The sequence below is a fragment of the Papaver somniferum genome, chromosome 3 (assembly GCF_003573695.1).
Source record: "Papaver somniferum cultivar HN1 chromosome 3, ASM357369v1, whole genome shotgun sequence".
Lineage (NCBI taxonomy): Eukaryota > Viridiplantae > Streptophyta > Magnoliopsida > Ranunculales > Papaveraceae > Papaver > Papaver somniferum.
This window is the reverse complement of record NC_039360.1, coordinates 33,024,396-33,096,484: the sequence shown is the minus strand read 5'-3', so window position 1 is coordinate 33,096,484 and position 72,089 is coordinate 33,024,396. Positions and strand designations below refer to the sequence as shown.

General features: G+C 37.4%; 2 protein-coding genes across 3 annotated transcripts; both read right to left on the bottom strand.

The window, feature by feature from the left end:
- Positions 1–18,353: 18,353 nt before the first annotated feature.
- LOC113355782 (cellulose synthase-like protein G2) lies at positions 18,354–21,500 on the bottom strand. Of its 2 annotated transcripts, none has more exons than XM_026598727.1 (6): positions 20,816–21,500; positions 20,266–20,415; positions 20,053–20,178; positions 19,523–19,963; positions 19,086–19,433; positions 18,354–18,998 (listed from the first exon to the last, which is right to left on the bottom strand). In XM_026598727.1, exons 1-6 carry the CDS (start codon positions 21,419–21,421, stop codon positions 18,444–18,446), a joined length of 2,226 nt encoding a protein of 741 aa, XP_026454512.1. In that variant the 5' UTR covers positions 21,422–21,500; the 3' UTR covers positions 18,354–18,443. The 2 variants fall into 2 exon arrangements, with proteins under 2 accessions (XP_026454512.1, XP_026454513.1); XM_026598728.1 differs by having other exon boundaries at positions 20,900–21,500.
- A 673-nt stretch (positions 21,501–22,173) lies between these two features.
- On the bottom strand, positions 22,174–40,094 carry LOC113355781 (nuclear pore complex protein NUP205-like). The gene is made up of 45 exons (XM_026598726.1): positions 39,760–40,094; positions 39,566–39,661; positions 39,333–39,407; positions 39,146–39,250; positions 38,900–39,010; positions 38,507–38,663; positions 38,012–38,097; positions 37,660–37,782; positions 37,337–37,564; positions 36,247–36,336; positions 35,967–36,128; positions 35,129–35,245; positions 34,849–35,055; positions 34,491–34,592; positions 34,251–34,394; positions 33,907–34,037; positions 33,656–33,775; positions 33,029–33,152; positions 32,731–32,928; positions 32,187–32,305; positions 31,225–31,375; positions 31,028–31,140; positions 30,856–30,937; positions 30,674–30,760; positions 30,508–30,585; positions 30,034–30,240; positions 29,761–29,853; positions 29,571–29,684; positions 29,255–29,425; positions 29,053–29,108; positions 28,859–28,931; positions 28,565–28,755; positions 28,325–28,454; positions 28,149–28,226; positions 26,698–26,862; positions 25,805–25,945; positions 25,597–25,734; positions 24,712–24,855; positions 24,303–24,407; positions 24,102–24,215; positions 23,860–23,994; positions 23,669–23,769; positions 22,996–23,115; positions 22,780–22,909; positions 22,174–22,467 (listed from the first exon to the last, which is right to left on the bottom strand). The coding sequence occupies exons 1-45, from the start codon at positions 39,898–39,900 to the stop codon at positions 22,384–22,386; spliced, it is 5,637 nt and encodes a 1,878-aa protein (XP_026454511.1). The 5' UTR covers positions 39,901–40,094; the 3' UTR covers positions 22,174–22,383.
- Between the last annotated feature and the right edge of the window lie 31,995 nt (positions 40,095–72,089).

Genomic DNA, 72,089 nt, shown 5'->3' with positions numbered 1-72,089 from the left:
CAGGTGGATTCACGTCGGGTTTTCTCAATGACCATGTTATGTAGAATTATGCAAGTTAGCATAATTTTGTTCATTTCTTAAAAATAAAAATAGACCCGTAAATGATGACGAACTTCCCTTTCAAAATTCCAAGAGTGCGTTCAACATCCTTTATCAGTTCCATTTTTTAGGTGTTAAAATACTTCATATCCTTCAGAAGTTACTCGTCCATAGCCTATCTGACTATAAGCTTGACTTAAAGTTGACCAATCTGAATAGATCCCGTCTGCCAGGTAATAACCATGAGTCTAATGATGATCGTTGATGGTGAAATTAAAGTGTAGCACCAGTCCATACTTAATATCCTCGAACAATAATGATGTATGCAAAAAGTTAATATCATTTTGTGAACTTTGGAGTCCAAAAAAAGGATGCCTTCAATATTATAGTTGTTTTTTATAACGATTCTTATATTGACTTGTCCATTCTACTTGACATGCATGCCACGTCCAATGAAAACCGTTAAGACTACCTAGCATTCCAGGAAAACCTCTAGTAATGTTTTCGGAAATAAATTCTACCAACATCTATCTAAGTAGGTTCTCGTAAGAAAGTTGGACCAAAAAGCTCGACTATTGTTTCGCAGAACATTTTGAGATACCTAAATGTAGTTTTTTTACGCTTAAGGATGTACTCATTTGTGGAATCCGCTGCTACCCATATATAATATCATTCGGAGGGCTGGAGTGACCTTTTGTTCAGGATTAAAGCCTCGTATATGTCATGCATCATACTGATAATTAATTAAATATTTTACCTGACAAGGCTCCACGATAGTCGTTTGAGTCAAGTTGCGGCCTATGCAGAATCGACGCTGAAAATTTGCATCAAAATACACACATCTAGAAACAAAATAATCATGCATCATCTTGTCATGGTAAAGATGTCGATATCGCGACGTCCATATTCTCATAATTTGTTGTGGCTCTAAAGGTGTTGACATCATTCCTGAATCTAATTACAACATAGAATTTCACCACCGCCTGTCCTTAATTACGTCTTCATCTATTTGATGTAAAATCTCTACGCACATTTTTTACTCTTCGTCATATAAGGTTTCATCCATTTCAATATCTTCCTCAGATGAACCAAAATCAGGATTCATGATTGAAATTAAAAGTGAATGAAACCGAGGGAAAAATGATTGGATAAAACAATGTTGTGATTTTGGAGGATGAAATCGAGTAGCATCTATTGGGGTGGAAAATAGTCGTTCGCTGTTGGAAAATTAGCCGTTAGTGAACTTGGCTAACCCGCCAACAGCTGAGCTTGTACCGCCAACGGATCCACGTTGGCAGTGTGGTCCAAATTTTATTGCCCTGTTGTTCCTCGGACGCCAATCTTATTTTACCATAGTAGAAAATCCATTTTACTTATCCAAGTGGCTTACCAAATAATTTTATTAGGAATTTTAGTAATCATAAGAAAACACGTCTGCAAAATTTTATTTTAAATAGGGTGATTCTATACCCACAGTGAGCTGCGCACCATGGGTTATTCCTGTGACACAACCACGGTGGTCCCTCACGAGTTTATCCTTGCCGCGGTTTTGAGCCTCTGTAACTCTTTCCATATCCTTCTATCTATCACATTTTCATGTTGTGGACTGTGCTTAAGTTTACCCATGTTGTTGTTTGTTGATTTAACAGTGAATTTGCCATTATTGGTAAGTGTGCATACCAAGTTATCCCCAACATTTGGTGGAAGAATCTTGTCAGCAGTATATGCCCGAAAAAGCCTTTGAATTTTGGAGATAAGATTTAGTATTAAATAATGCCCATAATGCAAAGTATTTTCCTTGTGCATCTCTTCTAAATTAACTTTCCTGAGAAGAAAAATGTTACATGGGCGTGGAAAAGTATGTGTAAATGTGTGGAATTCATTAAAAGGTTCAGCTTTTAGCAAGTTGGGGACGGTAAGATTACATACAATGACCTGGATTGATAAATGGGTTCTGGAAATGGAAGACACACTCTTTCCGGATGCAGAAACTACTATTAAGTGTACGAGGAAAATACGTTGCTTTGTGAGAATTAAAACTTATCTCCAAAATACATGTTAGTATAAACCAGTGCAGTCGATCTCGATCGGCTGAGGTTTCTGCCAGATATTTGGTCTTGCACTTGGAAAGAAGAAACACCACATAAAGAATGCTCGTGTCAATGTCTGTGCACACCCAGTATTATCCTGTTTTTTTCTACTATCCATGTACGCTGTCAAGACTGCTAAGGAAAATGAATTTTTCTTAGAGTCCCATGAACCATGATTTTTGGTATCCGAAAAATATAAATTATCCAGAGCGGGATATGTTAGATCACTACCCATCTGCCGCATAAGTACTGGTTGTTTACCAGGGTCACTAGTGGGAATTCCAGTTAACATGTACCAATCTAAAGGAATGAGGCCAATTTCAAACTCCCGAAAGTGAAAACTCTTAATTTTGACCACCATCTCTCAGCTACGGCTTCAACTAAGCCTCTATCCCCATTGGCGAAATCAAACTCAAAAACAGAAAAAAATCCACAATTGTCACAATATCCTTTTGCTTCCGGATTATCTTTCACTACAATTTTGTAATACTCTTCAATATCATTCAAACTACCTCTAAAGCTTACTTTGCGAGGCGGTTTCGTAACATCTTGACATACATGTTCACTACATTTCATTGATGAAACTACATCCAACCGATCTAGCATTTCATCCATACTCAATTCATCCATACTACCATCAATAACAAAAATGAAAAAAATATCAATCATACTAAATTATCACACATACTAAATTATCATACAAATTATCATTATAATTCATTATCATTCATTTTCATCCATACTAAATTATCCATACTCAATTCATCCATATTAAATTATCATACAAATTCATTATCATTCATTTTCATCATACAACTAATCAAATTATCATACAAATTATAACTCATTTGCATCACAAAAATCAAAATTTCATTTTTATTCATCATACATAATCAAATTAAATCCCTAAAAAAAAAAGAACATCACAAATAATCAAATTAAATCATACACATATCATTTACATCATCTAAATATGAAATATCAATCATCAAATTCATTGAAATCACACAAAAAATAAAAAATCATAAAACTCTAAACCTAAAACTTAAATTTCTTACCTTGAATGATTTCGTGGATGGAATCACACCAACCCACCTTCAATCAATCACAAATCAAATGAAGAACAAACCCAGGGGAGGAATTTGAAAAAAAAAATCTACAACTAATTTTCATGGACATGCATTTTTCGGTAGTTTGAGAGTGAGATGTGAAAACAGATGAAAATGGGGAAGAAGTCGATCTTCTGTGAAGATAAACGTTTTTCTTGGACGTTGTTCGGTGCAGAGTTTCAACCTAGCTGACCAAGTCAAACGCTGCTCGGTTTGGCGTTCACCTGGACGCTGCACTGATCAGCGTTTCGCTGCTAGATTCACCATCCCGTAGGACTTAGGAGGTTGCCCATGCTGACGTGGATGGCCAATCTAGCAGTTAGATATCTAGTCCATATGACTTAGCCTAAGGAAAAGTAGAAAACTTTGTGATTCCACAATAACTTTTTCTACTACCATATCGTTAAGTTATTGTGAGGTGATTGATATTTCTAGACAGTTATTCGGGAATATAAGACCGGATTATCAATTAGTTCCCGTGCACCTTGATTTATCATAAGACGAAACGAAACTTCATAGGTATTTCTGTGGGAGACAAATTTATCTATCTGAATAAACTTTTCTGTGGAAGACAAATTGGTTTATAAATCTTCGACTTTGGGACGTAGCAACTCTTAGTTTTGGGTGAGATCAGCTAAGGGAATCAAGTGCGTGGAGTCCAGATGGGATTCAGAGGCATAAGGAACGCGACTGTACCATGATCAATGGGAGATTGTTTAGGGGCTCAACTACATTCCAGTCCGAAGTTAATCTTGTAGTAGGCTAGTGTCTGTAGCGGCTTAATACAGTGTGGTGTTCAATCTGTACTAGGTATCAAGATTTTTCTACATTTGCAGTTTCCTCGTTAACAAAATTTTCGGTGTCTGTGTTATTTCTTTTCCTCATTATATTTTATATAATTGAAATATTACAGGTTATGCGTAGTTCAATCAATTGGTGAATCCAATCTTTAGTTGTTGGTTAAAATTGATTGAGACTTGGATATTGGTCTTTGGTACAATCTAAGTTATTTCTCATATTCATTCAGGCTCACAGATTCCTATCTGTTCGATTGTAGATTGGTTTGAGAAATCAAGATATAACATTTGGATACTTTTTCATGATTGAGTCTGACTGTCTAGTTGACTCTCTTGAAATTGTATTGGAGCTGTCCATACACATTACCTAGCGAAATATTGGGTGTTGTTGTTAAATCCCCGTGTTTTCAGGTGTGGTTAAAATCAAAATCCCTAACTCTATCGAACGATTTCAGATGAAAATAAAATTAACCAAAGACTAGTTTATACCTGATGATAATCCAACAAACTAGTTGAATGATTTGGTTTTTAGATTTTTGGGAAACACTTTGTAGATCGAGATTTCTTGATGATGGGTTTTGATTAGACCATAAGATTTTTTGAAACCTAAAATATATTGAAGTTAGGGTTTGCTTAGACTGCAGATGATGAAACCTAAAATCTACTGAAAAAGAAGAGAAGAGAAAAGTTTTCTCTCAGTTGAAGGAGAAAAGAGAATAGGAGGCAAAAGTTTTCTCTTCGATGAAAAATAGAATAAAAAGAAAGAGAGAGAGAAGTGTGGTGAAAATTTGAGAAGAAAAAAATCAAAAAATTAATAAATAAATAAAGAATTACTAGAATTGCATAAAAACTCCGTTTATAACAAAAGAAACAAATCATGTACCACGGTTATATGCGTAGAGCATACGTTACACCACTAGTTTATTATATCTAATGAAATATAAATATATTGTGCAACGGATAATCTGGTACGTAACAGATATTCACGATGTTCTTCAATCTGCAACGTTAATATCGTTGCGCACCTCCTAAAGTAAAGTGTTGCTAAAACCAGGATATGGTGTAGTGGAATCATTACAATACAGTTCGCATACTGGGTATGCATACTGTGTTGTATCTAGACATTATTAATTGTTCTAAACTGTTCTTTCAATCATTGAAATATTCTTAGAAGACGACAATGGTAATCGCATATATCATTAGCTTCAAGTAATTTTCAAGTGATCAAAGTAATCAATACGAAACTTCCCAAGCTAACATCAAATGACTGTCTCCCACAAATCATATAAGATGTTCAAGGTAATTTTCACATGATCATCTTTTGACTTTATATTTAGTTTTCAACAAATAAATTGTTCCCAACTAAACTCGTCAAGAATACGATGAACATAGCTAAAGCTAAAAGCTTCCAACACGTATTTCGAGAAATAGATAACCGAGATAAACTCAGCTCAAAATATCAAATGTGTATAATGTAGAAGTATATATAGCTATACGACTTAGTCTCTTTAGAAGATATAATAAAATAGACTTCTGAGTGATAAATAAGTTTTAGTCTCCACATACCTTTTGTTGATGAAGTTCCTCCAATCTCCTTAGAAGATCTTCTTTGGTGAACGACGTGAAGTCTAAAACTCAACTGCACATTCTATCATAATCCGAGACATAGCTATAAGTAGACTAGAAATCAAGACTATAGTTTTGATCAACTAAACTTGACAAACAAGCTTGAGATAGCAACGGTTGCGAGTTCGACCGAGCAGTGGTCTAATAGTAACGACAATACTTGAGGTCCTAGTGATGATATGAAACTACAAATCAAGGTCATTGCAATGAAGAAGAATAAAAGAGAGAAGGAAAATAAGGGAAGAAGATGCGCCTGGAGTGGTTTATGTGATGGTTTAGATTTCCAACACATAAGTGCAGAGATATCACTAATGTCACTATCAAGTTGGAGGATGAGGATGTCTTAGAATGATCTTTATCTAGTAAGAAAGCATTTCCATATAAATCCACTTATGATCAGCTAGCCAATGCAGATTTGGTTGTTCCAGTGCAGAATATCTTCAAAGTAATTTGGAAATTAAAGATTCCTCCTAAAATTGTTTTTTTTTTCTTTGGACTATAACCCATTCAAATTTGCCAACCAGAGATATGCTAATTAGGAGGGAAATGAATCTTTTACAAACTTGCTTATTTTGCAGTGAAGATGAAAATGCGGATCATGTTTTCATTCATTGTGTTTTTGCTCGGAAAATCTAGACTTACTTCATAAGAAAATTAAAATGGTTCTTTACTATGACCGAGGATGTGATTTCACTTTTGTTTAATTGGAATCTACCTCAGGTCAAAAAAATTCAGACTCAAATCTGGAGTATTAATCCGGCTGTCATTCTACGGAGCATATAAAAGGAAAAGAATTTAAGAGTTTTTAACGACAAGCAGAGTACATAAACATATTTAAGAATATGATTAATGCGGATTTGTATCGACAAGTATTTTGTTACCCTCTTTTCTTTTTGATCACTGCATTCTTTTTTTATCGATAGAAAAAAATGCAGAGATTTTTGATTAAAGATGAGCCACGAATATGGGCATATTTAAGTATCTTTTTGAAAATAAGTATTCTGAAATTTTGCCGCGTATCTCGACGGAATACCGGTATCTCAGACCTAGCCGAGGCATGAAACTAACCACATTGGTGTGAACAACACGGCCTTGAAAATGATAACAGCGTTTGATAAGTGAAAAATACTATAATCCCCTACTATATGGGTTCAATATATAGAAGCCCCATAAAATGGATCCTTCAATATCAACTCCATACTTTAAGAAAATGTTATTACTAGGCCCAAAATATCAAATTTTCTTCAGATCTGGCCCATATTTAATTATTACGAATTTTAATAATGACACTACTACCCTTTACTATATATACAAGAGGAATCTCAGTAGATATCTTCATTTATCTATTCTTTTTCTCTCTCTTCTCCTTTCATTTTCTCTTTCAGCTCCGGCGAAAAACCCTAGAAAACTTCTTCCTCGTCTCCAAATTTCTGCGATCTTCATTTTTTTCACCAATTTCATCTCCGTAATCTCATATTTCGAAATTATTCATCGATTTATCATCATTTTAAGCTTAGATTTGTTATCCAAAACCCATAAAAATTCAGTGAAAATTTCTGTGAAAATAACTCATAATGCGATTTCTGCTATTCTTAGAGGTGATTCAAACTTAAAACCTCTGGTTCGAGTATTTAGATAGAAAATCTGCTGGTAAATCACAAGATCGTCTTCGATTACTTGTTTTTGAATCGGTTTCGACTCAATATGATGTGTTAGTAACTCAGTTGAATGAGAAAGTGTTCAATGGAGATATTCGTAAAGGATCTGTGGTTCCATCGACTGACTACATATGTAATATTATTCGGAAAGTAAGTTTTCTCTGAATTTCGATCTAATTTTAGGCTTGATTTCAATTTTTTGGTGTTACGAATCTTTGAAATGATTCTCAGTTCAGATTATTAGTAGGTGTTATCGTGTTTATCATCTAACAATCTGATAGATTTTATGGTGTGTTTATCATCATAGTTTATCTGAAAGAGTATTTTGTGAAATCTAGGGTTCGTTTGATGAACAATTCGATTGTAAAATCCTGAGACTACAAAAAGGAGAAACAACGAGGGAATTGAAATGAATAGACATGGGAGAAATTGGAACCCTAAATCCCCAAATTAGACAGAAATTAATCAACTGCACCAACACATGTTCATGATTCCACGCTCTCAGATTTTCCCCTCTATTGTAACTTTAAGTAGTTTCGAAACAATTCAATTCATATATGAAGCTAACTCTCTGTATGCTAAAACTAAAATTTATATCTGAAATTGGTGTTTATCTTTTCGCTAAGACTTTATTTTAATTGTGTTGTTCGTAGGCCGATTAATGCATCCCGTTGTGTCTTTGGACTTGGTATAATTTTCTCGGAGATGTTTCATTTTGTGACGAGATGATGGATGAGTCTGTCGTTCTGAGTTGTATTGATTTTGAGTATTTTTAAAATTGACTGATTGCTCACTAGATATCTTGAATTCTATCTTATTCAATGTTAATAAGGATTCATTTATGTTCACCGTTCAGTATTTGTTTATGATACAGGTGTTTTCGTTCATAGGTGAGATTCATTTGACAGTAGTAAGCAAACAATAGGTTATTTTCTATAGGGTGCTCTTTAAAGCTAAGTTAGGCTGTTGACATGAGACGAGGCTATAATCAATTGAAGCAATAATATGTCGTTATTCATTTCTCATAGAGTCTGCATTTTTTTTTGTTGAAATTTAGGATTTTGAACACAATGATTGACAAGGTTTGTTAAAATTTATAGTCTGCATTTGGTTGGTTTTTTGTTTACGTATAAGGAAACTAGCTTGGAGAAGGTCATGGTTGATCCAAATGTGATTTAGGGTTTTTTGTCAAAACTGATGTAATATAATTTGCACCCTTTTCATTGATCATAAAAGTATTCATCAACTTAAGTTCATTCATTCACTGGCCTTTATTTTTCTACTGATTTTATGAAGTTTAAACTACAGGGCAATCTAATGAACTGTGCAGGATTTTTCAAGCTTAAGAATGATAAGATGAACTCATCCAATTATTTGATAAAGCAGATCTAGTCTTGGTCAGGAGATAGTGTCGCATGATCACACCTGCCCACAATGTGAATGCCTTGCAGAAACATCTACCGACCTTCTAATGGACTGCATCTTTACACGGTATTTTGGTCTGCCTTAGCTCCTGATCATCAACAGTCTACAATTCAAAAACATCAAGATTAATTTCTTGCTTGGATTGACCATAATAACATCACTATGTTTCAACAACTCATCATGTGGTATACCTAGAAGTGTATTTGCATTATAAATCTTTTTAAGAACTCAAGATGCATAAATCCATCCATAACATAAAATTTCATGGTGATCTCACATCATAAACTGATGCAGATACATTGGAATAATAATTCAGGATGATATAGGGATATGTTGCAGCAAAAGCTACAAGCTCCAAATCCAGGAGGTTGGATCAGGTCTGACAAGCTGGTGGCAAGATAAAAGATGGACAAGGTGTATGTTGAAACTGGCAGGGGATACGCCAGATACGCAAAGGACTAGAAAGGTTTTTGGAGGACAATTGACTGGGCAGGCATGTTTTTTTCATTCTTCTTTCTTTCTTTTGCTGGCCATAATTTTTATATTCAGTTTAACCTCTTTTGATTGATACTGGGTAAAACTATCTCTAGCTATTTTTAGTACAATCTCTGCTTGATCTTTAAATCCATATATGATTAATTTGCAATAGGACTTGATCTAAGTAGAAGCACTTCCATTTTTCGATTGTCAGGAATTATATCCTGCTCAAATTTATAACTATAATTTGTGTGTATACTGCTCCAATATCTACTGACGGTAGCTGATACAAATGCTGCAATGATTGATTTGCAGAGCGCTGGGTCCAAGATAACTTTTTTTTCCTCCCCATGTCCAGAGTAAAAAACTTTGCTCCATCATAACTTTTTTGAGTGACGGAAAATGGATCTTTTTGGGTGTGCTCTGGCTCAAATTGATGTGCTCTTTATGCGCCACTTCAACACAATTATCATAGGTTTGCTTATATTCTTTTCCTAATCCTCACTGTGTGTATACGTCAAAACTAATTCTTTCTTGTTATAGCTTAAGTTTATTTTTGAATTAGGTTTTCAGCTGGTATGTGTGGCTTCAGGATTTATGATAAATCTGTGCTTCCTTGTTCTGCAGACTTGGCCTGTCCAATACCCGTCGCATCAAAACTTGCCACTGATGCACCTCTTCTAACTGGGCAGGTGACGACTTGAATCATTTTTTGCAGAGTCCCGCTCAATGAATCAGGTCATGACTGGTCTACATGAAGCGAGACTCGATGCTTGAGAGGTACTTGTATCGTTCCTGGAGAATTTGGTGTGTAGGTTTATACAAAATACTAAAATAGTGATAAGATGTTAAATTGTTAGTTCCCTTGCGTAATATGTATCTGTAACTCCTAGTTACACATTTGTATGTGCATGTGTAACTCCAAATTACACAAGTGAAATGCATGTATAACTCCTAGTTACACATGCATATATCATGTGGAACTATTAGTTACACATGAATATGACTTCTGAGTAATTTAATGAGTTTCAAACTACTCATACATATTAATGAAACAACAAATAACATGCCATATATGCATTTAAGTATGTGTATCTGTTGATTACATTTCTTTAGATGATTCTGCTCCGAAGCTCTACATTTCAAAAGGTAAATAATATAGATCTGCTTACTTTGCGTTTTATTTCTGCAATTGATGTGCTTATTGACTACTTACGACTAGCTCAACAAGGATGCTTTCAAGAAGATGTACAACATCCAGACAGATAAAGTGAACATCGTTATCAAGTAAGCCTTCTTGATTACTTACGACTAGCTACTTCTTTTTCTTGAAAGGTAGTATATGGATATAGGTCTGGAATGGTTTCACTTAACTCATACATCTGTTTAACTGCACATCACACAAGCCATATGCATGACAATTTGCACGTTTAACTAGCATTGGCAGACTATGGATGTGTAACTAGTAGTTACACATGCTAATTAAATATGTAACTTCTAGGTACACAAGCCACATAAATGTGTATCTACTAGTTACACATGCAAATTAGATGTGTAACTTATAGTTACACATGCTAATTTGATGGGATATGCATATGTAACTTATAGTTACACATGCTAATTTGATGGGATATGTTATAGTGGTTATATTTATGAAATTGAGGAAAGAACATCAAGTCCTAGTAGTAGGGAGTAGTAGTGGATGCAGATTAGACTAATTAGATGCAGGTTATACTTATAGTTACACATAATAATTAGATGTGTAATTTCCAGTTACACATGATGATTGTATGTGTAACTTATGCTAATATGCATGTGTAACTATTGTTTACATGTGTAACTACTGATTACACATGCATTTTGTTTTCCTGGGTTCATATCTATACCCTGCTGAATCAGTTTTGTGATCATTTTTTGCGATATTAATGTGCTAGCACAAGGTTCCCAGGTGTTTTTATTATTCTGCCAGTATAATTACTGTCTGAAGCTTTACTTTCTGTTGCTTAAAATGTCCTTCGTCATCGATAATATGAAAATGGCTTAGGTACATCTAGACTAGCGCTGTAAAACGTCTTTCTGTTAATACAGTGCTAACAACGTCTTTCTGCTGAAGCAGTGATATCTTAATTAAGAGCTTCTCATTCACTTGCAAGTTTAACTGTATTATTTTATGACTGGTAATTGCTTGATAGTCACCTCTCGTTTTTGCTAGTGTTATTCATTTAGAGATGGATTTGCTGATTTTATGTTGACATATCTAAGTCTGATGCATGTGTAACTCCTAGTTACATAATTCAGATGCATGTGTATCTGCAAGTTACACATGCTAATTAGATGTGTAACTTTTACTTACACATACTGATTTTGGGTACACATATCAATATGTATGTGTAACTCCTAGTTACACTAGTCATATGCATGTGTAACTGCTAGCTACACTAGCCAGATGAATGTGTATCTCCTAGTTACACATGTTATATGCATGTGTAACTCTCAGTTACACAATTCAGATGCATGTGTAACCGCTAGCTACACTAGTCAGATGCTTGTGAAACTGAAATATACATTGTTTTATGTACTGTTCATTTTAATCGTATAAATACTGATTGCTTGTTGTTATATTTCAGGTTTTAGATAACTTCATAAAAGCTAATTGCTTAAACGTGGTAATGGTCTCGCTGGAACTGGAGTTGACGCTGAATACACAAGTCAGATGCATGTGTAACTCTCAGTTACACTAGATAGACACATATGTAACTCCCAATTACACTAAACAGATGCGTGTGTAACTTCTAGTTACACATGCTAAGAAATTATTGTAAATGAATATTAAAGTAATAACTTTTTTTTTTTGTGTTTTTTTTTTTTTGATGTCTATTTATTTGCATATATATACAAGTGTAACTTTGCATTACACATATCATAAGGATGTGTAACTTCTGGTTACACATGTCATATGCATGTGTAACTTCTGTTTACACCTTCGCACTGTATTTTAATAATTTCGGGCCTAGATTTAATAATTTTGGGCCTAGATTTAAATTTTATTTAATTATGGGCTTGACAATATGCATAAGGGTATCAAGGTCTTTTAAAAACTCGGGGCCTAGATTTAAACTTTTTTTAATTAAGGGCCTCATATTATGGGTTATCCATGGGTTGGGCCTGAGCCTAATTTCCCCGTTTGATAAAGCTAACACCGGGAGTACCAAAAGAGTTTTCAATGATAGAAATGAGAGTAACAAAGGGACTGACGAAGCAAAAACAAAACAAAGGAGAATATGGAGAAGAACCATAGCAAAAGACCGAGATAAACAAGGGCAAGTTATAGCGAAAAAAACCTAATTGCTATGTATAGTACCCATATAGGATTCGGGTTACGATAACTGCCCATATTTCAAACCAGGCTAAAAGAATAACTGCAGTTAGCTCCTATTAATCATGGTTGAGGGGTAAACTCGGAATCAAGGGAAGGAACTTAAAATATAGGAACTTAAAATGGAGCTGAATTTGTCGATTCCGCCTTAACGGTTGAAGAAGCCAGACCAAGAGACCGTGATGGTGGTGCCGCTAGTGGTCGTGGAGGTTTTGGTGGTGGTGGCAGTGGAGGAAGAGGTGGTAGAGATGGAGGTATATCTGGTGGCAAGGGAGGACGTCGTGGTGGTAGAGGAGGTTTTGGTGGTGGAGTAGACAAGAATGTTGATAAGAATGTAGGAGAGAAGAAGAGTGTTGTAGGTGGAGGGGAAGTGACTGTTGGTGCAGGGAAGAAGAATGTGGTGGAGAGTCCTGTAGTTGCAGGAGGAGACAAGAATATTGGGGAGAGCTCTTTAGGTGGAGGGAAGAAGAATGTGGTGGAGAGTTCTGTAGTTGGTGGAAGTGACAGTCTTGTTGAGGAGAGTTCTGTTGGTGCAGGGAATAAGAATGTGGTGGAGAGTACTTCAGGTGGAGAAAAGAATGTTAGTCCAGATACTGGCTATGTGAGTGTGAAGTGCTGCAAGTGTGGAAAGTGGAGACTAGTGCAAGGCAAACGCGAAGATTATGCAGAGATCTATTGGGTGTGTGCAGATTCACCTTTTAAAGGGAGGTGTGATCGCAAAGAAACTAGTCCTCGTGCTCTTGGGTTAAGATACGTTCCTGATCCAAGCACATCTACTTCTTCAAACCCTACCAAGACAAAGGAGGCTGGGGATACTCCTCGTCTGGATGAACGACGTCCTGCTGCAGCTTCCACTCGTCCTCCTAGATCAAGTGTTAATAGCAGATCCACAGTTAGTTTTGATGTGCCTTCTCAGACCATGAAGAGAACAGTTCCTGCAGCAACCAAGGTAACGAAAACTCGACCACCCACCCTCCCTCATGTTGGTTGTACACCTGGTCCACAATCTGTTGACCCAACCACTGTCAAGGCGATGTTACAGACATTAAATGCTGCTGAAGTTCAACACCGAAAGAACTATAAAGAAGCTATGGACAAGTTTGCAAAAAGTAAGGAAGCAACTGAAAGTATGTTCGCGAACATGAGAATCCAAATCACTGGATTGTTACCCGAAGAGTGATACGAGGTAAATCTTCCTACTTCAATCAAGTAATATGCTATGTTTGATGTGTTGGTATTTATAGGTCTATATCTCGTAATACCGTTTGGGAAACAGTTTGTTGTTGACTGTTGAGAAATAATGAAGTGGTTTGTTTAGGACAGTAGAAGTCAGTGTTGCATCTTAGGTAATACGTGGTTGACAGTCAGATTTTGTTTTCCTTTATACCAGGGAAACCATGGGTCGATGTCTTTGTTAGCTATGTTGAATTGATTCTCTTTTTCAAAACTTTGTAACCGAATATATGTGAAAGTGGGAGCATGAATGTAATACCCGAATTCAATTTGGAGTGATCTTTCTGAACTTTGACAAAGTGTATATGAAGACAGAAACTAGTTGTTTTTTGTTCGGGTTCATTTGCTTTTTAAACTTTGAGACTTGGTGAACTGTCGTGCACTCTGGTTTCAGTTTGGATTAAGCTGAGACATAAACCATTCATATCTGCTTTTCTCATTGTGTATGTCTATGCTTTGTTGATTGGGATGCAAGGATAACATGTACAGGAGGTTTCTGCTGTTTGTTGGCACTGTTAGTTGTTGGGTCTTGCTAACTGCATTGTTATTTTTCCGTCTTTCAGGTGTTGATGATGAAGTGTTATTCTGCTGGCAGAGTTGTACATGAAGAATTAGGTTGTGTCCTTTTACTGGAGTTGTGATTGAAGATGTAAAATTGTCCTTTCAGTGTTGTTTGAGATTAGGAGAAAAACATCAGCCTTTTACAGTAAATCATATATTAGCCCCACCCTTTTACAGTGTAGTTGAGATCAGGAAAAAAGATCAGCCTTTTACAGTTTATCATATATTAATTAGCCCACCCTTGAACTGCGCCCACCTGCATGCCTTTTGAAACAGTTTCCTTCACTGTAGGTTGACTGGATCCATTTCATGTGCAAGATGTTTAATGTTTTTCCATACTTTCTAATCAGTTAATTACATACGTTTTAAATACATAAATATTGAAGATGTCTCTCTTTTGCTAACTAGGATTGCATGTTGATTTTGTTATATTTATTCAAGTAATAATCTGCATTCACTTGTAATCAAAGTATGTGCCGTGTGCTCTTTTTTGTTTAGTTGAAAGATGCTTCATCCGATATGGGTTTCTAAACTGGCAAAAATACTTCCACATGTTTGTTTTATCCTGTTACCGCTTTGATAAAAACACCCCCCACACCATTCTCGAGGCTTACTCGACTTGTTTGAGGCCTACTAAAATTTCAAGGCCGCTTGATATCCTTTAACTGATCATAATCCTAATACTAAATTTCTAATATAAATTCAAATAAAACATTTTAATCTTCTCTCTAAACCGAGTTTCACGAATAAAAAATAAAAAAAAAGCAGAATCTGGAAATCCTAATAACAAAGTTTTCTCATTGATCTATATATTTATAAGTGACTTGGTGCTAATCATAATTTCCGAAATCAACTCAAAATCAGTGGATCCACATCTGCCGTGTCCGTCCCATCTGGTTATCTTCTCTCAATAACCGTTGCAACATTCTCACAGTACACCCCATATAGCAGCATTAGCTGCAATTATTGCCCGGCCCTGGCTCAGAAATGGTATCCTCTGAAGAGTAGTAGGTAATGGTATGGTGCTCCTGTCTTCTTGAGGTACGAAAAATTAAGCAAACATTAATATCAGTTCATCCTTCACATTGAACTTGATTTCAGATAATCAAACAGCAGCAGCAGAATGAAGTCTGTAACCAACGTCAGCAACAGTTCATTTCTTCTTCGTCGTCTTCATCATTTAATCGACGAGATCGTTGTAAATCAATCTTCAAATCTTCTTCGTCGTCTTCATCATTTAATTGGAGTAGCAGAGAAAAACAAAACCTTAGAAAAAATCACAGCAGCAGGGAAAAAGGGAGAGAAACCGAGAGGAAAGAGAAAGTAAATCTGATAAATGATTTCTTCTCTCTTACCAATTGAGTATATATATGGTCCCAAAAGGATATTTCTACCACTACCAAATGACAATTACACTATCCATGACGTCACCATAGGACCAAACCATACTTTCTAGGACCGAATGGTAATATATATACTCCCTCCGTTTCAAAAAGACAGTCCGCTTTGACTTTGTCAAGATATTAAGGAGACCATAGTAGTTTACATGTCTACCCTTAATTACTTGCCTATTTTATTTCAATAAAATTGTTAGTAATAAAAACTACCAAAAATTGTTATGGGATTCTAAATAGGAAATACAAAAGGGAATGAAGGATATATTTGTTTCCTTAATTATACAATTTTCATTAATATTTTATATTGGGTCCCATTAAAAAAATATTTATAAATATAATAATTTAAGGGTATATTAGAGAGTTCATTGGAAAAATATGACTATAAACAGAAGCTGGACATAATTTTGAAACAGACCAAAATGAAATAGACGATGGTCTTTTTGAAACAGAGGGAGTATTAAAAATGGACCAAATAGACAGTTGATAATCAACTGGACCAAATGAACTCTAATATCTTATTTTTAGGACTAGTATTTTCTACTTTCCTATACTGTAGAAAGCCGATTTTACTGTCATTTACATAAGAATTGTTTTTCCACTTAATAGAACCCTGGTCTCTGTTTACTTTTTGAACAAGAGACAAGTTATCCGATACCAAAATGATAATTCCAAGTGAAGGTTAGTTGCCCATTCTATTGCTTCTAACAAAGCTTTAACTTCAGCTTCAATCTTTTTTTTTTTTTTGATCAGAAACTTCAGCTTCTATCGGAGACTCTCGATTGTTGTCCAACATTTTGTTTTTGCAAAGTGTCCATTTTATTTTTAATAAAAATTTGCAAAGTGTCCATCGAGTTTAAGGATTGCGATTCCACAACCCGCGATAAATTGGATTCTCCAAAAAAAAAAAAAAAACATCGGTAGATATCGTGTCATAATCCTTATTCTCCAATAAAAAGAAAGTATAAATAGTATGCTTTACAAAAATATAAGCAACAAAATTAAAAGTCTTATTTAAAGTCCTATATAGTAATTGGGTTGATTATTTTATTTATTTGATTTTCTCTGAAGCATAATATTTATTAATCTACTAAAAGGCTATAACGATAGGATAGATAATACCCAAAAATTCAGGAACAACTTGATCAGAATGCCAAGAAATTACAAAAACATGACAGTAAAGCAAAATAGGAGCATCCGGATTGAAATTGCAACGTGGGTGGATGTTGGAACTGATGGGGTGGACCTGGATGAGGTTGTCAAGCGTACGATTGCCCGCGACGAATGATTTTCACGAGAGAAGATGTACTTTTGATGGACATTACTGAGTCCATAAAAGGGTGGATGTTGGCGATAAGTTTTGATGCAATTGACCCGAGATGTATCTAGATGTTGTTGAGTACCGCCCAATCGATATTTGTTCACCTCCTTGTTTTATGGCATTATCCATAACTTCAACTTGTATCTTTAGCTTTGAAGGTGCCTGAAATAGAATCTTATCTCTGCCCTTGAAGGATTTATAACTAAAAGCTACTAGTGCTATTACAAAGACTACTAAAACTGAATCGAAATACAAGCTGAATTACAACTATTAAAGCAGGACATACACTTAGCTCCCCAAATCCGCCACAAAAAAATAGTATAGTATTTCTGTATTTCCATCGTGGTTTGATAATATGAATTTCAAGATTTAAAAAATATATATATTTAATTATACTAACTAGTTGAAATACCCGAGGGGTGCTTATTTTTATCTTCTTAACTTTCACTGCCGAAGGCTGGTACCATTCGAGTGATCCAACAACTAGAATCAATCATAATTTTTTGTCTTGTATGAAATGGCACCACTCTCGCTAATACCAGCCTTTACCAATCGTGTCAATTTTGAATATATTGTTTTTGTTGTAGTTGCAGGAATTCCTACAACCACCCCGTAATGATAATCTATGAAACAATCTAACAAACCATGATGAAATACTTAAAATCTTTTATTAAAACTTAGAACAAATACAAATATATTATGAAAAAACCGTAACTTGGGAAGCAAATAACTTTCTCTCTCCTAAATATTCTATCTCAGCTCACCAAAAAGATCTCTCCCTCATATTATGGTGGTTGGTTCCTTTACATAGTGGAGGACAGCTAATAAAGCCCCTATTTTCGGATCTGGCGCGCGTCAATGTCGCGTAGACTTTGTCATTGCCGTACGGTTTTTTTACTGCCTCGTAGATCTTCATACTTTTAGTGTGACTTGGTGACGTCATTTGATGCGTCATCTTAAATGTCTTGTGTGCGTTCGTCTTTGCTTGTCATCAGAAGGATTATTTCGCGTAACTCATGGGTGTACGGTATTTTACACCCACATTTGTTACATCAAGTTACGTTGTACAAGCAATTTTAATTTGCATTCTCACCGAAAGAAATCATATTTTCAATATCTTTTTCCTTGTAAATTGTAAGTTGATTTGTAATTGGAGGCATTGGCGCCTCCATCGTTTAAATTCTGGCTCCGCCGTTGCCCACCGCGAATTATTTCGGCTTCTAATAAAGAGAATATAAGAAGAGATGTAAATAACAAGTGCCAAAGTACTAACAGTACTTGCGCAAGAACTCGTGCATTATTTAACAGGCTTTAAAACAACACCACCGGTCCCTTCTTCATATTCTGAATGACAGACAACAAGATACTGAATACAAAGCAAATGCTAGAATACTAGAAATAATCGTCGTCTTCAAAGACATTCTTCCTCTGTCACTTCTCAATAACATTGCTTCATAAACTGGCCAACAGTTCACCATCCAAAACCCAGATAAAACCAGCTGAATCAAAATCTCTTCCATTTTCTCATTCCCCAGAATCACTCTTGTTACACCAACAGAAAACGCGACGAAACTGATAATAGATGTCATTGTTAACGGTACAAACAAAGGCGACGCGACTCCAAACTCGAAAACTCCTTGTTCGTAGTGTTTGTTTTGTTCATCGTCTACTACTTTACTAGTTATGTTGAACCCAAAGCTAGAGACACCGAACGACTCGGCCAAGAAATCGATGGATGCAAATAAATAAGATGAGATTCCTCGGACCAACCACATTCTCTGATCATTCCACCATCTTTGAAACGTTCCTCCCATTGACATAAAATCTAGGCAGTCTTGCATGTAAGATCCAAGGATAAGGAACACATACAAGTAGAACCAAGGATCCGATACCTGAAACGAATGCACAACAAATTATCATTCTCTAAGCATATGCGCACACCGTCATGCAGCATGAAACTAATAGGTTCCTTTACGTACCTTTGGAAATGGCGAAACTCCGTTGAGGAGTGCAAGTTGGGGTATGAAAGCGTAAACGGTGATAGGAATGCACCAAGTACCCCAAAAGGCATAATGGGAATATGCCAAACCCATTAGTATGCCTCTAGCTTTGGTTCCAAATATAATTGGAGTGTATTTAGAGAAAGCCACTTCAAGGGTGCCGACTGACCATCTTTTGTTTTGGCTCAATGAACCATCAAAGCTGATAGGGGTGTCACCCCAGAACGCTGCCCTGTCTGGATGGTAGAATACTGAGTCCCAACCTTCACAGTTTAACTGATAACCTGTGAAATAGTCTTCCACCAGTGACCCATATCTGAAACCAATCTGCACAACAACAATGAAGATATCGAACGTCACGCATTTTATGCACGCATTAAACGTCGAGTGTAATGCACTTGTACTTAATGACGTACCTTATGACCCCATTTGGAACCATTTTCAAACTCGCAACTAGCTACACTATGAGCCATTTTCAGAACTACTTCTGAATGAATGACTTTATCTGCAGCATAGTCAGGGTTTAGTTCTGGCTTTTCAGCTGATACATATGACGAAGGACCGCCAAAGAAAGCTCGCCGACGGAAAAATGCGCCACTACCTACGTAACTGGTGCCTGCTAACCCATCCATACCGACAGGATTTATTTGGTATAAACGTTTGTTTTCACCTCCGTAGATATCGTTTTTATTGATCCCATGAAAGCGCTGAGGGAATTGAACATAAGCATATTTTGACATTTTTGAATCTGCAAGAAAGCATAGAGATTGAAGGGGTGTGCTCGGGTCATTCGCATACATGTCACAATCTAGCGTCAGGATTACTGGTGCATTTGTCATTGTAGCCGAGATTCGGAGCTTCAGGGGTAAAGAAAAAGTCATAACTTACACCAATATATTTGCGATATAAGTTACAAGACTGAAATGTGATTAGTTTGAGGAATTACCAGAACATTTAAGGCACCAGCCTTGAAATGGTGATGTGAAGCTTTACTCTTCTGCCTGGATACGTAAACTAGGTTTGGCATCTCAAGGCCTGTTATGTCTGTGTCTTTTCCGTTCTCCAGTAGAACCTATATATATTGGTGTTAAGTTAGAAAAATTAATGAACAATTTCTCTATAGACAGACAGGGTAAAACAAAAACATCATGTTTTATACCTGGATTACAGTAGGATGATTTTGCCGTGTAAATTCAGCAGTCCATTTGTTAAAAGCTTCGCGTTGTTCATCAGTTTTGATGTATTCATCAGCAACGCTTCCTCTCTCGACGACACTTTCTACTTTCATTTTCATAGTGTCGTACATCATCTACTCCATATAGAAAATGACTTGTAAATAACCAAAATCAGTTGTGGAAAAAATTACTTTATAAAAAATTACTGTAATTATTTTATTTTTATAAGTCATTTTCGAAATTTGTTCTTAACTTAATTACAGAGTCCCAGACATTTTTTTTATATGGTGTATGTGTATCCAGATACCTTCCGATTACTGCTTCTCGTTTCTAAACATCCTCCTAACAGAATCTAACCAAGTCCGGATTTCAATAATACGATTATTAATACCCTACATTGTCCCAAGGAGACTATTTTATTTTATTTTCTCTTAAATGGAAAATTGTGGTCCTAGATTCTCAATAAGGCACCAGAAAGGTCCAGAAATAAATCAATCATTGAATAACCAAAAGGCAAAAAAAATCATTATCTACCTTAAGCTCCTCGGTTTGTGTGGTTGGAGTATAATGACCAGAACTAAAATAAACAGCAGGGGACCTATCTTCTACGTTGTTCACCTTACAGAAAGGCAACCAGTGAGCAGCAAACTTAGCAGCTTCCATGAAAGCAAAAAGAGTCAACTCTGATCCTCCATCATCTGATATATACACAGATATCTTATCAGGCGGATAATCGTAAGCCATGACTGACAAAGCCGTATTAACAACACCCATAGGTGGTTCTTTATACGGATCCGCAGTACATATAAACACGTCTAACTTTGGATAATCACGACTGGAGATCACTTGTGAAAGATTCTCAGTGTACACAGTACGGTGAATGGGACGCCAACGGAATGCCTGTGTGGTCGCCCACATGAAGGAGAGTATTCCATCGGAGAATAGTAAGGTGAAGTGAAGGAGGAAGGTGGTGGTGCTAGAGGAGTGCAAGAGATTAATGAAATGGTGCACAAACAAAGAAAAGATTGCTGTTGTGTAAACTACGGCGAAGATTCGGTTCAACGGTGTATGTCTTGGGACTTTATATGTATGCAGAAGTGGTGGTGGTGAAGAAGTGGAGGAGGAGGTTGTGGTAGTCATCTTCTTGTCTGGAAATATCTTATCTTTTTTTTACAGAGCAACCTCATATATGAAATGAAACGGACCATGGAAGAAGGATATTCTGTTCCCACTTATATAAGGAGAGATTGTCAAGGTAAGTACTCTCATGAGTAAGATTGTCGGTCCAATGAGAAAAATGTAATTCTATAGATATTTTGAAAAAAAAAATATCTAAAATGGAATAATTTAAAAAACGGTTTTGCTACACACACAACGTTGTGTATGAATCATTTTCGTTTAAAAAACCATCCAAAACCTTGGAGTCAACTAGTACTTCCACTAGGACCACTACAAGAGATAAGAGATATTAGGGTCGGCATCAGGGGTTTGTATTTCTTTTGTATTGATTAGGAGCAACATGACTAGACTGAGTAGGCTCTAGATTTCAGAGAGTTAATAATTTGGTCTATAATTGGTTTATAAATAGGCTTTGGATGCCACTTGCCTCCAACTTTTCTGTGCAGAGTATCTTCCACCAGTGTGATAAAGCCCTGCGGTAACCTCGAAACAATATTTAATCATACATCTTCCGTGCAGATGATTTCATAATTCACAGAGCCTGGGATACAGTCTGGCTCACTCCTTAGCAAGCATGGGTTGGGGATAACGCATTTACTGACAATTCTTGGTTGAGTTCAATTTTTTTAATCTTTAACTCTTACAATAAGATTTTGGTCAACTCGTTTAAACTGGGGAATGGGGAGGATGAAAATGATGATCTATAGAAGAAATGATGAAGAAAATAATTGTACTTCATTCTACCGATACTTTTACATTATCTCAACTGAGAAGATTAGAAACAAACTTGGCCTATTACTGTTACATTATCTCTGCATATTTTACAGGATCAGTTAGTTATACATCACAGAAATATATGTATAAGATCTACACCTGATTCTCCACACAATGGCAACAAAAAATAGAACTGGGTGAACCCAAAATTAGGTGGACAACCTTTGAATTGTCATTTCTTTGAGTGAACACAAGAGCCTTCGGAAAATCTTTAAACTGTAGCCTGTTTTATCCTAAAAGACAAAAATCAAAAAACCAGCATCAACACAATATTGCTCAGGTATTATTACGAAGAAGAAGGAAAACAAAAAGACTTATGAGTTCAACTGGAAACACCCATATCTAGATAGTTCTAACAATGGCCAAATTTGCAACCTTTAATATACTTCAACTGTATTTGTCTTCTATACTTGACCGTAAATAATTATGACAGAAAGTAGGTTGCAGGCTTTTGAATTCCAAGTTAGTTGGGGTCATTTCTATAGGTGAAGGCTTCATAGACAATCAACTGCTTTGACTTTTGTTAAGAAATTGATAAACCATACCTCGTTTAGTAATTCGAGTCTCTCCAAAACTGGAAGTAACTTCGCGCACAACAATGAAATATCCTGGTTAGGCTCCTGTTTGCCATATGAAATCATTTTTGTGGCATCGCTTGAATCAGGAATCGATGGCCTGCAAGGAGAAAAACAGATTTAATAAATATTACAGAGGTTAGGTGCGGAGGAAGACCATTAGTTAAGTTCCCTTGAGGGCCATACCGTTCCCGGAAATGGACAAGGAAGATATTAAGCACATGCTCTGCAAGCGGAAGCAGTAAAGTAATTAGCTGGTCCCTGTTACCAGCTATCTGACACATTTCAACCATCGCAATATACCTCCTGAAACATAAGAAAAACCGTTGGACAGGGATACATGAAAGGTCACTTCTATGAAAACTTCGAACAGCAACATTGAACATGGCAAACTTAAATGCGAGAAAAAACACTTTGTAGTGCCAAATGACATACAGAAATCGCTACTGCAGATGCCGATGATAGGAGGTACCTTCATTAGATTTAGAAAAACAAGGGGTATCTAAATAATCGGCCCATTTAAAAAAGCAGGATGAGCCCATCATGGAACCCCAAAGGAAGACCGGTTACAACATTCCACAAGTGATATAATAACCATTGCCCAAAATTTCCTTATCCAGAAATGACCGAATAAACTGATTCATTCATACATTCAAATGTTTATCTTTGGCAAACTATGCAACAGCTATTTACTCTGACTTCCTTCAACAACATATTTATTTCACAAGTAGACTAAAGGCAACAACACCTGGTACCCAGATTAATTAAGAGCAGAAATAGATTTTCAAGAGACGAAATGAAAAGCTGTTGAACTCGTGAAATGTCAAGACTATAGTAGCAATTGCAGCATTAACGGTACCTTTTCTGAATATTGTCAGTTGACGATACGCAATCCTGTCGCACACACATACTGATAATTTCATCAACCTCCTGCCTCGACAGCTCATTAATATCTCGAATCTAGGGAATCAAAAAATGTTCAGCTCAAATTAACAGGAAAAAGAGAAACAAGAAACTGTATATCAACTATGATGAGTAACGTTTTACTACCTTGTTGAGCAATGCAGATTTTTCCTCGGCGGCTCTATCAAGAGCCGCAGTCACAGAATTAAGAAGACGAACAAGGTACGATAATCTAGGTCGCTGTGCATTAGGTACCCGATAATCACTAGCATCCTCGGATACCTGACAAAATCAGAGGCATCAATATATATATATATCTTTCAAATCTAAGTAGTTTACACAAATTAATTTGAATGGCAAGCAAAGAAAATTACTGATAGCCTACATACCTGCAATCTAAGAGACTTCTTTGTAACCAAAAAATAAAGGTAGGAACTCAAACTGAAGGACAGCCTAAAGAAGATGAGCTCTGACGTCCTTTGTTTCTGATGAGCGTTAGTTAACTACAAAGCACAAGGTGATACGAGAACATATTAGTTTCTTTCATATTTGATACTGAAAAAAAGGAAAGGTGACTAGAAGTGGCGTACCGATTGAGAGAAGCAGGACGCAGCATCAAGGGTAAAGATATTACTCATCATACCAAATAATCCTTGCACAAAACCGTATTCATCGTTCTCTTCGTACGGCCAAACCTACACAATTTTGAAATGTATGTAGCAAAATAAAAAAAATTGAATAACAAGCTGTGAGGAGTACCAAGGAATAACTGGAGAGAAATGCATGAAGCAAAGCCACTGGAAACTAATTTTTCAAGATATCACTGAAAATTGAGCTACTTCTCCATTTGCATAATAATGTTTTGGCTTTCAGATTTCAGTGCATTTGTAAGAATGTGATGCAGTTCAACCACATGATCTGCTACATTTTTACCACCAAGCACATTCTCATCCGCCTTCTGTGAAAAGAAGTATTGTGGTTTTTAAAAGGACTTTTTACCTTGCTAAGTATGCCGACAACAAGATTGATTTGTTCCATGGTTAATTCATCTGCTTTAGAAACATCTTCCCTGATAACTTGATCAAAGAGCAACTGATGTCCCTTCACAAAATCAATAACCTCACGAACAATTTTATTCTTCACCTATTTCATATTAAGAAACAAAATTCAAATATTAAAACTTATAAGATACATTATACTGGAGGTTTAAAGCACAAAGATCTTTCATGGATCAAAATCACAACGTCCTACTGTGATTTGGAATGGCAATTCGTAACTGTTGAGAATCATCCCATGTGGACGATGAGAGAGTAGTGAACTAAGTACATAAAGCATCCTATACTACCACTCCACTCATAGCCAATTTGGTCTCAAATCAGATGTCCACAAACTTGACAGTTAACACAATTGATTTGGCTCCATAAGCATAAACACTATATTCGCTACTTCCATACAAACTTAGTTTAGAATTCCAAGAAAAAATCAGAAATCTTACTCTGGCAACTAAATATTTATAATTCAGAGGCTACCAAAGAATGAGATCAAAGGAAAAACAGAAAGATCCAAATAAATCAACGGAGATAGGGAAGCTGCAAGCATGTCTTATCAAATGGAAGATTTCTATTTGAATTACACTACTTAAAGTTCGTATCATATTCTGATCTCAGAATATATGCACTTATTCCTCTACTTAAAGTTCGTATCATATTCTGATCTCAGAATATATGCACTTATTCCTCTACTTAAAGTTCGTCTAATACCATCACCTAATACCTGCTTTACCAAGAAAACCTAATATTGAGTAACATGCAATCACTTGATATGCACTCTTCCAATTCAAGTCCACAGAAGTATTAAGCACATGTTAAAAAGAGGATAACTAACCTCAAAGAACTCGGATGTATCAACCAAACAGGTTAACGAAGAAACCAATCTCAAAATTGAACATATGGCACGTCGCTGCTTCTGAATCTCCATGGCTACATCTCTGCCACCTTTAGCTTCAGCCTGATTGAAGCCTCCCTGGAAACGCACACTCTTATAAGCTCCATTCACACAAAATGAGATAAACCGGTGAGTATAGAAACTATACCTTCAACTGCAAACCCATCATCTTACATGAAGTAAGATGTTCTACGGCACCCATAGAAAACAAAACTTGGGCACCAGGCTTCCCATAACTGTGACTAACCCTCAACAGCATAGCAAGTTCGGCTTCAAGAGTAAATCCTCGCTGCGCACAACCCAAGAAATGTGAAATACACCGAGGACGATACAAATTATACAAAATGACATCAAGAAACTAAACAATCCACAATAGTATAGAAAGCATATGATATCAATTATGCATAAACTGGAAACAAATTTACTGTACATACACCAGATCTACTGGACAAAAGAAAGAAAACGAATTACCAGGAAATACAGTAACAACTATATTCGAGTACCATTTGGCACATTTCTCTCAACTCCATGAAAATAAAAACTATCTTTCATAAGCCTTCATCACTTGTCATTGAAACGGAATAAATGGTAATAAACAAGAGATTCGAGTCACACTGTCACGGCCAGATTAGCTCATATTTAACTCTATTACGAGTTATTCCCTATGCTGAGTGTGCTCAGAGGTTCTGTAACTTAACACACTACAACAGTTCCATACTTAATTAGTTGTCTGAGGTCAAAGTCCATAATACATCCTCTGTAAACATGCATTGCAGCTGTGCCAATTAGTTAATTGATCCGCATTATGGAACCCTAGTCTTGATTCTGTATAACCAATATAACAAACATAGAAACTAAGTGATAAGGGTTTCAACTTTTCAGCTAGAGATAAGTGGATGGGCAGTCAAGAACCAAAAAACAAGAAAATCAAGAGAAGAGTAATTTTAATCATCAAATATGAAGTTATGTATTGCTATTAATACACGTCAGCGTACCATGCAAAGGGGAAGGAAGTGAACTTTTGTGGAGTAAGGGACATACCTGAGAGGATATATTGCTAATGTCTGTCAAGCATGACCTTAAAAAGCCTCTGCTTTGTAACTGGCCCAAGAAGAACCGCTCTTGATCAATACTGATAAATGCATCCAGAACATAAAATGCTACTGTTTTTCCAGCTTCACTACCTTGAATTGCATCCTTAGTTACCTACAACATATAGGTAGGGAAATTGAGAACAAAATAAAATTTCCCTGACTCTCCCCCTCCAGCAGCTTACTTCATAAATCAAAGAATGATCCGGTTTTAGCATAAGACGGCTTCAGTGCATGGTTAATCACCAAAAAGAAAAAAATTCTAAGAAGATGTCGACATTTAATCACTTGGATCCTGTGTTGCAACAATACGTCAAAACTTCTTTTTTTGGCGTATCAATACGTATTGTATGGATACGTGTATCCAATACGTCCAATACGGCCAATACCAACTGTATAATCCTTTTTTTCAGTTAAAATACCAAAAGTTGGATAAGAAGCAACAGCTGTCCATATATTTCTTTAATACTAATAAAAGTTAGATATTTATCACCAGCTGTCATCACCCCCTCCAGTCAATACTTATCCCAAACTTTCTCCTCCTCCTCTTAATCTCAACACTTATCTGATTACCTCTAACTCTCTCTGTTTTATCTCCTCCAAAACCAGTAGAATACCCAAACCCTATTTATCCCAGATACTGATATACAACTATGAGCAAGAAAAGAAAAGACGCAAATCTCAACACCCCCCTTTGGAATTACTAACTTATATATGTTTTGATCATGCAAACAGATGTATGTATTTTGTTATGTTTCTATCTCATATATGATATATATATATATATATATATATCATATATATATCATATATATATTAAGACTACAGATTAATATTGAGTATTCCGTATCGCCGTATTACCATTTTTTTGTTGGTGTATCCTAGTAACGTATTGGTATCCTGTATCGGATACCGTATCCGTATCGTTGCAACACAGCTTGGATCACTAACTATGCTGATATATGCAGATAACAAACAAATCACATCACTCTACTCGTCCAAAATGGGTAGATAACCAAAGATTGGAGAACTTGCAACCTTGGTTGTCTACTAAGTTACATCATATGATTAATCTCCTGCGGAAGAATGACATCTTGAGACAGAGAATTCGATAAAGAAAGAGGGTACCCTGAAACTGTTTAACTAAAATCTTCAAGCCGTAGCCGACCAAACTAGGCAAGAGTTACTAGCATCCAATCATGTACAATTGATAAGAAAATGCTTGAATCTTCGTGTGGTTCTGTAACGTGTGCAGCCAATGATTGACTATACAACTTCTTTTAAAGAAAACATCATTTAAGAGTGAAGCATCTGCAAATGTTTAAAAATGCAACTTCCAAAATCTAAGCAAATAATGATAATAAATTGGTCCAGAACTATTTCATAGAAGAAGCAACATACCAAGTTTAATATTGCTTGTGCCTCTTTTCTTAGAATAGAAAAATTGGCCTGCGCTAATTCAGATTGTTCTTTGTCAATCTGGAAGAATATACAGAAAGTATATTTGAGAATGTACTTTCACATTAAAAATTTGAACTATTAACCATAAACTGTCCCAACAATGTAAACTAGGATACCTTTTTGATATCCAAATCCTCCTCGCTATCTTGCTCTTCCCGCAGCAAGAACTGTAATACGGTTGCAGGGACATCTGGATCAAGCATATGCCGACAATACTGGAAGTAACTCAGAAGTAATGCATACTGGCTGAGATTTAAAAAAAGAAAATCCCCTTATCAAATACCTTTTCAAAAAGAACAATCGTAATTACTCAGCAAAACGGACAACAAAACTAATGATAAATTTGACATACATACCGTCTTCTCAAAGCTTCTGATGATTCGGGTCTAAGGATCGCCATTATAAGTTTGAATAGTATGGAATGGCAAGCTCCATTTGACAATTGTTTCACCAAGAGCACATCAAGACAAGTGAGATTATCCGAATTCATACCACCAGGGGATAAGAATCTTTCATCCCGTAATCTGGCCATGCATGTAAGTGAAACCTACAAACATCTCAGAGTATCGGAAAACAGGTCAACAATGTAAACAAGGAAAGCAAACTGAATATAAAGATGATGACTTGGACATGATAATGGAAAACAGTACCTGAGTCAATAATGACGCCATCTTTAGAGAACAATCAGGGGAAGCAGAAGCACTTAAAGAAGCATCAAGCACCCTGACCATGACAAGATTCAAATAGTTATACACAATTCAAGAAAAGTAAACTGATACCCGAAAGTGACACCTTTACTCACTGATCTATCAAAAGAAAAATAAGTTAATAATTTTGTGCTTACTCGAACAAAATTTCAGAACGATCCTCGAGAAATGTCATTCTTCTAGATACTGTTACCTGAAAGCAATTGACGAAAAGATGGTACATTTAGTTATGGGCCTAATCGAAAAGAATTTAACACAAAAAGAAAACATGGAAATATGAAATAGAAAATAGAAAATAGAAAAATTTGCAAAAACACAACAGAACAAGAAAACATCTACCTCAACAATCTGAGACCAGCTAGTTAACATGTGAAGTTGGGCTGCCTGTTCCTCCAGGTTCTTATTATGTTTCCAGCTCCATCTAACCAAAACCTGGATTGTCTCTCTCAGATCCATGACATCAGCTTCACCACCGACAGAGCTCATAGCAGGATTAACAAATTTGCTTTTCTGTTGCCAACAAACAACAACTAGAAGTGAAACCTTTGTACAGAACCCTACCTAATGGACTAGGCATTGATGTTGATTCTTGCTCACTCTGAAAAACATGGTACCAGATATAAAATACCCTGAACTGACATGTAAAGGAACCAACCTGCCAGAGTTTGTCACAGAATGAAGCAAGGTTAATTAACCGATCACCGCGTTCCGAGAAATGATAAACACCACCTTTTTCAGATGTTGCGGGATCTCCAAGTATGTTTTCTACCTACAATAAAGAGTAGATAGTTTAATCTGATATAGTCTTACGAAGAACATGAAATATCCAAAACATTTGCACTTACAGGCAACTCATATTTCAAACTAGACAAGAGCTGAGAGCTTTTCATAGAAGTATCAGGACATCTGAACTGGACAACCTCGAGCAACTCCAACACCTGAATTTTACACAAAAGGCGTTAACCAATAAAAAAGAAGTGATCATCCATAAACAAAATTGTCAAAAATTATTTGTAAATATGACCCTAATTTAGACAAGGTGTGAATTTAAAATATTTGCTCAATGATGCAATTAGCTTGAACAAACAAAGTTAGTTAAGAAGGCTCTCAAACAATACCTTAATCTTGCTGATTGATTTCATTCCAGGATGGTCAACATTTGTCTGGAAGCTAGAGTGTTTAGGTAAATAAAGATCAGATCCAAAGTCACTAATGCTCTGCGCAAACAAATGACCAAGAATACTCAAGCAAGTTTCTCTATGTGCAGATGCAGTCATGTCACCAACATGCAACTCCAATGCTAAAAGCTTCAACAGCCATGCTCTCTGAAAAAGAACAACGAGCGGATGAGTTTCGCATATTCAGGGCACACCAAATACAACACAAGTGTTACAAAATAAATAATAATCAATTAAATAGTATAACTCCATCTAGTGAGCATCGCAGAGTCGAGTGACCAACACCTTTCTGAATACTCCTATAACTAGTACAACATTTAAGCGTAAAAACAAAACACATTTGACTAAGCTAAGAAATAATGATTAACAGCAGAAAGCACTGGAAAAGTAAACTAAGTAAGAATCATAAAGAACCTGGTGAAGCGAACTAATACGAAGGACCTGGTTGTTGTTTCTTTTAGGAAGAGCAGAAACACCAATTGTATACAAGTGCTGGCATCATAAAGAAAAGCAACTGCCATTAGACGAAAACAACTAGTCTTGTGACTATGAACAAATACAGAATGCTATCAACTCGTACCTTTAAGAAAAACTGATATCTTTTGTTGCTTAAAAGGTCCATGGTAGGACCAGATGTTAATGGATCCGTACAAAGTTCATAAAGAAGCTGCAAAAGAGTAAGGAAAAAACTTCAGGATGGCCTCGTACCATGTATAACAACTCTTAGTAATACCAAAATATTAAAAAGCAGTGCCAGCAGACCTTAAATCCAAATTCATGCAGCAATGCATTAACTTCTGGCTTGGAGAGGTTTTCGAGAATATCAAGTATCACCTTCAAGCAACTGCATACAAATATAAGAAAATTATTATTCAGCAAAACATCAAAAGTGGTATGTATTAAAATGGATCAGCAATTACTTAACAAGCAAAACCTGTAATGAAACTTTGGCTGTAGAACTGTCCGCTCTACTGACATATCCACATGAAACTTGAGAAGCAAATGTGTGATATTTGGGGGTGGGCGGTTGATATTATCGATGAGCAGCTGATAAACAGAAAGGAAGTTAGAACCCACCAAGAAAGTACATAAAACAACTTTTTCAAAAAAGAGATACAAAATGGTGGGAACCTCAATTATAAAAACTCCTATGTCATCTTTAGTCTCTTCTATGGCCTGAGACTCTTCCGAACGTAACTCTAAGCAAGCTGCGTAATCTTCGATCAAACTCTGTGCAGCATTTGACTTTAGTAACAAAGGGACGAGCCCAACCATGCGAGAACTGTCAACAGTCATAATGAAGAATCAAATTTTATGAAGTATACAAGTGAAACAGCGGCTAAAACACAGTACGTTACCACAACAAGTGGTAACTTTCTGGTAAAGGAAGATGTCTTCGTACAAAAAGATGAATGATTATAGTTTCATTAGACGGTTCCCTTCAATTGACGAATCGAGATCACCTTCACACAAAAAATGACAATAATTTGTTCTACAATTAAATAAGTAATAAACAGCCTGCAGTTTGCGGACTTGCATCCCAGTGTTTGATATATTAAAAGTGTTTTTAAGATTCTATCAACGGCGTCAGCATATATTCTGTTCACATCTAGGATTAGGATAACCAACGCACTACTATTCTATACACAATTGCCATCCGAAACTTCTAAATTGTCATTCTTGAACTGCATATTATTGTGATCTCAGTTATTAGATATTCTAGAGTGACTTCATTATTGTGATGACCACATGACAGGATTAGCATCACCATGAAAAGTTACATTCTAGCAGAAAGCAGCAACATTTCTTCAAGTAACACTTTTCTGAGACTTTTTAAGATCAAAAGTAAACTGAAACTTGCCATCAGCTCCAGCATTAACTGAAGTATCCCATTTCGTAGGATCAGATAACAATTGAACTGTTGTGACAGGACATGTTACCAATTTACATTATTACACTATACACATAAAAACACAGGGAAGCCAAATAGCATGAGTCATTTCTCTTAAGACCCACCACGATACTGTAATACTAGCGCCAACAAATTACATGCTCCAACAGAATACAAATTAAGAATGGTTAAAAAATAATACCTTAGAATACTCATGATCTTGATTGAGCTTTGCTGAATTAGTGGTTGAAAATCATATCTTACATACTCCAACAGGGCGACAACTTGATTCTTATCTTGAGAAAGGATTCTATCCAAAGGCTGCTAGGTAAAAAAACATTAAGTGAGACCATGGTTATAGAAGAACCCTATCAGATGCCATTGAATAAACATAAACCAACTCAACCACGATACTGACGATGAGGATGACTCGATGACTGTGTAGATAGTACTGGCTTTACAAGCAAGCTCTAGGAAACTTTTAATACCTATCTGCTGAGAATTATTAGTGCTACATTAGTACCGTCGGTGACATTCACCGCGTAATGTGTGCTTGTCTCCTCCTAATTTAGTTGCTTCCAACACTTGACCTCCCTTTATTTGTGGTTTGTAATAAAATATCATTTGTAACGGCTCGCATTCCAAATGCACCAGGACTACAGCCCCTTATATCAAGCACTGGATATTCAACCCCATCAAATATCACCCTATTAGATTGTAAAGTATGAAAGGATTATAGATATTACCTGGTATAAGGGACGCCAAAAGTCAGCTACAAATAAATCCTTCTCCAAAACAAGAATAATAATTTCCAAGGATAGCTGCACAGCATTTTCTAAAAGGTGACCATAAATTTGTGTAGTTCGATCATCTATAAGGCCATTGACTCCCGGCAAAAGAATCCCCATAATATTACGAAAGATGGCTCTACCACTCATGAAGTCCTGTAGCATCATCATAACACACACAATAAGAAGATGTCGTACATATGAATATATCATTCGACATGGTTTTTCAAAAAATAAAACAACCAAGAGTACGTACTTTCAGCAACTCTAGCACAGGGACCTGTGTTTCAAGGGGAGTTGACTGTGACTGTGCAGAAGACTGCGACAGGTGAACCACATTATCAATGTCCTCGTCCTCAAGGTCGTACATGCTCAATATCCTGCAACATACAGACACTGTTATAAGTATAGAGTCGTTGATCTAAATCTAAAATAAAAATATTTTCCAGGTAGGAAAGCATCATACTCCCATGACAAAACCAGCTGTACCTTTTTCATAGCATTTTATCTCATTCGAATGTAGTAAGTTAACTAGAACGAACATCATATGCTGTATGACTTTGCCAGGCATATAATCTTAATTCCGGTATCTGACATCTCTTTACGCTAGATAATCAACATGTATTTGCATTGGAAGAAGATCTTTCTTTTTTTGTGGAGTGAAATGGAAGGGTATTGGGATCTAGGGTTGTAAGGTAGTGAGCCTTGACCCTTCATGTATTAATAACAATATTATTCATAAAAAGACACATCATGCAACGCCTAAAATAGGAGAACTGACAACCTTGTATGCTAAATATTTACTCAATCATATCTATGGAAAAGAACCCCAGGAAAGCTAGAACCAAAATTGTTTATAAATTACTGTATCATGCACACTTACATTTTGAAGTGCTGAAGGCAAACGACAACCAACTGCCATTTCTCACTAAGATCTGCATAGGCCCTCTGAGGAAAAGGCCCAAAGACATGATCATATACAAATCTGAAGATGCCGAGGAACCTGGAAGAAGTAAAAAGTAAAAAAGTACTAATTTAAGTATGAGATCAATCAATAGATTGAAACATTACTAACTAATAATTAAATGTTATATTAAAATAAAAGGGATGGGAGGACAAAAGTGATAGCATTACCTGCGTCCTCTATCGCTCACATCTCTCTCTTCAGCTATAAGCGCATTTAACAAATTAAGGAAGGAAATTGTTGAAGGGTATTTCTCCATCCTCGATTCTACTTCATTCAACTCGAAACGCATATCATACACCTACAGTTTAAGAAGTAAGAAAGCAGTATATTGAGCGGTAATTAGTACTGCAACTGAGTAGCATTCATTTCTCCAGGGTTTCAAGGTTCAATTTAAGTTTGACAGTGTTTCACTAGGTCTTGCTAAAAAATATCTGAATACAATTGTCATAAGGATTCAAAATATGATTCTTCACAGACTAGATTGCCAATGACCATTGCCAGAAGTATTTACCTGTGTAGACATCTGCTGCACACTAGACCCGGATGAAGGCCCAACAACTACTGGCAGATCATACTGTTCGAGGTACCTCCAGATAGTATCTTTTAGAGCGGGAGATACTGGAATAAAAACGCGTATGGCATTCCGCAGAGCACCCTGAAAGGTATATGCATATCACATATCAGACTACAGACACACTTTCACGAAAGAGAAACTTCACCAAGACATTGCCATCAGGAAATGGTACTTAACCTTCAAATAAGAAGGCACATTTTCGTAACTCAGCAGCTTGAATAAGGGTTCAATATCAGGAAACCAGTTTTTCCTTTCATTTGGATTTCCATTCTCCACAACCTACAAACAATTTGAGAGATGTCAAAATCTGAGTACTAATGTATGTGTAACCTGTGCACAAAAGGGAAAAAATAAAACAATTGATGGAATTAAACCACCAAAATTTCTTCAGCAGAAACATTGTGCAGACAAGGCCATTGGTGGCGGAACTGCTTGTAACTTTCATGGCACCCCAAGATGCTTTAACAAGGTGCCATGATGTTTTTATAATTAGACACAGTTGACGTAGACATATATACAAAGGAATGGAGAGAACCTTCTGAAGAACATTCAAGTATGCAACCAGTGCTTTTGCATCACCCTCCTCAAACTCGGGCAACATAGTTCCAGAATTCTGATGAGACTGCCTAAACCTCTCTTCATAAATGGATAAGCAATCGAACAGAGTACTCCACCCTACAGAGCGGAATGTTTTACCCTGTAGTAATTCCCAAACCTTTGAAGCACCCTCCTGACTAGATGCCTGAAAGAGAACACAAAATCGTAAAATCACTACTCAACTAAGTGCTCAGCATCACAAAGTGGGATTTGCGTACCAATGTACTCAGCATCTTCAGGAAAGCAACCAGTGTTAGAACATTAGTATGATCCTCTCCAGCAAAGTTGACAAATGTCCACAAAACCTCGTTGTCAGACAACAGATGTGGTTCCTTCTGATAAATGTTAAAAGCAATCAACGATTAGTACACAGTACACACTTGGTGCAACCAACCAGCATAAACAAATATGGAAGCACTATATAAAAATGCTACCCAGGTTACATAATACATGGTTATTGGTGCAGTTGGCAGCTTTATATGTTAAATGACTGCCCTGCTCTAAGGATTCTTCCATCTTTCTCAAAACTGTTGGGTATTTTTGGAAATCATAAGAAGTTGTCTAGTTGGTGTTAGTGCTTTTAAAAATATGTGCCAGTCCGATCAGAAGAAAGTGGAAGATTCATTGATCAGGAAGCATGGACTCCCTAATGTTAAGTGTGAAGGTTCCAGTGTTTTAACAGGAATAATTTTTGTTTACTTGGAGAATTTTTGTTTTGGTGAGTAAAGCTTGGAGAATTTTTGTTTACTTGACCACTGTAAATGATTGTATGAGAATAACTGATTGGGTTCGGCTTATGAAGTAATTCCCTCCACTCCACAATGTGAGGCTGACTGTGATCTATATAACAACGTGAGATTGACACTTTCAGTTACTTGTACTATTCACCATCTCTTTCATAATAAAATTAGGTTTATCAAAACGGAAGAAAATCCATGAACCGCAATTCAGTGTCATAGTATGACTATCTTATCGTCTACAATTATACACATTGGACAGCAAGAAATGATCATTTAAACATTGGAGACATAACCCGGAAAATTAATGTATCCTGACCTGATAGATTTCGCTAACCAATTCCAAGAGAGAAACAAAAGGTTGTGGAGGGTTTTCAATGGTCTGTTGAGAATCCATGTCATTATCAAGTTTGACGTCGTGCAAACCAGTCATGGGATACGCGCTAAGGGCACTCATTGCCTTCTCTTTCATTTCTTTAACCTAACAAATGTATTAGCACAAATTAATCATTCAAACAGCACAAAATATATATAGTGAAAGGAATTCTTGAAAAATGGGATGCAGAATGCTTCAAACGTGATCATGTAAGCTAACTGACCTTGTCTCTCGCTAGAGGATGGGAGAGGAAACATGTCATCAACTTGTGCATATAAGCATTGTACATATAGATCATATCCTCATCATCATGCTGTACAATCACACGAAAAAAAAAACACAATAATTGATTGCAAAATAAAGCATTTAAAGAAGTTAAACCTAGAGAACAATAAACCAACTGTATAGTAAAAAAACACAACTTGCATACAATAAGATACTGCTTCTATAAACCAACGACACAATATATATAGGCTTATAAAACGAAGCTGGTTACACCACAAAGAAATAACCGATGTTACTGGCTCTTGCTTGAGGCAGCAAATTCATCTCAAAGAATTGCTCCAACCTTACATATTACCCATAAATAACCGTTCTATTTGTTAATGTCCAGGAGCGAATGTTAACATCTGGGGGTGGGAGTTGTTAAAGATGTCCTGTCATTCTTTTACTGTGAAAAATATAGATGATCATTCCAATTTCAACCCCCTGAATTCCAGTGTCCTCGAGTGGTCAGTCAGCCATGGTCGTGTAAGAAAGTGGGTTAGTAATTAGGACAACCCATCTGAAGCCGAGATGTGCGGGAACCTACAAATTCAAAGTTTAACTGTCTTGATGTGCACAAGTCAGATGTTGATTTGGTGATGTTAATCATAAGTCACCCACGGATTTTGTGAGCCACCAACTTGACATAGCTCCGCCAGACTTCTGATGCCAAGTATGATGGCTCTGAGTTCACTTTCAGTGGCACCAATTTCGATGCTACCAATATCTAGCAAATATCCTGATCTAAAGTATTTTACCTTTGTTCAAAATGTTGTATACTTCAGAAGACCATGAGCTGTTTTATGAGGTGGAATTCTCTAGGTTCAGCATGTGAGAAAATTCATATGGATGTCCTAATTTGGGGAAAAGGCAAAAGTTTTTCCGACATATGATGGCCCACTAACAAAAATTCTGTGAAGAAAATTTCATTTTTCGACTGCTTAATAAAGTAATATATGAAAATAGCAGGGTCTAAGAATGACAATTGGCATGCACATAAACAAACCTACTTTATAATGGATAAAAGTAGTTTCAGTTAGCAGGTGAACCTGATAGGCTGCAGTTCGGAGAACCTTATCCAGTAAGAACTGGAAAACATTGCTTGAACATATGACCTCCAAGCATGAAAATATATTCGCTAGTTCACTAGATGAAGACCCGGCTATTGTCTCCCTAGTAGTAAGTTCATCTTGAGTTAACATCAAATGTACAGCCCAGGCAAGTCTAGTGACATCAACAAAACCTTCAACATTGGGATCATTCCCAACAGCAATCACCTAAAACAGGAGGAAGATCAGTAAACCGTGAGGAAGGATTTGAATAATTAACCTACCTTTAAACATAAAAGAGAAACAGTCACAGTTAAGCTTACAAGTTCATGAAATTCCCGTCGGAAAGAAGTATCCCCAGCGAGCGTAGAAGCTTTATCTGGTACCGTGCTTAAAGCATCTGATATGAAAGTGATTACCAGAGAAAATAGAAGCCCGAAAGCAATCTGCAGAGGGATTGGGTAAGAAACACATGAGAAGGCAGAACCAAGAAAAGCCCCTCCTCTGGATAATTTTGTTTCTGTCTTACTATGAGTGGCTCCATGGGATTATTTGTTTACAACTTAAGGTGCAAAATTGAATCTTCTCCAACCTTCTAATATAACTTATTGCATCAGTAATTAATGAATAAACATGAAGAATTATTAAATTGCGCAGATGAACAATAAATAACACCTGAAGCTTTTGAGTTGCACTGCTACCATTAACATCGGTGGCACAGTCTTTAAGAAGAGAAAGGACATCCTTTACCTCCTTTGGACCTACAAAAATCCACAAAAATGGTCAAACAGAACAAACAGGTGATTTAAATGTACCCATAATCTAGCTTGGTGATCGGTGCAACTAGAAGACTAATCATCTCCATAATAAATAAAAAAGAGTATTTCTCAAGACTCATAATGTTATAGGGGCTCAATGCTGGTGTTTGGGTTGACCATAACCACTTAAAGTTCTGAATATTCTCACCTCTGTCTATCGATACACAAACACTTGCTCAAACAACATTCAACCTTAAGAACCTTGCCAAAGTTAAACTCAGTTATGGTATCTGATACTGATACCCTTCTCCATAAAACATGTGTCCACATCACCTAAAAAGAGAAGTCTTTTTACAGAAAAGAAAAGTCTTCTGCAGCCAGATTATGAAAATATGGTGTTTACTGTACTTACCCATTCGAACTACAAAGGCAGAAAGAACAAGGCAATGACAGAGAAGAAGTCGCTCCCTACAAACAACAGCACGTCTTTCCAAAAGAGCACTTCTAGAATCAATAATATGCTGTTCACTCTGAGGTCCACCCAAACCCGCTGGTTCCTCCCTAAGTTCCTAAAACACCAAATAAAGCTCAAAGTTAACTCAAAGAAGATTGGTAAGGCAACTGAGAAGTAGGAGAACTTGTGTGAGGTCATATTAAAGAGAGCGTAGATGGGGTTGATGAAAAATCTACTAGCACTACCTCGATTTTAGTATTTTGAAGTTCAAAATCTATAACTATAGACGTTCAGGCCAATGATTGTAGTATTTAAAACTGAGAAAACGGTAGCATGAAGAATATCCAAAACCTTTATAAGAGTCATTATTCGTTGTCTAAGGCCAGCATTAATGAGATTTTCCAAATACTTCTGTATCTCAGCAATAAGATCAGCTTCATGTCCTTGATCAAGAACGACAGCCTGCACAACCACCACCCAGACAAACAAACAAACAAAATGTGTTAAAATGGAGGAAATGATTTTGATTGGTAGAAGGACATTTCACTTAGAAAGTAGCAGCATACTGATGTAACCATGCAAGTGTTATTAGCTTACCCTTAAGAGATTGAATAATGCAGCTTGCAAATCTCGTCGCTCAGTATACCATATTCCAGTTGCAATGCGCAGAATTTCCAGAGGCTCCCTATCTAACATCCCCCGCTGAAATAAACAAATGTGAAAACCAAATAGATAAAGAAAAAATCATTGAATAATCAAGGAACCACAAACAACACCAACTTACTTCTTGATTGGTAGCAACAAGCAACCGCACGCAATCTATTTCGTTAAGATGGAGATCGTCACTCAATTTCAACGCCTGCAGTATTCATAAGCAATATAATTTGTGTATGTATAAGGTAACAGGGTTGTATGAAGCTAAAAATGACCAATGTCAATATACGTTATAACTTATACTGCTGATAATGTTTTCTCAGACTCTAATCACAAACAGAAAAAAAGTGTAGTATCACTTACAATCTGAACATCCTGATCATCCAGTGATATTGGTGGAGAATCAGCAAGTCTTACTTCTTTAGATTGAACTTGAGATCTATCAGATGCTTTAGGAATCTAATAAAAACAAATAATTACATAAACAAACCACAGAAATAAACAAATTATTATCATCAATACAAAACCCTAGAAAATATAAGAGAAAAAGACAATACCGGATATGATAGAAGTGATTGAAGAGAAGGTAAAGAACTTCTAATCGTATGCATTAACTCAATCCTTTCACGAGGAGTTAGAGAAGATGTAGCTAACACTATTGATTCAGTCGCATGGAGAAGAACTTTCGCTGAAACCATTTTTTTTCTGTAAAATCGATAAATCTCTTTCTTCTGATTATGATGATTCTTAAGTGCTGAAACTACGAAATCCTAGAAATTTGAGTGTGGTTTCATCTTCTTAGTAGTTGGAAGAGCGGGAAAGTGTTTATGTTTGCGATTTCTCAGTCGCGAGCGAGCTGTGACTGTGGACTCGAAACGGAACTCCCTCTTTTTTCTTGTTCTTAAACCCTACTGTGAATTTTTACGGGGGAGAGGCTAGGGCGGAACATGGTTTCGGCTTTTCGCTTGAATCGGACCGAACCAGACCAATTAGGAAGAAACCAAACCGAACCATTTACTAATGGATTGGTTATGGTGTAGAAAGTGGAAAATCGATAGTGTTGGTTTTGGTTTGGTTTGATCTCTAAAACCGAACCAAAAACCATTGGAAAATCGATTAATTTTTAAACTTACTTTCTATCTTGATTAACAAGTATTAGATTCTACCCATTGATTTAGAAGATAAATAAAAATCATAAATCTAATATTTCAGTATGATATTCTCCCTCTTTCTCTTTCTCCTTCTCTCAGTCGCCTCCCTTCTCTACCCCTAACTACAACAGTCACTGCTGCTACTCGACTTTTTTCTTCCATTCTTCATTCTTTTTTGTTTATCACTAACTAAATTAAGATATATTATATATCTTCTTTTGATCTCTAGATTTAGAGTAAGCTTTAACTATTCTTGATATTTATTTATTTATTTTTTTTGTATGTAAATTTGTGTAAACCAATACTATCGGCAGCTATGATTTTTTTATCTGTAAATTTGTGTATCTTTTTTTTTGTTTGAGTCGTTTGACATAACTATTGGTTAACCAAAAACCACTGGGACAAACCGAAACCGGCTGAAACCATTTAGAAACCGAACCAATGGTTAATGGATTGGTTTGGTTTAAATTTTTAGAAACCGATAGTATTGGTTTCGGTTTTGATTTGGCTAGAAACCGAACCAAAACCGACCATGAACAGCCCTAAGAGAGGCGGATGAAATGAGAAGCACGTTTTGGGGCCATGTTATTGGTAGGGGTTGCGTAAATTTTAAGTTGGGCCTGGGCTAAAATTAACAAAATAGCAAAACGCGGTTAACCTTTGGGTTACACTTGCACATTGCGGTTTTGTTGGTTTTTTTTTTTCCTCAAACTGGCAGGGTAGCCACCGGGTTACTCCGTTGAGAAAACTAAGCCCCGTACCTCATATTAAAGTTAGTACACGAGATCTCCAATGTTTGAGCGGAGACTCGAACTGCTGACCTCCTATTTGAGAGTCAGACTCCTGATCAACTGGGTTAACCCCAGATGGTTCGAGGTTTTGTTCGGTTATTGGGGAAGAAGGAATCGAAATGTAAGCCGAATTAGATTACCATGAGTAAATTTGGATTAGTTCAAAACCAAACCGAATTAGTTCAGCTCACTACCATTCGGCTATACGGTAAAATAATTTTACAGCTGGAATTTTTTGGTTTTAACTTTTACTATTAAGATGGAGGATTACATTCGATGCATAGATATTATTTTATTTATTCATCTTCTTAACTGTAATCTTTTTAATGAATCACACCAAACTCACAATTCTAAAATCTCTCATATTTGCAAGTGCATTGAGATAAATATACTGAATAAAAGAAATCTTCGCCCAGAGAGATAGAAATGCTTGAACGCATTCCAAATAAGAAACTCATTTAGATAATAGAAGAAAATCATTTGTGATTCCAACGACCTTGAAATTTGAATTAATGAATGTCGTTGAGACTGAGTTATTTATAATGGTGTTTGCATATTCGGGTATACTTCACCCCCTTTGTGATTATAAAACACAAAAAAAAACAATCAATCAATCTATAAAACATAATCAGTTATTCCAAAACAACAAAGATGACAATACCTTCAGTTAATCTTATATATTTATGACTTTTCGATAATAGTTGTCTTTCATTATTCCATCAAAGAACATATCTGACAGCTTACTGGAACGAAATAAAAACCTTATAACAGCAAAATAAATACCTCGATTTCCACCCTAGATACAAGTCAATGCCAAACATATCAAACAGTACTCGAACTTACTGACTCAATTTTCCATACCTGGATCCATGATCAGCTGGCTCACATTTCTCTTTTTGCAGCAGCTAGGATCACAAACATCCACCTACCTCAAGATGAACCACCATATAAGATTATTTGACCATACACAAAATTAGGAAAGTACACCACCAATTATAGTTACAAGTGTCTACTCTGAAACACCAACAAAAATCTTCTTGCAACCACCATCTTAAGGATGCTACCATGTCCACCAAAAATACAATTTTTCTTGTGAAAAACATATTAAAAAAAGGATTACCCACCTTCAACATCCTCAAAAAGATACAAACCAATACCAATATTTATCCAAATTGCAATGTTGCACTAGAAACAACGTTATATCTTTTCTTATATGCCAAGTTTATGAGACATACTGGCCTGTGCTTATCAACCATCTTTCTAGCCACCTTAATTACACTCTTAGGGACTCTACTCCTTTAAATATCCCATAGACAATATCCTAAATTCTACTGAAAAAATCCTCTACTTTCTTCACCACCTCATTATGCCTCCTCTTCCGGAATTTTTAGTGAAAAATGAGCTCATCTACTCACATTAGACCTAGCGCTCAGGTGGTTCAGCCACGCCTAAGACAATAGCAGCCGTTAAATATTGTACAAATAACACTCCAACTGCGAAAGGAATTCACCTGGAAAGAAGGGGTTACTCTCTATTTACCATATGTATTACCAGCTGCAAATCCAAATCATAATCGACAAATTACACAGATAATTTCAGTATGGTGGGTTCCTAATAATGGAACGGTCAAACTAAACACTGACGTGGCATCTAGAGGAAACCATGACACATTGAGGTCGGTTTCATTTGCAAAGACTTCATAACTACAACTCTAACAGTCTTAATACAATCTTTGGGATAACCACTGCACTGATAGCTGAAACTTGGGTCATGTTGATACCAATAAGACGATCGAAAAACAAATAATTGACCTAAGTGTGCTTTGAAACAAACTCATAAAAATTGGATAGCTTCGTCAAAGCTGATAATGAACCGCCTTGGTATTTCTCAGGTATGATAACGAAAAGTAAGTACTGTGGTGAGACTAATTTCATATTGCACACTAAACCATAACTACCAAAAGGAAAACCATACGGCAAATGAATTAGCAATCCAAGCAGCATACGGAAGCCAATTAGGAATATTCTCGACTACGATATGAGACCATATTGTTTCATATTTCTTGTACATAATCCTATTAGTTGACTCCTTAGGAATAGATATCCATATATAATTTCTTTATAGTACGACAAATAGTATAATAAAATTATTTCATGTCTAAAGAGAATCAATGTTCTGCTAAGAGCTATACAAGTACACGAATACAACTAAAAGCGGATATTACATCTAGTCCAAAATTTGGTAGTATGTAATTGGTATAACAGCTTAAATCAGTGCTTGTCCAATCTGGACTAGGTCTCGGGGTTTTTTAAACATAACCTTTAATGACCAATATGTATTCGTGTAGTCTTAGCTTTAAAAATAAAATAATTTAATTCTAGAATGTGTCATTTCATTAATCATATGTCCAGACCGTAAAACTTGGCATGGTCAAGCCGTGTGGTTCATCCATTAAAATTTGAAATGGTACTTATCGTCTAATAAATACATGGAACACTCCCTCGAGACAGAGAAAGGCTTGCAAGATTGCGGGATTGAATCATGTTTCAGTTTTGAACTATAAATTTTATATTAAAAAACCAATCTTTTTAAAAGGGAGTTTTTTTTGTATGCGTTATTGGTTGGAACCGCTACTGGATAACACAAAGCAAGTCCTACATAACAAGCAGACTTGCATCTAAAATTCATATTATCTATTCTGACGAAAGTTATTTTTTTCCTTCTTTGATATAGAATTACAATAGATAGCCGAAAATCCTTTAAAGAACAACGAAATGAAATTTTGCTAAAAAAATAAGCCATAACAATAATTTTTGCTCGTACCATTTTATTTAATTTTTCTAAACGCTAGTTCGGCTTCCAAAAATTAATACTTAATCAGAATTCACTGAAACCAGTGACAAGCAGATCCTTCTACTCCTAATCGAATGCCGATGCGTCATTCTTGTTCTCATGGACGTCCTAAAGGCGGCCCTTCTATAAGATCTTTTGGTGGTGGCCTGGGCATATCAGCATCTCGACCTGGTCTTCAAATCAATGAGGTCCACAATTAATCAATGCGATCGTTTTGTTTTATTTTTAACATGACATCTTATAGATCGATGGAAAAGTACGAAAAAAATAATCAAGGGCATCGTATTCATAACTGCTTGTTGCGTGTGCAATGTAGTGAATAAGCGTTGTTAAAAAAAAAACGAATATTGTCTATACTTAAGTGACTATGGATAATAAATTGGGAATATGCCCCAAAACTCAGTGTCATCTTGGAGATATGCCTCACATTTCCAGTTCCTGGTAATATGCCCCACCGTCCAAATTTACATCCATGAAAGTTAACTAGCCAATATCTCGAGCTTGACTAGTCAACATCTCGACGTAAGAGATATCATGAACATTGAAATAAAAATCTTCTCCCATTACGCTTATACTGTATGTTATTCGATCATCGTCTTAAGGTTCAATGAGAAATCAGAAGTCGAAAATCAAGAAGCATATGCAATTAAAAATCATAAGGTTCAAGATCGAAATAAGGAAGCTTTTAAAGAAGAAAGATGACTCTGCGATTGATTCCTGGTGGGTTATTTTTCTTCTGTGAATAGTTGATGGATCAAGATAATCAAGCCTTACCCAATCCTTGAACTGTACAATAAAAGTTATATAACCATGATTGATTGAATGAGAATTTCTTCTAATTGATGATGATTTGTTCTTAAATTGATGAATGGATACTTCTTAATAACGTGGAATTGTAGTTCTATAAGTTTGATTTCAACCTTTAGGGTTTTCAGATGTAATATTAGGGTTCAAATATGAAATTGGGGATTTTCATATTAACATCACAATTCATGTAATTATAGATGTTTCTTTAGTTATTTTTGTTTCTAATCGTGAAAGGTTACTTTGATGATGATTTTATGGAAGTTAAAATGAATATTGATTATGGTGTTAGTTATTGTCGAAAGAGGTAGAATTTTACTTGCGTGAACTCTAATTGATTTATGGAGATTGGACATTTTAAGCTTCTCCATTTACTAAATATGAACTAGTTGATATTGTTTAGGTTAATGGTGACTACTGACCTTGCTGCAATCTTGAAGAAACTACCTCTAGGAAACACGATGAAGAAGATGTATGATTTTATGCGAGTGGTTTACACATGTGATGCAAGGGTGTAGAGTTTTTTTTACACGTATCAGCTCACATGTGTATATACATTGACCACTTAACATTTTGGACGGAAATTTAAACTGCTGGGGCATATTACCGAGAACTGGAATCTCGGGATATATTCCCAAGATTACATCCAATTTTGGGGCGTATTCCCAATTTTCCCTAATAAATTTATGATGCTTCAACAAAAAAATAAAATTAAGTGAAATTATGAATAAGAATCTCCATTTTTGTATACATAAAATTTATTACGATCAAAATAAAAAGACAATGAACCGACTGATTACTCACAAGCGACTTGAGATAAGAGGAGGATCAATCATAATAATCGAAGCACTTGAGAGAAAAGCATCCCCATCCTTATTCTTATTAGTTTGGCGGTTGAAATCGATTAGATTTTGGAAACCCTAACTAGAAATATTTTTATTATGATGCAAAACTCTGAGATAAGTAGTTTGGTATTTAGAACAAGAAGGCATGCATTGTTGTTGGTATTTATAAAGAGATGAGAACATAGGATGTTTAAAGTTAGCACAAGCAGGAGACCAAAGTCAAGTCGACTGTAAGTTTAGTATTTTGAGTTTGCTGTGTTCTTCCACATTTTTGAAAAATGCAGCTTGGAACGTTCCTTGGATTGGAAGCACAGGAAACTTGCAAGACATGCGAAATAAATCTTTGTTCTTATCAAAAATTGATTCTTATGGAAAAAATCCAACGGGGTTCCCACAACCATAACCGTTTTGAAATATACCAGGTGAAAATACCCCTAACCTTTTAAAAGTACTTTATTACAATTTTTTCTAAATAACGGTTTCCATGCAGAAAGTGTTGGGCGGGAGTTATTTCACCTACTAAAAATTTTATTTACCCCTAAACAACATCTTCTTGGTGGGGAAGGTAAATGATTTGATGGTCCTGAAAGAGATATAACGATCCTAAACCGGTATAGAAAAACCCGAAAGCATTGTAACAATCCTGAATCGGGCTCGATGAACTTGAACGTTATAGAAGGTTGATTCTCCACCAACCAAAAACCCCAAGATAGTTGGAAATAATGACCCTTTTTTGGGAATGATGTAACGAACATGAAAACAGTAAAACGATCATGAACCGAGTTCGACAAACCTGAAAAATGATGTAGAAGATAAATATGGAAATAATTAAAGGGTAAATAAGTAAAATTTTGAAAAGCAAACTAATGTTGACTAACTTAGATGGAAAACTTAATTGTCAGGGTACTTTTGAAATATTTCAAATATTGGCGGCATATCTCTAAACCATATTTTCATTTGCAGGCACTTTATCAGAATTCTCAAAATAGAGAACATTATGTTTCTTTGTATCTAACCAGGAATGAAAATCATCATATAGTTCTGAGCTAGAATGTGAGGAACATGCCGAATTAGAGCTGGTATCAGTCGAAGAAAGAATAACACTTATTACTATTTTTTGATCGGTAATGTTATGTATTTCATTGAAAAAGAAATAAAGCTTATTGGATGTAAGCAAAGTACAACACTCATGTAAGAAGGAAGAAAAAACTCATTCAACTCAAAAACAGACTTTCCATGGGAAAAGATCCATGACAACCCGCCCAAAAATAAGCGTAAGATCTTATTTAAGTTTTTCATGACAAATGGTTTTCCTTACTTTGAAAAGTGGTTTAGGGTGTACCCCTACAATCACCATCTAATTTATGGATGCACTATGCCTTAGTGTTATATTAAAAAATATATACTATTTTACCCATAAAATTTGAAATTTACTTTAAACCCTTTCTCCATTAAGGTTTGTGGATTTAATTTATGTGCGACAACATCCTAGTATTTTAATTGTTCATATAGATTTGGTTTATACCCTTCCTCCATTAAAGTTTATGAATATAAGATTGGTTTAAGTGTGGTACTATTATAACATATATTTGAGAATTTTTTATTTAAGTATGATAACATCATAACTTAGAGGGGCAATTGCGTTATGTGGCTACAATTACCTACGAAAAACTGAAATGGCCACCGAATATGGACTTTGTACAGTTTTTTTCACCCTTGTACCCTTAACTGTTCACAACTGTTGACTGTTAAGTCCGAAAAAATAGTGACACCGAGAGTATTTTGAATATTTTATTATCTAGTATCAAGTTTCCGGAGTCATGACTATGAGGAAAAGTAGGTCCTTTTGTAAATAACTTATATTTTATCTTCAGTATCACTGACCCTCGGTACCCAAAATCATGACACTGGAACGTCAATGTCACTGACCTTTGACCTCAAAATTATGACACTGAGGAATTGGTATCTACGTAGGTTCCACATCAGTTCAAGGTAGGGTGGGAATATTTTCTTACACCCCCCTTATATCTCCTTCTAAATTGTTCTCCACTACGCATACTTCGTTTAAACTCAACATAACTAATATCATCACTCTCAGATGCATACGAAGTACATTAGAAAAACACAACCAAACCTATTCTCAGTCGACTATCCTTAACCTGAAAATCAACCAAAAACTAACGAATACGATATTAATGGTTAAATTAAGCTCCAAATAGTCGTATTATTGTCACACACACTAGTCAATAAATTTAATTCTCTTTCACCTGGGTCCAACAATTTCCTATGAAATCACCAATATAAGCAACAAATCTTTCTCGATCGAGCTAATAAATTCATAATTTACTGAATTAGGGTTTATAAATGAGTATCTAAAAATGAAACATTTCTAAAATTCATGTTTTACTACCAATAATCAAAAACCCTTATCTAATAAATAAATAAATAATCAACCCATTAAACAGATTCAATCAAAAAGAAGAGTTACTTATCAAATATTGTAGCACCATGACCAATGAAATACTGGATAATAAGAAATCTCAAATTCGATATTTTTAACTTGAATTAATTTCCGTATGAAAAATAAATTGAAAGTAATTAATTTAGTTATTAAATATTGTAACTTTATTTCCATATGAAAAAGAAATTGTAAGTAATTAATTTCCATATGAATCTTAAATCTGCAAGTTTTTTGGTTTATTATGTTCTTGATAAAGTTCCTTGTTTTTAATAACTAAATTAAACAATAAATAAGGGAATAAATACTCTTTTTAATTTATTACTTTCTATAGCATGCCAAACACTAAAATTCCAATACATGTAATTGCAATGCAGTGTAAATCAACTGCATGTAATCGGAATACCGTGCATTCTTATTTTTTTGCATGCCAAACGGACCCTTAGTTAAGGTATTCAACATCCAATTGTGTGTCCGATTCTAATCAACCATCAAACAATTAACAAGAAAAAGGATGAGTATGTTTTTATCTCAAGTGTTTAGATTATTATACATGATCCTCCTCTTATCTCAAGTCGCTTGTGAAAGGTAATTTCTTTTTTTTTGAAGAAAACAAATATCTAATTAAATTTATCCTCAAAGAGCATGAGGCGTTGCATAATACAATTAGGGGATCATCATGAACCCATCATCTGTTTGAAAAGTTTGAAATTGCAAATTGAACTAAGTCATGAGCGATTGAATTTGCATCTCTAGGAATGGCTGTAAAACTAACTTCACTAAATTCCTTGATGCGGTCTTGAACTGAAAGAACAGTGGAACGAATACTCCAAGGAATATCATTCATGTTCCCTGTTATGGATTTAGGGATCTCCTCAGCATCTCCTTCAAAAATTAGTTTAGAAACTTGTAATCTTCGTGCCCGTTGTATACCAAGACCAGAAGCTTTAGCCTCAGCCACCACTGATGAGAAAGAGTCAAAACAAAAAGCACCACTTCCCAAATATCTGCCAGAAGAGTCTTTAGGTATTGCTGCAGCAGCACATCTTTCATTGTTATACGCTGCATCTACATTGATTTTAATGAATAATTGGGGAGGAGGAAGCCATTGAACCATGTTTTGCTGTTGAATAGGGACCAAAGAACAGAAGTTTAAAGCAAGATGTAAATCAAACACCTTAAAATCCTGTAGAGCCTTTTGGATGCAGAGTGGAACCGAAGGTTGAAAATTATTGAAAACTCGATCATTCCTCATCTTCCAAATATTCCATAAAATATATGAACCCAAGTTTAAAGTAATACCTTGATCTTCCTTGTTTAACCAATGTTGGATGATGTCCATTACAACTGAATCATTAGGGATATCAATGAATAAAGGACTTTCTTGCAAAACCGCTTTGGAGAATTGACAAGAAAATAACAGGTGATAAACTGATTCTTCTTCCAAGTTACAAAGAGGGAAAATATTATGGATATGATTATTAAACTTTGAAAGATTACTGTAAACTGCCAGCCCATTATGAAGAACCTTCCATATAAAAGTATGGATTTTTGGTTGCGTCTTCATCTTCTTCCAAAATAACTTCCATGGGAATGAAGAGATTGTTGAACTTGAAGCCACATTATCTGCCAAAAGTTTGTAACAAGACTTTGAAGTGAAATTTCCTGACTTTGTCTTTAACCAAAAAATTTTATCTTCTATAGACTCATCTTGTGGAATATAAATACTTGAGATAGCTTCTGCATGATCCCTCGGAAAAATTTGAAACAAAAGTTCAATATTCCAAGTTCGTTGCCCCTGCATAAAGAGATATGAAACACAATCCACCTGGATATTTGACTCAGTTAACCATGGAGGTCTAAATCCCGGTATATTAGGTACCCAGGGATCTTTCCAGATGTGTATAGAGTCACCTGAGCCGATAAACCAACAACAGTTATTTGTAAAGATCTCTCTGACTGCTAACATATCTTTTCAAGTTTTGGAATCTTCAGTTTTTGGATCACAATCCCAAAAAGAAAGGGACTGTAGATATTTAGCCTTATATAACCTACACAACATCTGAACAATTTAAAAAACGCCACACCAGTTTAGCAACCAAAGAAGATTGTAAGTTTGGTGTGATTCATTAAAAAGGTTCCAGTTAAGAAGATGAATAAATAAAATAATATCTATGCATCAAATGTTGACTCTATACACGAAAATATGAAGAAGATACAGCCATATTGCTACCAGGAACGTGGTGAAGCATTGCTCGTCTGCTTTGGTTACCACAGTGAACTGTCTCCTGCCCATGATTGTTGAAATGGAAGGCACATCCATCCGCGACGTCACGGAATCGACTATTGAAAAGTGGGAAAACATGGTGTCTACCTGTGAATCCCTTGAGTTTAACGTAAGTTGGCTACGGCATCGCCTTGACATTGTGAAGGTTGATAGAGCCGGTATCCTTGCCAACGTCGTTCCTGCCGCAAAAGCCATGTTGGAAGAGGAGGAGGCTCTGACCGTGGAATCCCAAAAGGTAGAAAAGGCAATCCGGGACTTGAAGAGTAGGACTGAAAGATATCAAAACAGGTTGAAGATGATGCTTTCAAGGAACTACAATCTATTGGATGGGCTTTTCTGAGTCATGTAGTTGTGAGACACATGGTTTTCTTTCTGGGTCTCGAATATATTTTTTTTTTTTTTGTATTGGCTTTGGAGAAATAAGATAATTTTTATTAATATGCTTTGACCGAATGAAATTTGATAACTGGGATGTGAAGGAAATGGAAAAAAAATGCTTGGCTAGCCGTGCTATGAGACGGCGAGAGGTGGGGTAATGGTTAGGCATAGTATGCCTTAAGCCATTTTCCATTGATGATTGTTTTCAGTTTGTCTCCATCTTCCTTGATGACCTTGTAGTATCCACTGTTATACGCTTTGGTGACCACATAAGGTCCTTCCTATTTTGGGGAGAATTTTGGTGCAGACATGTCTTGTTGGACGTGTTTGGCGGTCTTCAACACCAAGTCCCCTACTTAAAAAGCTCGAGGTTTCACAATTTTGTCATATGCTCGGGAGATTCTATTTCTGTATGCCTGCGTGTGATCTTCTGCTTTATCTCTTTTGGAATCCAAAGTGTCTAGCTCTGCCACCCTGGCATTCGATGCTTCGGCTTCATTCCATTGAACTCCACTTGCCTAGGCAATCCTAGCCGATGGGATTTTAATTTTTGCTGGGAGAATGATGTTTGCGCCGTAGAAGAGAGAATAGGGAGAGGCGCCAGTAGAGCTCCTTGGTGATGTCTGATATGCCCAAAGCACCATTGGTAGTTGTTCGTGCTATGTCGTGCACTGCCCGGCTGAGGATTCGAATTAGAGTCTTGTTGGTGCTTTCGGGGGGGTAGTAAATGGTGGAGAAGACTTGTTTAATTCCATATTCTTCAAGTAACTCTCGCACTTGCTTGTTGGCGAAAGGAGTGCCGTTGTCGTTTATGATGTGTTTAGGCACACCGAAACGACAAATGATATATTCCTTAATGAACGCTGCAATTGTGGCTCCAGTAGTCCCTCGTAAAGGAATGGCTTCGACCCATTCGGTGAAATACTCTGTTGCGCTTATTATATACTCATGTTGTTTTGATGATGACGGGTTGATCTTCCTAATGATGTCGAGTCCCCAGCTATAAAACGGCCACGGACTACTTATCGAATGTAGCGGAATAGAGGTTGCGTGGATAAGATCTCCATGAATTTGACATTTGTGGCATCTTTGAACAAAAGAAGCTGCATCGTCCTCCATGGTCGGCCAATAATATCGCTCGTGTATTTGGAGAAACAACTTCCTTTTCCCTTGGTGCTCGCCTTCGTGCATTTCTTTCAGCATGATTGGGATTTATGCCTCGCCCAGGGATCGTAATAAGTATCCCCTAAAGGTTTTACGATACATAATTCCCCCATGGAGTATGAATCTCTTGGATCTTTGCTTTACCTTGGTTGCATCTCTCTTGCTGGTAGGGAGTACGCCATCGCGAAGATAACTGATGTACGACTTCTGCCAGTCCCCAGCATAATTAATATTCAAAACTTCCAATTGATGGGGCGGTGCTTGGCAATTGGAACAAGATCCTTGGAGAAACCGAGATTGAGTCTCCATTTCTGGCCAGTAGTATCCAAGGCGTTGCATACGACGGTAAAGTGTTACCACCAACGTTTGTCCGCAAACTTCGTTATGAATATGGTTAAGATGTTGTTGTGCCTCTTTATCTCCGAGGCATCTTGACAGGGAACCGTCTGGGTTCCGGTGGTACAACATCCCGTGAAGCATGAAGAAGTTTTATAAGGTTTTGAGACTGACCTTGTGACGGACCGAAAAATTACGCCTTTGGCGCATTGCCCCGCAGGCCGTAACTCCCCCGATGCGCCATGATGATTACTACGATCCGGGCCTTAGAGTTTGGCAAATGCACGTCCATATTCCCTTGCAAGCATGCTCGTGGAGCATGATGCAGCTAACTTAGCTTCCACACCATTCCAACTCACCCATGATCCGCAAAGGGTTCATTAAGAAAACAAGAACTTTTCTAAAACGGCAAAAACGGCCTTTTGAGGCACTAAACGATAGAATTTGGCTAAATTTTGGTGACCATGTGGATCTATAGATCACATGTCTTGATCTTTGGGCCATTTCCCATCAAAATGGACTCCTCTTGAGCTAAATTACGACACTCGGGTTTTTAGCTTCCAGTTAGGCTATAGCTTGCTCTTTGTAGCTTGATAGGAAGTATGAGCATCCACTTGCTGGCATGCAACTAAGCCTCATCAAGCTTGACCACAATCATCTCTTGTATCGAGTTACCGAGCTTAGATGATATGAGGGGCCAATATGCCGCAATCATCTCGCAATTAGATGATATGAACGACAACGTGCTGGATCGGAAATGCTGCAACTCATTGCGGCTTCCTACGTACCCTTCCCTACTCTAAAGGGATCAAGCACAGACCGTAGTTCATCACCGAAGGGACAAAAACTCAAACCAACTCATTTGCAAGGCCGTGGCCTAGCAAAAATAGTAATGACCTAGTCCGCATAGGTCGTTCTGTCATGATGCACAATGATTATGCATCATCGGGTTCGCGGCATGGCATAGAGATTCCTAAGCATCAAATGCCCTCTTCGTAAGGCTACGCAACTATAAATGATCCTTAGGCATCATTTATACTATTCCAGCTAAGCTATGAAGCTTACTTGGTACATAGTATGCATATGCACCTTCAACCAACTACCCCTCCCTATATATGTCTTAATGGAATTTCTACAAGTTAGAAAAGGGGAGGAGATTGACATGCTTGCTTCACTGTTCATCGTAATGATTGCGCAACACTCCTTTGGCCAGCCCTCTCTGGCCTGATGCACAATGATTGTGCACTAATCGTTCCGCCAGCCCTCTATGTCCTGATACACAATGATTGCGCACAATGATTGTGCTGCAACTCAAGGCCACCTACCCAACTGGCCTAATGCATCATGATGATGCAACATTGGCTTCTGTCCAAACGCATATTACTATGTAAGAGAAGATTTAATGAAGCTTCAATCTCCGGCCATGGCGCATCTTTTAGCATGCGCCATGCTAAAAACACAGGGTGTTACAGACCTTTCCTTGGGAAAGCGAGTTGTTAAGTTCTTGGATAATTGGTGTTCTCCAGTCATTGTCTTCAATCTCCTCAGGTTGCGATATCCATGTTGAAGCTATGGTCCGTCTCTTCAATGTCAGGGTTTCCTCCAAACCTTCGAACTGCAGCTTCGACGCTAACGTGGCTAGGAAATCAACATGTTTGTTGCTGCTGCGATCAACATGTGTTATGGTCGCATCGGCGAAGTAATTTAGTAGCCTTTGTGCCTCAGATCTATATGGGGATAATGTCACTTCCTTAAGTGTGTACACTCCATTCATCTGGTTTACCAGTAATTTAGAATCACCTCTTATTTCCAGACGCGTGGCTCCGGCTTGCTTGGCTAATGACAATCCTATGTGAAAGGCCTTGTATTCTGCTGAATTGTTGGTGCAATGAAAGTCTAGCTTGAAGGAATGCGAGAAGACTTCACCAGTTGAGGATACTAGAACCACGCCTGCTCCTCCGGTATTATTGCTAGGGGTGGCAGAGCCATCAAAAAACAATAGCCACGCTTCTTCTTTGACAAAAGAGATTTCCGGAAAATCTCCAGGAAGGTCCTCGTGTAGTGTTGTGGTACTCTCTCCTGGGAAAGCTGCTAGCAAATCCGAAACCGCTTGTCCTTTGACAGCTCTTGGGGAAGCACACGTTATATCAAACTCTGACATTTGGAGGAACCATTTGGCTGGCCTCCCTATCAGGGCCGGTTTTGAAAGCAGGAACTTCACAGGATCAGAATTAGATAACAACACCACTTTGTTTGAGAGAAGATAATGCCTAAACTTCTGGATGGAGTGAATCAGGGATAGACACGCTTTTTCCGCTTTGGAATACCTGAGTTAGGCATCTCTCAAAGTCCAACTGAAGTAGTATATAGGGTGCTCAATTCCTTCGTCATCTTCTTGGGCGAGAAGATCTCCGACAGCAGTGTCACTGAAGGAAGTGTAGAGGCACAACAGACTTCCTTGTATAAGGGATTTCATGATGGCTTGGGATGATAGTATTTGTTGAATCTTCCGAAACTCCTCTTGTTGTAGCGCGGTCCAAACGAAGCTTGCTATCTTTTTCAGCAAGGGGGTAAATGAAGCAACAAGCTGGGATAAACCCGGTATAAAACGCCGAATATAGTTTACCTTACCCATGAAGCTATGGAGATATTTCAAGGTCCGTGGGGGAGGCATCGTGAGGATGGCTTGGGTTTTGACTGGATCAAATTTGATTCCCTCGGCGGTCACCTGGAAACCTAGGAATTTTCCCGAAAAAACACCAAAGGAACACTTGAACGGGTTCATCTTCATTTTTTATTCGCGACACCTTTCAAACACTTGTCGCAGTACCTCTGTATGAGACGCCCGGGTTTTTGATTTAACAATTATTCATCTATATAATCTTCAACTTGCTTGTGCATCATGTCATGCAAAATAGTGGTCATGGCGCGTTGGTAGGTGGCGCCGGCATTTTTCAAGCCGGAAGGCATCACAATATAATAAAAGTTTCCGAGAGGAGTTCGAAAAGTTGTCTTACTTGCGTCGTGTTCGTACATATTTATTTGATTGTAGCCGCTGTACCCGTCCATAAAAGAAAACATATCGTGTCCACTGGTGGCGTCTACCAGCATGTCAATGTTAGGAAGAGTAAAATCGTCCTTGGGGCAGCATTTGTTCAGATCCCTAAAATCAACACAACACCTGATTTGGACGCTCTTCTTCTTCACTGGAACCACGTTGGCCATCCAGGTGGGATGGTGAATGGGTTTGATGAAACCAGCGGCTAGCAGTTTTTGAATCTCTATCTTTATCAATTCCTCCACATCGTGTTTGAACTGTGTCGGAGATTGTTTGACTGGTTTAGATCCGGGTATTATATGTAGATGATGACATCTTCTCATCCAAACCAGGCATTTCCTCGTATGTCCATGCGAACACATCTTGATATTCCCTAAGAAGGTCCACAAGTTTTGCACGCTCGTCAGCACATAGAGTCGAGCTGATTGAGACAGGCCGCAGAGATTCCTCGCTTCCGATGTTGACAACTTCAAGTTCATCCGTGGTGGAGTTGGTCCCGTCTTGTAGTTTTCGAGGTGCATCCGGCACCTCCTCTTGTGGCTTGCTGTTGTGATTGAATACTACTGGGCGGAGAGACTGGGTGGTAGTCTCCCCTGTCAATTGCTAACAGCGGCGCCGATATACAGTTTTCCCTTTTTCGTCGCGACTTACAATAAAAGACCGCTCCCGCTTGGTATGAGAATGAGCCAAATTTCCGCTTGACGAGGGAAAACTGGCGTGCTTTTCCTTCGGAAGGATTGCGTGAGGTTGAGCTTCTTTCTGAAATGATGTGAGCGTGTCCTCTTCGATTGACGCCCACGTCGGGATTGAGGTGCAACGAACCTCGCCTGCTGGACCCCGCAAATATTTCTTTGGTTCGAACATCTCCATACCATAGATTGGTGCATAAGGGGATAATGATGCGGGGATGCGGATAACTTCTCCGTTCAACATGGTCTTCAGGCACTGGTGATATATCGAAGGAATTATCCTGTTGTCGTGGAGCCACGATCTTCCCAGTATCATGTGGCAGTCTGGCTCCTTTTCGATTACTTCGAACTTCACCTTTGACTGGAATGGTCCCACTGACAAATTTAGGTTGATGTATCCATACGTGTTGGTTTGGTTGCCTTCGAAATCTGTCATCATGGTAGGCTGTCGTATAACTTCGCTCGGCCGCACCTTGGCTGTCCTGAGCGTTCTAAGGGTAATGACATTTGAGGACGCACCCATGTGGCAGGCCTCGAAAAGGGGCCAAAAACTTGGCAGGCCTCGAAAAGGGTATAGAAATTATCCCCGGCCAAAAAACCTGGTGGGCCCGGAGATATGTATAAAATTAAGCGCAATAAAAACGGGGGCCTACAGTAATACCGCAAGTGCACGGTCGTCGGTTGTAGCTCGTGCAAGTACGGGTCGATCCACAGAGATCGGGAGTGTTTTGGAGTGTTCTAACTAATTGGGTTCCTAAATTGCTATTGGGCTATGAAGCCTTTTGGCTTAAATTGGGCTTTGAGTACTAATGGGTTTGATATTAATAAAATGAACTGAGCTTGGGCTCAGTTGGTCTTTGAAGTGTAAATGGGCTTTGGCCTTACAGTGAACTGAGTCTTGTGCTCAGTTGTTCACTTATGAATTGGGCTGGGCCTTAACAATGAATTTGGGCTTGGGGCCTTAATGAACTGGGCTTTGGTTTCAGTCAAGGATCTGGGCCTTTGGGCCTTTGAGGAACTGAACTTGAACTTTGAACTGGACTGATGGGCTTTTGCTTGGCTGCAGGCTTGGCAGCAACAACAGCAGAGGCAACTTGACAGCAGTAGCAGCTGGGGCTAACAACAGTGCTGCAACAAGGGAAAACAACAGCTGCAACAAGGAATGGCAGCAGGAGAGGAAGCAGCAGCAGTGCTGCACAAGCAGTGCACAGGGCCAAGAAAAGAAAGCAGTACTGCAGCAGCAGCACAAGGAGGGCAAGTGCAAGAGAAAGAGGTGGCAGCAACAGAATGTACAAGCAATAAGAAGCAGAAAACAGTGCAATCAGCAAGCAACAGAAAACAGTGCAAGATGAATGCACAAGCAACAGAATGCAGCAAGCAGCAGAAAACAGTAGCAGCATAAGCAATTAAGACTGCACAGGGCAAAAACAAGGAACAGAACAAATGAACCAAGGCCTAAGGCCAAGGGCAAGGATGATAGAGAAACTTAAATGGAGCAAAACTAAGGCACTCTTCTAGAGTGGGAAGAGAACTAGCTTGCTCATTGTCACTAGTGAGCACTAGTTTCTCCCCACTACTCCATCAACACAATGCATCAAAGTTTTAATCTAACATTCCATTATTTCACAGTGAGTTGAAGCAACAGATACATTCACAGAATTATCATTAACAGGGGACTGAACCTAAACAGGATACTAACACTAACAGAGAACAACAGGATTATCAGAGCACATGATTAAACAGAAGCACATTCAACAGGAAATTAAAAGGATATGAAAAGTAAAACAACTGAAATTGAAATTGCAAGTGGAACATGAACATCAAACAAAGCAGCAAATTGAACTAAAAAACAACATTAACAGAACATGAACTGAAATTGAAAAGTGAACTGAAATTAACAGGACATGAAAGTCCTGGATGTCGGCTACTCCAAGCATGCCCTTAACACTAATCCCACACCCATATTTATACCCACAGACCCAATTAGGGTTTACAATCAAAATCCCCAAATTTCTCCAATGACAGTACAGTTAGGGTTTGGTAAATTCTTACCTAATTTGATGTAGCAACATCAAATTAAACTCGAACCATGCTTCTATTTGTCCTCCTCTACCTCTCCATGTCTTCAATTGCAACTCTAGGTTACCTAATTCATCAGTTTTTCACGCCTAGGGATTCAGGCAAAGAAGCGTGAAAAAGTGAGAAAATAGGGAACTAGAGGGCTAGGGGGGAGATGGGTTTTGGTTGTTGGTCGATAGGGTGATGATGGTGGCGGAACTAGGGTGGCTGTGGCAGGGAGAAGGTGGTGGCGACAGTTGCAGGGAGAGGTGGTTTACTGGTTTTGCAGCAGGGTAAGGTGGAGGAGATGGGTTCGATAGAATGGGAGAAGGGTCTGTTTGTTTGGGGTGTAGGTGCTCGGTCGCTAGGGTGTGAGGCGGGTCCATCAAGAGATGATGTTTCGTGAGATGGGCCGTGGGATGTGAAGCTGGTAGGTGGATCGGATGGTTCCTCCTGATGAGGTTGGTAGCGACCGTCAGATTTTTTGATACAACGAAGTTAACGGCTCTAGATGGGGGTAGGTGTTGTAGTGTAAGGCGGAGATATCAAACGTTGATGAACAGCAAGGGAGCGACCGTTGGATTCAACTACCATCTAATCTGAAGGCTTGGAATTTCAGCGCTGTGGTGCTTGGCAGAGACTTCAGATTTTGATGCTCTATGAAGGAGCGACCGTCGGATGCTTCTGAGAACTGATCTGATGGCTGAGAACGGAGGCGCTTTTGTGTGTAGAAAATGAGGTTGTGCGCACCATTCTTCGCGGCTTCCTTGCGTAATTTCTCCCGGCTTTTCACTACTTTTCTGCTCTTTTCGCTCCGCGACTCATTCGAACTTTATTTATTACCTAAAAATGCAAAATTAATTAATAAAAATATTTATTCTTGAAAACAATGAAAATACAGAATATGGGATAAAATGTAGAATTAATGCACAAAAGATGAGTTAAAATGCCAACAAAAAGGGATAAATATATACAATATTTGGCACTCATCAAATACCCCCAAACCTGAATTTTACTTGTCCTCAAGTAAAACAAAACTAAGGAAATTCTAACTATACCACTGTCGCTGGTCTCTCGAATGCATTTAGCGTATGCACTAAGCCTTTTAAACCACTAAGTGTCCCTAGTGGACGAGTTGAAGTCTCGTGAAGGTTTGCTTAGAACGTACCTACAAAGTTCTAGGTCAAAATATAAGCTCAGATTCCATCAAATGTGACATGTGCAAAACAGTTTAAGCTCACAGCAAAATGGAGATGTCAATCTAGCTATCGAAGGCACAATCCTAGCACTGATAACAAAAAAAGACATGTGATAAGAGTGTAAAGTGTATCTACACATGTGTAAAGAAAGATCTGAAGTTATGACTACTAATCACCAAGAGATAGTTTCCCAGGCTAAGAACTGAGGTCGAAATCTAGCTAGCTGTCCGGACTTTACGAGAATTGTGAATGAGTTGGAGGTATTTCACAATTACTCGCGTTGTACATCAATGGCATACACCCTCCTTGCTTACAACAAAGAAACAACAAAAGATGACTATTTACATGACTCTTATTTACATTGACTACTCTCTTTTATTTTTGGAACAAGAGAGGATGGAATTGATAAATACTTGATTTTTTTTTTTTTTTTTTTTTTTTTTTTTTTTTTTTTTTTTTTTTTTTTTTTTTTTTTTTTTTTTTTTTTTTTTTTTTTTTTTTTTTTTTTTTTTTTTTTTTTTTTTTTTTTTTTTTTTTTTTTTTTTGAATAAGGAAACACTTTTGATACAAATACAAAAGGAAACAAAAGATTACATGACACTTTGCAAGAGGTAGCCCTTTTTGATGCACCCAGTTAAATTCGATGGTTGTCTTTCTTAATGTAACCTCCACCTTCTATCCCAACCAACCAAAGAACAAGCTAGTCCAGTTTCGTTCAGTATTCTAAAGTGATTGGCAATCGTAACTTCCTATCACACCTTGAAGATCGAGGCCAAACATGTATTGGTAGATCGTGCGCGTGCAAATTTCTTATCACAATGTGAATTGTGCTAGAATCAGGGTGCCTAAATATCTAGACTAAGACTCCTAATAATTATACATATTTGCACAAGAGTCAACATTTCAAGGTAAATGAGCTCCATTTTTTATGATTTTCATTTTTTTAATTTTTTTGAGTTTTGATTTTTCAATTTTTTTGGAATTTTTCAATTTTTTCAAAAAGAAGAAGGAGTTCGTTTTTAGTTATAGCATATTATCGTGGCATCTACTCTATACCCCCAAACCTAAACTAAACATTGTCCTCAATGTTTCAAAGTATGGAAAGAATTAAAATGCAACATATGGAAAGGGACATGCTGAGTAGAGTAAAAGGAGAGAGAATACCCGATTTCGGCGAAAGCAGAATTAAAACTCCGTTATTCAAGGAAAAAATCCAACATATTTCAGCCGAGATCATATTGGATTAGCAAAATATATACAAATGGAAAAAAAAGTTTTTTAAGAGATTTTATCTACTGGATTACATACAACAAATTCACCATACACTAACAATCTAAAGAGTTGAGGATCAACCCAAAAGACGAAGTGTAGAGACAAAGGAGGTTTTAAAACACTAAAATTGGACTTAAATGGGAGTGAGAGCGAAAAACCGAATGAATCACCCCTAAACCTAAATTGTTCAACAGGTTTACTTTTAAGCACAAAATCTAACAATTTTAAGGGTTCAGGATTCAAAAGGTCTAACTCATAATGGACTGTTTTCGGGATGGGCAAACATGCAATTTCCAACTGTGGCTCTTTAAAAGTGTTACATTTTGAAGCAAAATAGTCCAAGAGGACTAGGGAAGCACACAGTTCCAATCCTAGATTAGGAATTTTCAGAAAAATCGGTTTGACAATATGGGTACAAACCAAATCTAGGTTGGGTGGAAGGCCATCAGATTGTGACTTAGGTAGAAGAATAGGCATATCATTATCAATCAAATCAAAATCTTCTAACTCATATACACATGTCACATCATGCTCACAATCATCAATCAAATTGGCAAGATTACAATCAGAATTATCAACATCATCAACAGATTTATTCTCGTGTATCGGCACATCAGGGGAAACATCACATGGAATACTAGAAGAAATATCATGCATTAAGGTCGGGGCAGAGAAGCCTAATGTATTTGAACCCAAAGGTTCCATAACATTTTCAGTATAGACATGCTCTTCTAAAATAACATCATAATCATCATCATCATCATGATAGGAATTTTGCAATCTAGGATAATTTTCAATCCTAAGGTCGGAGCTATTACAAGAATAAAACTCTAATTCATGGGGATGACTCATATCATGTGGTGTTGTTCCTGTTTCCCTAACGGATTCCCATTGATGGGTTTTCTCTGCAATCTCGGCTAAAAAATTCCATGCATCATCAACAGATTTATCAATAAACTCACCATTACACATAGACTCAACCATGGTTCGAGATTTAAAGTCTAGTCCCTCATAGAGGATGACGACAAGTCTCCACTTCTCAATTCCATGGTGCGGACATTCACTCAACAAATCATTAAAACGTTCAAAATAGTGAAAAACAGTTTCCTCATCCAATTGGACAAAACAATTGATACTTTGACGAATAGCGATGGTCCTATGGTGTGGAAAATTTTTTTGGAAAAATTGATTAGTGAGTTGTTCCCAAGTGGTGATTGATTGTGGTCTCAAACCGTAAAACCATGTTTTGGCCCTTTCTTTTAAAGAAAATGTAAACAAATGCAATTTCAGAGAGTCTTCGGTCATGTGATCAGGTTGCATTGTCCGACAAATTTGTTCAAACTCTCTTACATGAGTATAGGGGTTCTCAGAATCGAACCCTCGAAATATAGGAAGTATTTGTATCATGCTTGCATTTATTTTAAAAGGGTTATTGGTTTGAGGTAATACAATACATGATAATGGAATTTGTATTGATGGATACATGTGTTCATGGAGAGCACGAGGCTGGCCCATTTTGAAATGACACAAAGCCCACTATTTGGTTTTAATGGGTTTAAAAAAATTTGGTTTTTGATGGGTTTGGATTTTTGGGAAAAATTTGGTTTTGGTGGGATATAAAAGAAATTTGGTTTAAAATTGGGAGCAAAAGAAATTTTTTTTTTTTTTTTTTTTTTTTAAAAGGGAAAAAAGTTTTTTTTTTTTTTTAATAATAAAAGAAGAAAATAAAATTTGGTTTTTGAAATGGGAGCAAGCCCACTGTGTGTCCTCTAATGGAATGGAAGCTGCGGCCTACGAAAATCCAAGTTTTAATTTTTTTTTTTTTGAAAGTTTAAAATTCGGTTTGGCCCCGTTGGTTAAGGCCCGACGTTTGTTTTAAAACTTTGGTTTCGAGGTCCACTTACAAGTCCACAATCAGTTATAAGCTCAGCTGGGTTTAAACCCAGAGTCCAAAATACAAGTCCAATGGAAGAATTTAAACAAGCCCACACAAAATAAATACAAGCCCACAAATTAAACAAACAAGCCCAAAAATAAATTATTACAAACCCAAAATAGAAAAATAAAAAGCCCAAAAAATTGGGTTAATTATTACAAGCCCACAATTAAAGAAATTTGGAAGCCCACAGGTTGGGTTCTCTCAATTGAATGGGTTTAGGCTTACCTTTTTAGCACAACCCAGCTGCTCTGATATTGTTGCAAAAACCCAGTTGGGTTTTGGTTCTTTTCCTTGGTGGCGTCCCAGCAGAGGAAAAACAGGTTCAGAACAGCAGGTCCAACAGCAAATGAAGTGAAGCAGATGCAGATGCAAATGCTATGAAATGAAATACAATATAGCTAAAGAAAAACACAGATAAAACACAGCACCAATCCCCGGCAGCGGCGCCAAAAACTTGGCAGGCCTCGAAAAGGGGCCAAAAACTTGGCAGGCCTCGAAAAGGGTATAGAAATTATCCCCGGCCAAAAAACTTGGTGGGCCCGGAGATATGTATAAAATTAAGCGCAATAAAAACGGGGGCCTACAGTAATACCGCAAGTGCACGGTCGTCGGTTGTAGCTCGTGCAAGTATGGGTCGATCCACAGAGATCGGGAGTGTTTTGGAGTGTTCTAACTAATTGGGTTCCTAAATTGCTATTGGGCTATGAAGCCTTTTGGCTTAAATTGGGCTTTGAGTACTAATGGGTTTGATATTAATAAAATGAACTGAGCTTGGGCTCAGTTGGTCTTTGAAGTGTAAATGGGCTTTGGCCTTACAGTGAACTGAGTCTTGTGCTCAGTTGTTCACTTATGAATTGGGCTGGGCCTTAACAATGAATTTGGGCTTGGGGCCTTAATGAACTGGGCTTTGGTTTCAGTCAAGGATCTGGGCCTTTGGGCCTTTGAGGAACTGAACTTGAACTTTGAACTGGACTGATGGGCTTTTGCTTGGCTGCAGGCTTGGCAGCAACAACAGCAGAGGCAACTTGACAGCAGTAGCAGCTGGGGCTAACAACAGTGCTGCAACAAGGGAAAACAACAGCTGCAACAAGGAATGGCAGCAGGAGAGGAAGCAGCAGCAGTGCTGCACAAGCAGTGCACAGGGCCAAGAAAAGAAAGCAGTACTGCAGCAGCAGCACAAGGAGGGCAAGTGCAAGAGAAAGAGGTGGCAGCAACAGAATGTACAAGCAATAAGAAGCAGAAAACAGTGCAATCAGCAAGCAACAGAAAACAGTGCAAGATGAATGCACAAGCAACAGAATGCAGCAAGCAGCAGAAAACAGTAGCAGCATAAGCAATTAAGACTGCACAGGGCAAAAACAAGGAACAGAGCAAATGAACCAAGGCCTAAGGCCAAGGGCAAGGATGATATAGAAACTGAAATGGAGCAAAACTAAGGCACTCTTCTAGAGTGGGAAGAGAACTAGCTTGCTCATTGTCACTAGTGAGCACTAGTTTCTCCCCACTACTCCATCAACACAATGCATCAAAGTTTTAATCTAACATTCCATTATTTCACAGTGAGTTGAAGCAACAGATACATTCACAGAATTATCATTAACAGGGGACTGAACCTAAACAGGATACTAACACTAACAGAGAACAACAGGATTAACAGAGCACATGATTAAACAGAAGCACATTCAACGGGAAATTAAAAGGATATGAAAAGTAAAACAACTGAAATTGAAATTGCAAGTGGAACATGAACATCAAACAAAGCAGCAAATTGAACTAAAAAACAACATTAACAGAACATGAACTGAAATTGAAAAGTGAACTGAAATTAACAGGACATGAAAGTCCTGGATGTCGGCTACTCCAAGCATGCCCTTAACACTAATCCCACACCCATATTTATACCCACAGACCCAATTAGGGTTTACAATCAAAATCCCCAAATTTCTCCAATGACAGTACAGTTAGGGTTTGGTAAATTCTTACCTAATTTGATGTAGCAACATCAAATTAAACTCGAACCATGCTTCTATTTGTCCTCCTCTACCTCTCCATGTCTTCAATTGCAACTCTAGGTTACCTAATTCATCAGTTTTTCACGCCTAGGGATTCAGACAAAGAAGCGTGAAAAAGTGAGAAAATAGGGAACTAGAGGGCTAGGGGGGAGATGGGTTTTGGTTGTTGGTCGATAGGGTGATGATGGTGGCGGAACTAGGGTGGCTGTGGCAGGGAGAAGGTGGTGGCGACAGTTGCAGGGAGAGGTGGTTTACTGGTTTTGCAGCAGGGTAAGGTGGAGGAGATGGGTTCGATAGAATGGGAGAAGGGTCTGTTTGTTTGGGGTGTAGGTGCTCGGTCGCTAGGGTGTGAGGCGAGTCCATCAAGAGATGATGTTTCGTGAGATGGGCCGTGGGATGTGAAGCTGGTAGGTGGATCGGATGGTTCCTCCTGATGAGGTTGGTAGCGACCGTCAGATTTTTTGATACAACGAAGTTAACGGCTCTAGATGGGGTTAGGTGTTGTAGTGTAAGGCGGAGATATCAAACGTTGATGAACAGCAAGGGAGCGACCGTTGGATTCAACTACCATCTAATCTGAAGGCTTGGAATTTCAGCGCTGTGGTGCTTGGCAGAGACTTCAGATTTTGATGCTCTATGAAGGAGCGACCGTCGGATGCTTCTGAGAACTGATCTGATGGCTGATAACGGAGGCGTTTTTGTGTGTAGAAAATGAGGTTGTGCGCACCATTCTTCGCGGCTTCCTTGCGTGATTTCTCCCGGCTTTTCACTACTTTTCTTCTCTTTTTGCTCCGCAAGTCATCCGAACTTTATTTATTACCTAAAAATGCAAAATTAAGTAAGAAAAATATTTATTCTTGAAAACAATGAAAATACAGAATATGGGATAAAATGTAGAATTAATGCACAAAAGATGAGTAAATGCCAACAAAAAGGGATAAAATATATACAATATTTGGCACTCATCACCATGTCTATGAGGGCCCTTTTGAACTCCACATCCTTGATGCGGGCAGTGACGTGTAGAGCCCGGTTATGTCCTTCTTCTACCATCATGTCTTCTTCAGTAAATGTTACATTGTTGACGGACACCTCTGACATCCTTGAAGTTTCTGGGCGTAAAGGAACCAAACACGCAGCTAGGGCTATTTGATTGATATCATCGAATGTTTCTGCTCGCTGGTCTTTTGAAAGGTGTAGAAGTTCACATAAGTTTTACACCAACGCGGCTGCCTCCTGGTCTACCGGTTTCTGGTTGGTGGTGAAGCTGTTAACTTGAGAGCGATCATCCGGGACGTCAGTCCCCAGTCTTGAAGTTTCTGGGATGGGTGAATCACTCAGATTCGTTGTGAGGATGATAAGAAAGTTGAGTATGATGTTGATCGCTTCCTTCATCAGGTCCATGTTACTTGCGTGGATCTCCTGAACCCGTGACAATTCGGCCAACCTCGGGATTTCTCCACCGGTTGTGCTACTAGGGGTCGTGTTGGGAGAGAGAACATCATCATTCTCTAGAGTCTGAGCGGAGTTTGGGATCATAGACTTAGCTCAAAGACCGACCATCTTCTGAAAATTAGAGTCGAAAAATGAAATTGAAAATTGATATTGCAACCGAGAGATTAATCTCTCACTGTGGTCGCCAATTATTTATGGGTGAAAACGATTTCTGCTGATTTTGGTAAATTCGTGTGTGTGGATGAGAAACGAGTCTAAACCCTAAACAATGTACTGCGCGGTGATGAGTGCTAAAAAGTGCATATTTCTATTTATTTTTCTTGGCATTTAACTCATCTTTTGTGCATTAATTCTACATTTTATCCCATATTCTGTATTTTCATTGTTTTCAAGAATAAATATTTTTCTTAATTAATTTTGCATTTTTAGGTACTAAATAAAGCCTGGTTATCTCACGGAGCGAAAAGAGCAAAGAAACGGCAAAGACTCCCGCTAGGAGGAAGCGAAGAATGATGTTTGCAAGAGCCGGATCAACTAGAAGTGGGCTTGAAGAGGAAGAATTGTTCTTAAAGAAGATATGGGCTTGGCATACCCGAGACCCAAAACCCTCACCCCAAATCCATTTCCTATATCCATACCCGTTTCCCTTTCTAGCCGTCAGATTGGATCATCTCAGCATCCTACGGTCGCAGCATCGCCGTGCATCAAAGTCTGAAGCTCCTGTCTAACACTAGAGCACCTAACTCCATCTGGAGCCGTCAGCTTCGTTGTATCACTTAATCCAACGGTCGCTCAGAGCTTGTTTACATCGTGACGTTCGATTCAATTAGTAAGTGATTATCCAACTGATCTCCTCGCTGCGCATCAACTTCAGATGATTCCGCTCAACACCTTAGCCATCGAACCCATCGACCTAAACCAAACACACCCTTTTTCCCAAACATCGAGTTCTTCTCCTCCACTCCGTTTGGAGAGAAAACTCTGCCATCTCCATCACTACCATCTCTTCCATCTCCACCTCGAACACCACCACTACCACCTTCCCCCGACAAACCCAGTATTCCATCACCACCCTTGTCTCTTCCTTTCTCGTATGTAGCATCGAGTCCTGATGCTACAAACTCGACAGTGAGAGAAGCTAGGGTTCACAGAAGTCTAGGGGTAGGCCAACAGCGCAACAAGAGCAGGAAGAGCATCATAGGGACATCAAGAAGCATGGATCGAGCAGAATTCACACATGGGTATGTCGAATTTGATTTTCCCCAAAAGTTAGGGTTTGCAAATTTTAGGGTTTTGTGAAATTAGGGATTTGATATAAGCTATAAAAGGGAAGCTGTAGAGAATGCAAAAACTGTTCTTGGTTAGCCGAGATACCCCCTAATTGGGTCAATTTAATTCTCAATGTCAATTTGATTTCACTGTTAATTTTTAGGGTTCTTCATTTGCAATTTTCATTCACTGTTTAGTTGTTTAAATTCTAGTGTTCTTAATTCACTATCAATTTCATGTGAGTATATTGTTCTTGTTCAATTTGTGTTTAATTCTATGTTGCAATGTTATTTCACATGATCCTGTTTTGAAATATGTTCTAAATTCACCACTAGGGTGAGAAGACCCTTAAGCCTTGTTGGTTAGCCTTTAGGTTGATTCTTGTAGAACTCAAAATAGTCTAGGCTAGCTAAATTCCTAAAAGCCTCACTGACTTGTGATTAGTGGTGCTGTAAAAAGACCACTAATGCTAGGGGTTAGTGGTAGTTCTAAGGGATTAACCAGCCATATTAGTTAGAGACCTAGAAACCTAAATGACCTGTGATTTTTTATGCTTTAATCAGATAGGCAATGCTAGAGGTTAATCTAAGGATTTTAGGTTAGATAACTTGCCACATGAATTGCCCTGGCCAAGAGACTAGCTTGAACTAGACCCTCTTGTCCATTAGGGACAAGGATTTAACCTAGGTGAACTAGCTAGGTGAAAGAGAATTCGCATCCATCTTCATACACTTCCATCTTCAACTGTTTTGCTTGTTTTCTGTTTTCTTTCATTTATTTTACCTTCATTGCTCACTGTTTGTTTTCCCCTCATGCTCACAGTGGTGTCTTAACACCACAATCTTTACTTGTTTCACTCACTGTTTACTGCCCCCATTCAGCTCTCATACATCAGTCCATTCAGCTCCATGTTAGCTTAGGAAGCAGCTAGAGAAGCTAGAAAACAACATTTGCTCCCCCTTGTCCCTGTGGACTTTCCCTTTCTTCCCATTCTAGCTACAATTGACCCTGTATACTTGCAGGTCAATTTGTAGGTTGTTTATAAAACCCACCAAGTTTTTGGCGCCGCTGCCGGGGACTCGGTAGCGGCGCTGTGTTGTCTCTTTGTTTTTCTTGCATTCTTGCTTGCTGTCCATAACCATCATTCCCTTCTTGCACTGTCATCTTGCATATATTGCATTGTTAGCTAGTGCATCTTCTTGCATATACTGCATATTCATAGCATCATTGCATCTTGCATTCTTGGTGTAACTTAGTGTAAGCCTGTAGCTTTAACTGCATTATCATTAATTGTTGTTAGTTTGCTAGTTTATTGTACTTCATCTTAGCTTAGCTTGCATTACTGTTACCTAACTGTCATAAGCATTATTGTCATCCTCTTGTTCATTGCTCTCACTGCATAACTTGCATACTTTTCATCACTTCATCACTGCATCTTGTCCTGTTCTCCATTTCTTTTCTTGCTTACAGCAGCATCTCAGTTACAACTCAGATTGTATCATAGTGTAACGTAGCTGCACTGCACCTGAATCTTGTTCTTCATGGCTATGCAATAGTCACTTTGCACCAGTTCAAATTGGTTCCTAAGAACTGCAATCTCTGCAATTTCTATGTTCATTCCCATTGTTGTGCACTGAACCATTGTTTCTGTGCTATGTTGGCTATCTCTGTTGAGCCAATTTTGAGTTGTTGCAAGAACTAATTAACTCTATCTGTTGCAGGTACTTGAGGAGCTGTTAATGGACTTGAGAAGCTGTTGCTAGCAGCACTGAGAACCAAAGACTGCAGCTGTTGAAGTTGCTACACAGTCAGTTCTGTGGGCTTGAGTTAAACAAAACACTGATGGTGCCAGAACTGTTGCCTGAAGCCTGAACCTGCCTTGCTGAGATGCTGATCTGTTGAGCTGGGCTGGGCTGGTGCTGCTGGAGTAGAAGTTGTGACCCAACTGGGCCTCTGTTAAGGAGTTGAAGAAGGATGATCCAAAGCCCAACTGGGCTTTTGCAACCAAACTGAGCAGCTGGGCTGTGCTTAAGCAAGTAAGCCTAAACCCATTAAGAGAACCCAACCTGTGGGCTTCCATTTTTAATTTGTGGGCTTGTAATAATTTTTTCCATTTTTCTGTGGGCTTGTTTGTTTAATTGCTTGTGGGCTTGTGGTGTTAGATTGATTTGGGCCTGTAGTTTTAAATTAGAAATACTGAACTTTTGAAAGCCCAACTGGGCCTCAGACCAAACAAGCAACAGTTAGGCTATTTCAAAAGCTACATTGGGCTTCAGTTTGCATACACATTGTGGGCTTAGTTCACCTTCCCTTGGAAAAGCAATTTCTCCCACCAATGTGGGCTTGCTCCCAACACTAAAACCAAAATTCTTGCTCCCAATTAAAAACCAAATTTTTCTACCTCTTTAAAACCAAATTTGCTCCCATTAAAACCAAAAGCTCCCAAATGGGCTTTGTCTTCAAATTCTAAAACCCATTAAAAACCAAATTTCTTTTCAAACCCGATAAAACCAAATGTTACCCATAAAAACCAAATTTTTCCCAAAAATCCAAACCCATTAAAAACCAAATTTTGGGCTTTGTAACATAGTTACTTAGCTTTTGAGCCAAATCATGTCTAGATCTTGGTCTACAGTTGGGGAATACAACAAATCCCTTAGAGAACTTGCGTATGGACATACTCCACGTTATGAACCTCCCATAGACCATGATGTCAATAGTTCTAGGAATTATTATGGACATTTTCAAAGTCCCGAGCCTCAATACATGAACCCTAATAACTATTCACACATGCATCATTCACCACAACGTGAAAATGAACATTTTGCTAGTGCCTCACTCACACAATCATCACTGATCGATCAATTAGAAGCTCGAATCGCAGCTTTAGAAATGCAATCACATGAGGAATCTGTCACATCTAATTTTCTTAGGCAACCTGAAATCTATGCATGTCCCGCATGTGGTAGTTTAGACCACCCTGTTGAGAATTGTCATATTTTGCATAATTTTAGGCAATCTAGAGAAAATCCAAGGTAAAATGCCCATAAATTGTGAGAATGGTAGTCATTGGGACCATAATCAATCCTTTGAGGGTTGCGATCAATATTTTGTAAACCCTAATGACCATGCACACATGTACCATTCACCACAATTTGAACATGAAGAATTTTGTACTCCCATGAATTTAGACTCCACCACAGAAGCTTTAAGACTCAGTAAGCAAAACTTTGATAGATCTACATCACGAATTCATGCATATTTAGATCAGATTTTGCTTCACCTACAAAAGGAGGAAATTCATGAGGAAATGTATGTTGTCCCTAATGAAGTCTCTAGTCCCATTCATGTGAATGATGTTGAATATGAACCTAATTTAGAGGAACATGAATCGACTAATGACACCACCACTGTTAATGAGGACCAATATGCATGCTACCATGATGATGATTATGATGATATGTTAGAAGAACATGAAAATATTGTGGAACCTGTTGGTTCAATAACATATGGCTTCTCGCCCTCGACCTTCATGAATGTTGTTTTTTCTAATACTCATTGTAATTCATATGATTTTGATATTGACATGGGATTCGTACAATTATTCTGTGAAGATGAGCATGACATAGGAATAGTTGAATCTTCTGTAGACACTAATGCTAATATGCATGAAAATATATTTGATGTGTCTGATTCTCTACCTAGGTCACATTGTGATATTTCTCCTGATTTGCCGATGCATGAGAATAATTCTTCTGATGATGATGATTCTGATTGTGGACTTGACAATTTGTTTGATGATTGTGAGCATGTTGTGACACGTGTAGAAGACTTAGGAGATGTTGATGTGATTAGTAATGATGTGCCTATCGTCCTACATAAGTCACAATCTGATGGCCTTCCACCCAACCTAGATTTGGTTTGTACCCATATTGTCAAACCAATTCTTCTGAGAGTCCCTAATCTAGGTTTGGAACTGTGTGCTTCCCAAGTCCTTTTGGACTATTTTGCATCTAAGTATAATATCTTTGAGGAACCACAGTTGGAATTAGCATGTGTACCCGTCCCTAGCAAAGTTCATTTTGAGTTAGACCTTGTACATGATGAACCCCCAAAACTGCGAGATTTTGTTTCCAAAATTTTATCCGTTGAAAAATCCAGGTTTGGGGGTAGCTCTTTTTGTTTCACAGCTTCACTTTCATGCCTATCATATTATTATTGTGTGAAGCTATTGAAACCTCTACACTTTGTCTTTTGGGTTGATCCTCAACTCTTTAGATTGTTAGTGTATGGTGAATTTTTTGTATATAATCCAGTAGATAAAATTTCTTAAAACCCTTTTGTTCCTTTTGTATATATTTTGCTAATCCAATATGATCTCGACTGACATATGTTGGATTCTTGCCTTGAATAACGGAGTTCTAATATTGCTTTCGCCGAAATCGGGTATTCTCTTTCCTTTTTCTCTACTCAACATGATCCTCTTCATATGTTGTATTATAATTTTGTTCATATTTTGAAACATTGAGGACAATGTTTAGTTTAGGTTTGGGGGTGAAAATTAGATACTTTGATAATATGCCATAATTGAAAACAAGAACTTCTTCTTTTTGAAAACATTGAAAAATTGAAAATAAAAAATAAAAAATTGAAAAAAAAAATCATAAAAATGGAGCTCATTTACCTTGAAATGTTGACTCTTGTGCAAATATGTATTTTTATTAGGAGTCTTAGTCTAGATATTTAGGCACCATGATTCTAGCACAATTCACATAGTGATAAGAAACTTGCACGCGCACGATCTACCAATACATGTATAGCCTCATCCTTGAGGTGTTCTATCGGAAGTTTTAGTTGCCAATCACTTTA

Excerpts from the sequence above, each read along its gene's own strand:
- LOC113355782 (XM_026598727.1), bottom strand. The coding sequence starts at position 21,421 with ATGACTACCACAACCTCCTCCTCCACTTCTTCACCACCACCACTTCTG. Across the intron at positions 19,964-20,052 it reads CTGGTGCCTTAAATGTTCTG|CTCCGAATCTCGGCTACAAT; the intron begins GTAATTCCTCAA and ends TTACCCCTGAAG. Across the intron at positions 18,999-19,085 it reads GAGTTTCGCCATTTCCAAAG|GTATCGGATCCTTGGTTCTA; the intron begins GTACGTAAAGGA and ends CATTCGTTTCAG.
- LOC113355781 (XM_026598726.1), bottom strand. The coding sequence starts at position 39,900 with ATGGTTTCAGCGAAAGTTCTTCTCCATGCGACTGAATCAATAGTGTTA. Across the intron at positions 36,337-37,336 it reads TCCGAACTGCAGCCTATCAG|CATGATGATGAGGATATGAT; the intron begins GTTCACCTGCTA and ends GTGATTGTACAG. Across the intron at positions 24,408-24,711 it reads TTGTCGGCATACTTAGCAAG|GTTTGGCCGTACGAAGAGAA; the intron begins GTAAAAAGTCCT and ends AAAATTGTGTAG.